Raw genomic sequence first — 69,837 nt, 5'->3', positions numbered from 1 at the left:
TAAGGTTGTAGTTTAGGTCATTTGGGGCACACATGGGCTGATTTGCTTCTCAGGGAGGACTGCCCCCATCACTTGCTCCACCTGCTGGCTTTGCCTCCACTCCTAAGCACTCACCCTTGAGGTGAGAGTTGTTCTTATCTCACCCATGGTGGGGCCAGGATGTCCTCCAATCACAGTTAAAACCCCATTGCATGACGTTCCCAAACGCACATCATGGCTGTGACAGTCTTTGGAGCTGCTGGCCAGAAACCTGTAAAGCAGAAGGGAAATTGTTTTGGTGGCAGAACAACAAATACTCAATAAAGCACAGCTTGTTTCTGTGCTTTTTTTTTTTTCCTGTGGTTCAGTGCTGACTTTTTGTCCCTTAATTCACAGCAGAAGTGAGGCTGAGTGTAGTAGAGATTGAGCATGAATCCTCTGTGTTTCGCTAATGGGAACAATTACAGCAGTTTCTTCTTTTTCTTTTGCCAAGCTGTGATACAAAATAATTTGCCGGGTTCCTGTTTCTATGGAAACAATTAGTTTCATACTATTTTTATATTGCACATCAATGAAGTGATTAACTAAATGAAGGCCAACACTTCATAAATGTACTGTCTCACGCAATAACCATGCAGCTACCAAGTGCCACAGCTAAATGCTCTTGAAATGCAATGAAACCTACTCCGCAAAGCACTTAGGAGTGTGTGAATACTTATTGATCTGATATGGCACGTGGCTCGTGAGCCAAAAATACCAAAAATACCAAATGTGGGTGGTTAGGTGCCTGTTTTGGGGGATTTCTTTTAGCAGAAAATCCCATTTTCTGGAAGGGTGCTTTGAGCCAGTGAAGGGGACCTGTTGTGTAATGCAGATGGGCTTCAGCTGCTGCTGATGCTGAGAGCTGCCATCCCACAAGCAGAGAAAAGCCAAGGGTGGATGGCTTGCAGTCCCTGCTCTCGGTGTGATCACAGGGACGTGCCTGGTCCCCAGCCTTTCTCTGAGGACTCGATGCATATTTTCTCCTTAAAACAAAATATACAAAGAGTCCGCTCAGCACGGAGTGGAATTCAGGACTCTGCCCGCTCCCTCTCAAGCACATCTGGGAGCCTTTCCCTCGCAGAGCCGAGCAGCTGCACCACCAGGGAGGGTGGAGGGAGGAGGGAAGGATGCAAGCTCCCATGTAGGAAAGCAAAGCTTGGAATGGGAATTGTACTCATGGATGCTGCAGTGGGTGGTTTGGCTCCAGGGCTGTTGGATGGGGATGGGACTGCTAGGGATGGCACTAAGCCCCAGGGAGGCGCAGCCGGGGCTGGGATGGATGGGGCTGGCTTCCCGGAGCTCAGGCTTAGTGATTCAACCACTCGCTGAAAGGCTCAGTAGCAGTTGGGATAGTTTACTGCAATGAGTAGTTAGGGAAGAATTCACCACACAACCCACTCTATTGGACAGCAAACCCTTAACTTAATTGGGAAAAGCTTGGAGTCTTCATCTCCTGTGTTGAGATCAGCTCATATAGGAAAGGAAATTACATTTTTCTCTTCATCCGGGAAAAAAATTTACACACAAATGTCTGTGCAAAAAGTCTTTTTGTAAGCCCATATTCCGCTTAACTGTTTAAGAAAATCAGCATTTTGCTTGGAACGCTCTCTCTTAATCAAAATGTCTCCTGGAGTGATGCAAGCACAGTCTCTCCTTGTTCCTGATGATAGTCAGGCCACATTCCGCGTCCCATCTGCAGCTGTTTCTTGGATGAAGGCGGTTATTTGGCCCTTCCAAACAAATACAAGCAGAAATTTCAGAGAAAAAATCCACCTGAAATCATCCTTTGACCCAGTCATAGAACCATAGGATGGCCTAGGTTGCAAAGAATCACAATGATCATCCAGTTTCAACCCCCCTGCTATGTGCGGGGTTGCCAGCCACCAGACCAGGCTGCCCAGAGCCACTTACAGCCCTTCTTTCACCTCTCTTCCATATGGCTTTTCTGTATGACTTTTATACTGGTGCTGAAAGCATTCTTCTTGCCCTGTGAAGGACCCAGAGATGCCCAGCAGGGCTGGTTGTCTCATTGCTCCTGCCTTGCTCCTCTTGGCCCAAATTGCACAATCAAGGCCCAATGGTACAGAGCATGCATGGACCACCCTCATCCAGAAGGCTTTGAAGATGGGACCGTGCCTGTGCCTCATGCATGCTTGCATGCAAACAGTGCAGATGGGTGGTGAATCTGGAGAAGAGAACAGGCTCAAGCCTGCATTTAATGGTGAGTGTAAACATCCTCCTGAAATCCCTTTGCAGAGCCAGCCTTCACTGTTCCCCTGCTATTCTCCACTCCCCTTTTACCACCCAACCTCCTGACCTTGCAAAAATATGTCTCTAAAGGGTCAGAGCTTGAGCCTGGAGCAGATGCTGGAGTCTGGGATCAGGGGTGGGTGGCCTGAGGGCTGGACAGAGCAGCATTCCTGCTCAGGGGCTCTGGCTGAGATAAGGTAGCCCCATGCTGTGATTTACACCAATGAAGCAGAGTTTGAGTGAGGCCTGCTTGATCCCTGGCAGATGAGGCAGGAAAAATCTTGCGGAATAAAGCCCTTTCAATCTGTCAGTAATGGTTTGCAGTAGAAAAAACATCTAATTATATATAGCTAAAAGCACCATGCTGGTCTGGACCACAAGCCATCGCCCACATCGTCTCTAAGCCCAAATGCACTGAAACACACCATTGATTGAGCTGATTTATTTCTGCTTTGGTTAAGCTTGGCCCAGATCCTACTGGTTTTGCAGTTTTTAACTGGATGTCCATAGTCTTCCTCTCCTAAAACTGCTCTGATAGAGGCTGGATAACATAAATGCAAACGATCCTCTCTTCTGCCACATCTTGCTGTTGCCCCCATGCAATGTGGATGAATCTGGGTTCAGATGACAGGCAGATTTTAGGATTGTATTTTTGGGCTGCAATGCCTTAAATCCAATCATTTTACCAATCTTATAAACCCCCTGATTTACTACATTTACATAAAGGGTCTGGGGAGAGGAGCACCTGTGGAAGGAGATCTATAGGGAGACTATCTCCATACCACAACCCAGCAAGTCCAGGGAGATAATCCCACTGCTAACACAAAGCAAAATTGGAGGTATTGGTATCAAAACATGGTTGGCACAGCTATGAATAAGGTTTTGGGCTGTGCACAACATGTCTATCATGTGCATATGCAGAATCACTCTGGCTTGGAGCCCATTGATGGCTCAAGATTCTCATCTAGGAAACACATTTCCACACTGTTGGATGATTGTTGAGAAATAGGTTCAAGGAGAGAGAAATCCGGATTAGTCTGAGTTACAGCTACACTTTTAAGGTCACACTGAGAATGTGACACCAAAACCAGGACCGAATTCTTTTGATATATAAAGAAAACCTTCATCAAGCGCAGCAGATGACTTTGGAATTTGAGCACTTACTTCTTTTTTTCTCCCTGTATATTTTATTACTCAATTTCTGCTCCCATGAAGAGCACCAAATTCTCTTCCTTCTTTCCAAGCAAGCCAAATAGAGGGAAGACTTTTAACCAGGTCCTCAGCCTCCCAGAGTTTCTTCTGTTGCTGCAGTGCAGGACAGCAAACAGCCTTAAGCCTATCTAAGGGATTCCACTGAAACGAATCAGGTAACAAATCGAAAACATACAGTTTACACGGCAGCATGCAACAAAGAAATCTTCCCTTAGCAAAACAATAGGGCCATTGTATTCCCGTCTGAGCAGTCAGCAAACTCTGCCATCCGGGGCTGCAATGAATTAAAGGCTGTTCTGCAGCAGATACAATTGCTGCTCATTACACAGAAAAGCACGTTGTCTGGGCGTCTGCAGCATGCTAAGTGCATGTGTTCTTGTTCCTAGCATAGTAAAAACCTACTAAATGGTTGAGGAAAAGGCGATTAGCAGACTTGAGTGACTCAGCTCCGTGCTCATTTCTCCTGTTCTGTGGGATTCTCAGTAATGCAGTGTAGGAATGCTTATAGACAAAGCAGCCACTGAGCTGATGGCAGAGTCCGAGAGCCTGGCTGGATGGGCACAAGGGCACCAGCAGCACTCCTGCTGCCTGAACTGCCTGTATATGTGGCTGTTGGGCTTTGTCCTTGGGGGTTTTCAAGGCTCAGCTACACAAAGCCACAGCGGACTGATCTCACATGGGTCATGGACCAGCTTTGAGCACGAGGTTGCGTTGGAGCCATCTGAGGCCTCCCTGCAACCTGAGGGCATCTAGGGCAATAGATTATGCAGGACAGGGTATCAGCAAGCTGTCTTCCTTCTGCCATTGAATGCTTGTTGGCCTTGGGCAAGGTACTAAAGCTTTCCTTGAGTGTATCTCCAACTCTAGTTGGCCAGCATGCTCTGGCCTGAGTGTACTGTTCTCTGTTGGTGGCAGTGGGTGCTGGGGCATTTCTATTGGGGTCCTCAAAGCCTGATGCTCCTTGGACACCAGAAAAGGTTAAAGCCAACCAGTTAGCAGTGATGTGCCCTCAACAGTAGTAAGGGATTATTGTGGGACCCGATGGTGTGAGTTAGGAAGTGAAATGGAAAGAGCAATAGCTAGAATGATTTGAATTTCTCCATCTCAGCACTGAAGGAATGTGACAATGGGCCTAAATAATTCAGAGCCTTGGTTTCACTTGGGAAATTCCAACCAAATGCGCTCAATGCTTATGTTTTGTCTTCGGATGTGAATTGCTGCTGGGGTTCTCTATCACCAGAGCTCATCCTGGGCTCCTGTCTTGCCTCTCCAAACCTTAATGGAGATGGGAAAAGGGAGGTGAGACCTGTGAAAACACTTTCTCCTGCATCCCCGTTCCCAGAGCACGCACATACCATGTGTCATGCTGAAACTGGATGCACCTGCTAGAGGAGCTGTGTGGGGGCAGGCATTATGAGCCAGTTATAAATCCTTGGGCTATCAACAGCCTTCAGTAAACATTTGGACAATCCTTCCTACCTCTCGCTCGTCCAAATATTTGCATCAAGTGGGGCTGTGAGCCGTTTCCTGACATGCTGCGTATCTAAGAATATCCCCGGATCGTGGGTCGGTTCCAACGCACCGTGATGGATCGTCTTATTGGTTGAAATAAATGGATGGGGAGAAAGAAGCAAAAATCTATCTGTCTCCCGATAATAAATCCAGGTCAGGATGGAGGGAAATGGCTTACGGTTGCGAATGGTGTTTTTAGAGGGCTTTTAGGATCTGATCTGAAGCACCCAAGGGTTAATGACGAGCAGCCCCAAGTGCTAGCAATGGGCACGCTCCTCTTGGTAACTCTCTTGGAAGAGCAGTGGAGGATGCCCTGAAAGCTTCCTTCCTGCAGTGCTGAGCACAGGGCTGGAAGCAGCCCGAGCCAACTTCGGATGTAAAACTGGAGCCTGCTCCAGCAGAGCCGGGTTTGGCAGCTCTTCCTGCAAAGCACATCATCCCCCAGGTGAGCTGCAATGCATGGGGCTGATGGCTGCGTGCGAACTGCTCCATGCAGTGAGCTGCCAAACCAAAATACATGTGTATATATTCCCTTTTTTTCTTTTTTCTTTTTTTTTTTTTTTTATTGCAGGAAAGCAGCTTACACTTCATTTCAGTGGTTCATAGGGTTTCCTGCACGCAAAACCTGTGTTTAAAACTACTGTGTTAAATAAGAGCGCTGGGAGGATGGAGCACAATAATTTCATCTTTCCACTCAGTGCTTAGTGGGAACTTCACGGCTAAATATACACTGCAATAAGCCAGTGGATTTTCTGATAGCACAGCAAAGGAAATGTTTGACCCTCGGCTTAATTGCAGGATAAAGCTGCTCATGGTGTAATGTGGCTTTTCCACTGCAGCTTCAGTTTTGCGCTACGCTTTCCTCCCCTCTCAATGAAACCAACAAGGCAGCAATACATAAAAGCAATGCAACCTTTGTACAAGCATCGAGTGCCATAAATGCAGTTATTCACAGTGACGTGAGCAAACCCCAAGTTGGGGAGGGAGGAAGGGGGGTGTTACTCATCCCCCACTTACCCCCACCAACCCCAAGGTGATTTTCTCCAGCATCCCCTCCCCACCTCCCATCTCTTCCATTTGGAAGCCCCCAGCTCTGCGCCCTCTGTGCACAGACTAAACAACATCTGCGAAGCCGCCTCTCTCCCTTCCAGCCCTCCCAGGGAAGGAGCTGCTCCCAGATGGACAGGAGAGAATCAGTGTCACCGAGGAGGGCTCTGGGGCTTGGCGGGGTGGAAGGGTGGGGGGGATGCAGGGGAGCAGCGATGTGGCGGAAGCATAAAGCACCTGTTGGGAGGCTATTTAGGGATTAGCTGAGTGCTGACAGACAAATTGGCAAGATTAATAAGAGCAATCAAGGCTGTGTGGGCTCAAGTTGTGAGCTGACATTAATGTGACATCACTTTCATCTGCTTTTTGCCTCTCACCGCATCGCTGGTGCTGCGGCATCATTAGCGCTGCTCGGGAGCGGCGCGGTCGGATGCGGGGTTAGAGGAGGGTGTGCGTGTGAACACGTGTGCATATGTGTGTGCACATGTCTGCATGTGTGTGCCAAGGTGGGGGCAGCCCCATGTCCCCATCCTTCAGTGGGTCACCCCATGGGGTGAGCACCTGGGGGTGAGTGCTGGGGGTTGCCAACTCCCACACTGCTGCCCCCCACCTCTGCAGGGCCTACCTGGCTCTGACAGCAGTGGTGTTCTCCCCAAAGCCAAGTACTGTGGTGTTGTCTGTCCCTCTGCAGAATTGCTTAATGTTGATAGGTAAGAAAATGAAGGATTGCCCCCCAAAAGAAAGGATGCAAAAATACAGTATCACAGGGGGGGGAAAAAAGCTCAATCCAGGTGGGAGAACCAAGGAACACCCTCAGCCTCATGCTGGAACCTCTTTCTGTGGGGAGGCAGATCAATGCCATCCAGATATTGTAAGGGAGAAAAAGCCATTTTAGGGCTCTCCTCTGCCCCAGGAAACATGGGGAAGAAATACCCTGCACAGCTCCAAAGTGATACTGCCATTGCATAGAGAAAACCTTGCACAGGATTGTCGTGTTTCCCCTTGTTTCCGTTCTTTCCTTAAATCCCTTCTGAGGTTTTGCTTGCCCCGAATTTCACCCACGTCCCCTTCAGACGGCAACTTGTTTACACGGCTTTTTTCTTTGTGCTTTCAGTCAATGAGGAATCATAACAGTAGTAAAACATTGGAGAGCACAAATCCTCCGGCTGGCCGTGCCGGAGAGCTCTGCTCCACAGACAGCTTTTGCCCACAAAAGGCAAATATTGGGAAGGAAGGCGATGCCAAAGCCGCCGCACGTTTGCTTGCAGAGCTGTCAGGGGGGGAGAAACCCTTTTGCTTGGACCCCAAACGCATCCGTCTGTGATGGGAGTGATCGATCAGCAGAGGAATGTCTGCAAAAATCGGGTTGTTTTCTTTAAACCTTCCCCAGAACACCAATGTAGGCAGAGATAGGAACAGCTGAGCGGGTTCCAGGAATGATTTTTCTGTTAACAGGAATCAAAGAGATCCTGAAAGGCTCTGAAACCAAAGTAAATCACAGTTCCCTCCTGAATGTAAAATCAAACAGCCCTCTGGATCTCCGCTTTTAAGCAATAGATGAATTGATTCCTGCTCGCTTTGCATTTATGAGGGCTGAAATTCTCTATATATTATCTATCTATCTATCTATCTATCTATCTATCTATTTATCTATCTATCTACCTACCTCAGTGTTTATTTTTTAATTTGACAAATTGTAAATGGTATTTTTCACTGCCGAATTAGAGGGCATTTTTGATGTGCATCTCAGGTTGTACCGAGCAACACCCGGCAAAGTAAAAAACCCAAACGTAACCAATCCCGTAGCTGAGGCTTTAGGGACGAGCACCCGTTTGCCTCCGGCGCATGGAAACCCCTCTATGGGGTCGGAGAGAGCTCGGGGGGGTTGAGCTGAGCCCTTCCTTTCCCTTTCCAGGAGCAGTGGGATCGTTTTCGTTGTTTTGGGGGTAATTCTCGGATAGCTGCTCTGATACCTCGCCCTGCATCCCTACTCCCTCCCCAACCATGCAGGAAAAAACACCGCTCTGAAATCACGAGGTAAAAGGAGAGGGGTGGCACGGGGCTCCCCAAACATCCCATACGTCTTTGTGCTAAAAATAATGCGCACACACACGGGGTGGTGGTGGGGGGGTGGGGGGGAATCATATTTGCTTCTGATTAGGTTTAAAATACACAACGTAGACCAATCCGGCAGCAACATCCCGGGCGTTCAGTGGTCTGTTTGTAATCTCAGCCTTTTTCATTAACATAAACACTACTTCAACAAAAATATACACGGCCACCTACGGAGCCCGGCCGAGAGAATGAGGGGCCGACCGCGGGCAGAGAAGGCGAAGAGCGGGCGCGCAATTTGCGCGGAGCCGCCGGGCAGCATCGGAATGGCAACGCCGGGGAAATGGGTGTGAAATGGGTGTGAAATCGGTGTGAAATGGCAGTTCTCGTTTGTGGCCCTACCCGAGGTTAAGGGGGGGGGGGTGAGGAGTAGGGGTTGCTCACACAGAGTCGGTTCCTCTCTCTAGGAAAAGACGGGACAGGCAATAAAACACTAAACCGAAATTTCAACCTCCCGAAAGCGCACAGCGCTCCCCGAAAAACGAAACGTGGGGTTCGGGGTTTTTCTCTCCCTGTTGGAGGTGCGGAGGGATGCGGTGAACGGCACCTCCCGATGGGACGGGATGGTCTCTGTCCCGGCAGCACTGCCTGCCTGGGATACCGCACTGACTGCGCCCTGAGATGGGCTTTGCGGGGGGTTCATTTGCCTTTTCTCTTTCTTTCTTCTTCTCTTCTTCCTTCTTTCCTTCCTTTCTCTCTTCCTCTCTTTCTTTCTTGTCCTTCCTTTCTCTCTTGCTCTCTTTCTTTCTTGTCCTTCCTTTCTCTCTTGCTCTCTTTCTTTCTTGTCCTTCCTTTCTCTCTTGCTCTCTTTCTTTCTTGTCCTTCCTTCCTTCCTTCCTTCCTTCCTTCCTTCCTTCCTTCCTTCCTTCCTTCCTTCCTTCCTTCCTTCCTTCCTTCCTTCCTTCCTTTCCTTCCCCTTCCTTCCTCCTTCCTTCCTTCCTTCCCTTCCTTCCTTTCCTTCCTTCCTTCCTTCCTTCCTTCCTTCCTTCCTTCCTTCCTTCCTTCCTTCCTTCCTTCCTTCCTTCCCTTCCTTCCTTCCTTCCTTCCTTCTTCCTTCCCTCCCTTCCTTCTTTCCCTCCTTCTTTCCCTCTTCTCCCTCCTTCTTTCCCTCCTTTCCTCCTTCCTTTCCCTCCTTCTCTTTCCTTCACTGTTTTCCCCTCTCCTTTCTCCTCCCACCTTTCTTTTCTTCTCTCTTCCCTTTCCCCTTTCTTCTTCTTCCTCATTTTTTCCACCTCTTTTTTCTTTATTTCTTTCTTCCCTTCCCTTCACTCTCACTTATTTCTCATTCTCTTCATTTTTCTTCGGTTTTTTTCCCCTCATTTTTTCAGTTCCTATTCCCTTCTTCTTTCTTTCACTATTTCTCACTTTCTCATTCTCTTCCTTTCTGTTTTACATGTGATCATTCTCTCCCTTCTTTATTTCGTTTGTTTATGCACTGTTCTGCTTTCTAATATTCACTGTTTCTTTCACACTCTGATTTCTATCTTCTTTTTCTTTCCCTTTTTCCTTTCTTTTCCTTATCACTTTCTTGTCCTTTTCCTTCATCTTTCCTTTTTTTCTTTCTTTACTTTTTTCTTCTCTTCTTTTTTTTTCCTTTTTCTTTTTTCATTTTCTTCTTCTTTCTTCTTTTTCTCCCTTTTCTTTCTCTTCTTACATTCCCATCTTTTCCCCTTTCCTTTCCTTTCCTTTCCTTTCCTTTCCTTTCCTTTCCTTTCCTTTCCTTTCCTTTCCTTTCCTTTCCTTTCCTTTCCTTTCTTTCCTTTCTTTCTTCCTCTTTGCTTTGCCCTTTCTTTCCTTCCTTTCTTCCTTCTTCCATCCTTCTGTCTTCCTTCCATTCATTCCTCCTTTCTTTCCTCCTTGCATTCATCCTTCCTTTTTTCTATATATTTCTTCTTTCATTCCCTCCTTTCTCCTTTCTTCTCCTCTTTGATTCCTCTCTCTTTTCTTTTTCTCACGTTCTCCCTTTTCTTTATTTTTCTTTCTCTTTCACTCTTCTTTCTATTTTTCTTCCTTTTTTTTTTTCCTCCTCTCTTTCCCCCTCTTTCTATTTTCACGCCGTTCTTTTTTCCCCACCTTCCTCCTTCCCCTCTTGCTCTCTCCCCTCACTCCCAGCGCTACGTCCTTCTCCATTTCACATCTCCACATCCTCCTCTTCTCAGTGACCGAGCTCAGGGCAGCCCAGACCCGTCTCCCACCGACAGAACGAAATTTCCCCTTCCCAAAGTGCGGGAGCTCCGTATTTCCCCCCATCCCCACGGCTGCACACAGCCGGGATCCCCTGCCTGCCTGTAGGTCCCCCCCGCCCACCGGAACGTTGCAGACGGAGCATTTCGATGCTCTTTACCATTCCCCGACGGCTGCCCCGTCCCATATGCGTGGGGAGGGACACGGACGGCCCCGTCCCACTCGGAGCTGCGGGTGGGATCGTTCTCATAGAGAAAACGAACGATTCTGAGTGACGGTGGTGGAGGGAGATATTTCTATGCTGCCACGCAGCATCTTTGCTAGCAGACAGCCCCCAAATACGGTACGGGAACGGGCAGATGGTTCCACGCACACCGGTTTAAACGGGATTCTTTGCAAAACGGGTTTGAGATGGTTTTAGAACTGAGATTTAAGGGAGGGTCGGAGCGCGGTGCCGAAGGTGTTCTGCAAAACGCGCTGCGACGTTTTAAGGTTCAGCAAGAGAGTCTGAAATCGGGAAGAACCGCATCATTTCCAGCTTCGTTATTCGAACTTGTAGCGAATTCTGAGCCGATATTTCTTCGCTCTCAGCTTTCTTCCCCTTTCCTCCCCCCATTCCCACACCCTCGCACCCCCTTTCCTAAGAAACCCGGGGGAAATGGTTGCGCCGTTCCCACGATGCTCGCAAAAAAACGCCATGATTTTGCTGCAGAAACCGCATAACCCCGAGGCACGATATAAACCCTTCCCACTTCGGGTTGGATATTTCATGCACTCACCCAACACCTTCCTCAGAACGCCGAGCAACCCTGCACTCTATTCCCTGCAATTCATTTTGGAAAGCACGTATGTGCATATATGTCTTCTTATATATATATATCGTTGATAATATTTAGCTTAGTGACCAACAAGTATAATTTTACTTCTCACTCTTTGGGGTTTGTTTTTTTTCTAAGGAGGTAGGAAAAGCAATTAACCGATTTTTCGGTGTTTATATAAAACACACACATATATAATTCTGTGCTGGGAAATTGAAAGCAAAAGCGGGGCTCATAAACCCACAGTGTGGCCCCAGAGCTCTCGTTGTGGTGCGTTACGGAGCCGTCGGATCCCCCAGATAAGGAATAAGCCGTTAATTGAGAATTTTCTCATTAAGAATAATGCTGGAAAATAGTTTCTGCCGGGAGGGTTTCTATGGAAAACCTAACCCGCCTCTCTGCAAAGAGGGGAGAAGCGAACGGGGAGCCGCAGCTGTTTGCAACGGGGATTCTTTTAGTTGTTTATGAACGCCAGTCCTGAAACTCTTCTCTTTGGGCTCTGGAAGGGGAGGTTTGGAGCGGGGCTGAGATTTATTATAGAGGCAAAGTTAAGAACGCAGGAGGTTCCACTCGGATTCAGCCCCTCCGACCTTTCCCTGCCCGGCGCACCCCACGCGTGCTGTCCTTTGCACGGAGCTCTGCATCCTATGCTTGAAATGAAGTGGCCCCAGCGATCATTTTATCCCCCAAAACCCAGAGAGATGCTCCGAGCTGCGGGGATGGATTTGCAGGTGGATCCCTGAGCAGAGCAGGACATGATCGTACGGTCAGGGGGCAAAGGGACAAAGGGACTACTACCCCAGGGACCTTATCGCAATCCAAAAGCCACCGCTTTGGGTTTCCCCCTTGTACCCCGAGGGCCGGCACAGTGATCTCCCTGCCCTCAGTATCCTTCGCTGGGAGCCGCTATGTTCTCCGTCTCCCCAACGGGGAACAGAGGCGTCCCGGGTGGGTCGCTTTGCCGTGTTGTCCCCGCGGACCCCCGTGCACCTCTCGCCCCCCTCCGGGCCACCCTACACGACAGGTGACACCTCAGAAAGGGTTGGCAACCCCGATACTCTTCACCCCCGCGGAGTGAGCGGCTGTTTTACAGACGGGGTTCAACGTGGATTTCATTTCACACCTCGATGCTGGGAAGCCCGGAGACATTTGGTGGTGGGGCTGTCCCCTCCTGTACCCTCAGGGCCGGGTGATGCTTCACAAAACACCTTTCTCCCTCCGAGGATCCCAAACCGGGGAGGGCACCGTAGGGTCCTCCCGGGCTCCCTGCCATTTTCCCTATAGGAATCCTGAAGTCCACGTTGTCACCCGAGGCTGGCAGGGGACAGCAGCCCCATACCGTACCCTTTAGTGTTCGTTCCGTTGTGACTTCCCGCAGCTCCCAGTGCGGATTTTATACAGAACCCCGAACCGACGATGCCCGGTGGTCCTCCCTCCGAAGGTTCTACGGGCGAATTTCAACGGGGATTTTAGTTTCGAGTTAGGGGGAAAAAAAAAGAAGAAAACAAAACCCAACGAATGGAGATCAGTAATGCAGGGATCCAGGAGGGGCCGGGCGGATTGAAGACGCAGGGAAGCCCCTCGTTGTCCCCGTTTCGCTCCAGTGCACGTCGGGGAAATGGAGGTGATTTCCAGCCCTCAAAATACTCGGAGGAGCAGGCACCGAAGTTCCCGTGTTAACTTTCACCCACCTCAATGTGAGGCTAAAAAACGCTGCGAATGGCGTTTCTTTATGCGTGGCTCAGAGCTCTGCGAAGGAGCTGGGAGAAGCTGGGTGTCTGAATCGGGGATTCAGCTTTTCTTATGCCCCGGAATACAGCCCGGAATATGCGCCGGGACTCGGGCTGAGCTGAGGAAGAGCAGGAACCGAGCTGGGGGTCCCCTATTACTCTTCCTTAATGACACACATTCCCTCTCATCTCCCCTCCTGAGCCTCAATTCTGTTCCTATTAGGGTCGCTGGAGGGAAACCCAGCAGAGAAACCGTGTCGGAGAAAGCCCTGACTCCCCAAATCCATTTCAACCCGCATCTGCGCTTCGCCTTTAGGATCAATTGTTTTATCGGGGGCGGCCGAGAGCATTTCTTGGTGCGCTCCGGCTCTGCTCTATTGCTTCTCCCGATATTCCCACTCCCACAGCATCCCTCCTGGCAAAGCATCACAGCTCCCCGTCCCAGAACAGGGTTAGAAACACCCGCAGATATATATATAAGATCTCTGGTGTGTAATAGGCAGCGGCTGGGGCTGCTGGGCTCTGGGACACGGCCATGGAGAGCGGCTTTTTCCTGCTCTGCAACGTTTAACCGGAGGACGTCGTGGAAAATGTGGGGTTTTATTTTGTTTTGGTGGGGGGTTGTTTAAGGAGGGTGGGGGGGAAAAGAGGGACAAAGAGAGGGAAAACTTGTACGGTTCTCCTGTTTTATTCTCCCTTCTGACCAACGCCTGAACTTCTGCTTGGCACAACTCTGCAGTCCCCAATTTCGCTGTGTTCTGTCCCCAATATTCCTCCTGGATGCCCGTCTCTGCGTGCACATACGGACACGCGTGGGGCAAAGCTTTTCCCCAAGGCCGTGGGTTCTGGGGAGGCGCAGGGGGGGTTAGTTTTGCATTCAGGATCTGAGGGCGATTGGAGGAGGGGGGTGGGATTGGAACAGAGAGACACCTCGCTCGGTTCTAAGGGAGATCTCAGCACGTGGGCCGAATAAAGCCTAAAGCCTTTCGGCGGAACGCATCCCTCGGCCCTAAATAAACGTTTAGGGATCAATTCGCAACGGACCAGGGGCGGCGGGGACTGAGAGAGCAGCGCAGAGCGGGGGCAGTGCAGGGGGAGAGTGGGGGGCAGGTAGGGGGGGGGAGTCGCCAGGGCGGCGTTTAATGCCGAAGCAGCGGGCTAGGCCCCAGATGGGATGGGAGGGGTGGGGGGGGAGGGGGATGTACGGCGGTCCCTCCCCTCTCTCTGGGTGGTCTGGGCGGCAGGAACACCCCGAGCAGCGCCCGCCGGTCCCACCTAGATCCATTTCCATCCTCGGGTTACACGCGGCCTGCTCGCGGGGTTGACTTCACTTAAGCAATTAGCGAGGAAAAATACCTTCGGCGCAGGAAAAGGAAGAAAGCTCGGATTTGTCTATTTTTACACAAAACACGGCCCGCTTTCAGGGAAGGGAGGGGGGGAAGGGACCGGGAGAGAAGCGGGGTCCGGCGGAACGGGACAGAACGGGCCGGGATTAGAGGGGTTCATTGCTCCATTGCTCCCCATCATCCTTTTCTTTTTTTCAGTTCTTCTTCCTTTTTTTCCTCCTCGTTCCTACCCCCTCCATCCCCTCTTCCCCTTCGCTGGGGGCGGGCCCGATGTAAACACCCAAACCAACAGCAAACAACAGCAAACAGCGAGCCCCGCTTATCCACTCGGCCCAGGCAGCTCTTCTTTCCCTTATCCATGACCCTAAGATTCTATTTCAGGGGAGAGCAATAAAGACTCGTAGTTCTCCCACCACCCACCCCCATGTCCTGCACTCAACTCCCCGTTTCTCTGTGCCGTATAGAAAACCTTCCAGCTTTCCTCCTATTCCAACCGCGAGGCCTAATAAAGATCGGAGCCATCTATTTCCACGTCAGCGTCTTCGGGACGGGATAAAATCCATCTGAAACCGAACCTTCACGTCCCGGAGAAAACAACCTACACTCCGAGGGGGGGAAAGGGAGCTTTGTCGGGAGTGGAACGCTTTGATTTCAGCGCAGAGATGTATTTCCCGATGGCAGCGGTGCCCGGGATGGGGGGGAATAGTTGGGGGAGGGGGGGGGGGGAAGTTTGGTTCTGAAGGTGGGTTTTGCACTGACTCTTTGTGCCGCTTCCCGAGCTCCATCCCGAGTGGTTTTTTGGTGGCTGGGTGGGGAAGAATGGGGGATAATCGGTCTCAGAAAGGTGAAAAATACCCATTTGGTGGCTCGGGGTGTGTGTGTAGGGGGTGGGGGGAGGGATGGGGGGATGGAATCGGCGATGCGCTGCTCCCGAGATAAATAGAAAGCAACGCTGAGCGGAGGGTTTATCTGCACTGTCCGAGCAGACAGGAGAGGGGTGACTTCCTAACAATGTCATTTTGGGGTTAAGGTTTGTCCCCGTACCCTCCCTGTTCTGGGGGTTCTCCTATCCCCAAAGTTCCCCCTCCGTCCCCCTTTCTCAAGGGGATTCATTTTTTCGCGGAGTGGGAGAAAACGATGGGAAGGGGAAGGAAGGGAGGGTTTAGAAAAGAGAAAAAGAGGGAAGGGAGGGAATAAAGAAAGGGGAAAAAAAGGCAGAAGAAAAGAAAGCCCCCGATGCGAAATCCCCGCCGGTACAGGCAGCTGGGACAGGCGCCCTGCAGGCTGCTCTCAACTGCTCGCCAATAACTCGGAGGGAGTTCGGAAACCCGATCGGTATCCGCTGCTCCTCTTTTTAAGAAGGCTTTCAATTATCATTTAAAATAAGAATAATAATAGTAATTAAATATATGTATATATATATATATATATATATATACTTTAAAAGCGAAGCTGAAAGAGGATGCTCTCCATAGCGATGGGGAAGATCCGCAGCCCTCCGGCTCGGCCTGCATCGGCCGGAGGGGTGGGGGGAGGCTGGGGGGGGGAAGGTGGAAAGGGGGAAATTTCTTTCTATTCCCTGTTTTCTCTTTCCTTTCTCTCTTCCTTTCCCCGACCCCACAGCGTTGGGCAGCCGCACATTGCCCAGCTCGCACCCTACAGCAGCCAAAGCCCGCATTGCTGCCGCCGTGCCCCCCCCCCCTCCCATCCACCATCCTAACAGCCCCATCAGGAGCGTGGATTTAAACGCGCAAGAAGGTGACAAAGCTTTAAAGCGACTTACCTCGAGCAAGCGACAGCCCTGCCGATGGGAAGATGCTCGAAAAGGGCTTTTTTTTTCTGGAGGGCTGGGAGGAAAGGGGGTGGGGGGGGGGGGCGGTGAGGACTATTCCTTCCCGTTCTCCTTCCCGTTCTTCCCCCCTCCCTCCCCCCTAACCCGGTGTATGTGTGTGCGGCATCCGAGCACGGGGCCCTCGGCATTCAGCCGTTTGTGAAGCAAACAACCTACCCCATAAAGGAAAAAAAAAAAATAACTAAAAATATAATAATAAGGGAAAAAAAAAAAAAAAGAAAGAAAAAGAAAGAAAGCGAAAGAACCCTAAAGAAACCTCGGAACAGGAGAAGGGACCGAAGCCCGTTCCCATCCCCGGACCGGCTGCGAAGGCAGAAAAGGGCATTTCGAGAGGCAGAGGGAGTTTTCGCCGATTTCTTTTTATTAAAGCACCCCCGAGCCCGTGTTTACATTGCTCAGTATAAACATCCTGCCCGGGCCCGCCGAGCTTAAAAGAGCGCACCAAGAGGGGGTTTAAGTGGGTGAAGCTCCGCGTTGCGCGGACACTGAAGCCGGGGCAGCGCCTCCTCTCCGCTGCGTGACCGCGGATGTTCCGCGATGCCCTCGTGGGGCCCTCCCCACCCCGATGGTTTCCAACAGAAGCAGTGATGGAAGGAGGGGAGCGGGAGGGGGGAGCGGGAGGGGGGAGCAGGAGGTGGGTGGGTACGGGGTCCCCACGCTCGGCCGCGGTCACGCATGGCCCCCCATTCCCCTCCGTGGAGGTGGGCAGGGATGCGGAGCGCTGCGTGGAAAGGGCTCTTTAAAAGCTGCAGAGCAGAAGGAGAGGGGCCGGGACAGGAGGGCCGAGGGGGCCGCCCGGGAGGGCGTGGGGGAGCCGCTCGGGGCGGGGAGTTCCTCTCCTCTCTTACGTCTGTCAAAGGAGCGGCAGACGCCGCGGAGAGAGATAAAGCAAAAGGCGAGCGAAGGGCCCGGGACAGACTCTACAGCCACCGAGATGGGAAGCAGCTCCCCGCAGAGCCGGCCCCGCTAGAGGTGGGGGGGCCCGGCGGGACGCGGACTGCCCCGGAGCACGGAACGGGACGGGAGGAGGCCGCCCTCTTTTCCTCGCGGCAGCCGAGAGCAGCTTTCCCCCCCTCGGCCCCCCCCTTCTGCAGCCAGGCTCGGATTTAGGGATAAAGTGGGAGGAGGAGGAGGAGGAGAAGGAGGGAAAGGCGCGGGGGGGGTGGGGGGGTTGCTGCCATTTGTTTATCCGCTGAGGGGTGAAGGCTCCCGGTGGAAACAAACCCCACCGGGGGCCGAGAGGAGGAGGAGAAGGAGGAGGGTCGGGGGGGATCGCGGCGAGCCCCCAGCAGCGCGGTGGCCTTTTGGGGGGGCGCTTAGGGGGGGGGCGGCGGAGGAGGGCCGGGGCTGGCCGCCGCGGAGCTGCCCGTAGATGACTGCAGAAGCGCAGCAGGCTCTGTCCTCTCAGCCCCCTCCTCCCGCGGTGCACAGCAGCTACGGCCCCATGTCCTCCGTGGCCGAGAAACAGCCGCAAAACTCGGCCATGGACGCCGCCTCCGCCGCTCCCTCCGGGCCGGGAGGCAACAGCGCTCCGGGCAGCGGCGGAGCCCCGGGCAGCGGCGGCCCTAAAGCGAAGAAAACCAACGCGGGGATGCGGCGGCCCGAGAAGCCCCCCTACTCCTACATCGCTCTCATCGTTATGGCCATCCAGAGCTCGCCCTCCAAGCGACTGACCCTCAGCGAGATCTACCAGTTCTTACAGAGCCGCTTCCCTTTCTTCCGCGGTTCTTACCAGGGCTGGAAGAACTCGGTGCGCCACAACCTCTCGCTCAACGAGTGCTTCATCAAACTGCCCAAGGGGCTGGGCCGCCCGGGTAAGGGACACTACTGGACCATCGACCCGGCCAGCGAGTTTATGTTCGAGGAGGGCTCGTTCCGCCGCCGGCCCCGAGGCTTCAGGAGGAAATGCCAAGCTCTGAAACCCATGTACAGCATGATGAACGGGCTCAGCTTCAACCACCTCCCCGACAGCTATAGCTTCCAGGGCTCGGCCGGAGGGCTCTCCTGCCCTCCCAACAGCCTCTCCCTCGAAGGTGGTTTGGGAATGATGAACGGCCACTTAGCCGGCAACGTGGACGGGATGGGCCTTGCGGGACACTCTGTGCCCCACCTGCCCTCCAACGGTGGGCACTCCTACATGGGCAGCTGCAGCGGCTCCTCGGCGGGGGATTATCCGCACCACGAGAGCTCCGTGCCCGCCTCCCCGCTGCTGCCCGGCGGAGGGGTGATGGAACCGCACTCGGTTTATTCCAGCTCGGCTTCTGCGTGGGCTCCCTCCGCCTCGGCCGCCTTAAACACGGGAGCTTCCTACATCAAACAGCAGCCTCTGTCGCCTTGCAACCCCGCTGCCAACCCGCTGTCCTCCAGCCTTTCCACGCATTCCCTCGATCAACCCTACCTGCATCAGAACAGCCACAACACCGCCGAGCTTCAAGGTGAGGAGCGGACGCGAGTGGGAGAACCCTGCGGGGATGGAAACGGGGGGGAATCCGCAGCCACCGGCTCTGAGGATTGATTTAACGTAGCTCCCCCCGAGGGGAAGCAGCGTCCTTTCACTCTATGCCGAAGGATGCGGCTGTTCGCACCGTCGGGGTTCGCTCCGTTTCTGCTGCGGGGCTGGGAACTGCCTCATCCCGAGTGGATGCTCCTTGTACCGGGCCCGGTGGGTGAGGGAAGAGGAGGCCGGGGATGGGTCCTGCGGGGTCAGAGCAAATAGGAGGTGGTGGAAGAACAAGGAAAGGGCATCAATAGAGGCGAGGCTACCACAGCGAAGCGGGGGTTTCCTACAGGAGTGGCTGCCGCTCGTGTCCTTAACTATCCTCCCCCGTCCCTCCAGGCTCACGCCGCAGCAACCCGCTCCACTCAGGCTTGTATTTTCCAGGCCCTTTTCTCCTCCCTCAGCCTATACGGAAGTCGGTGGTGGGGTCTCCCCTCTCCCCACGGCTCCTCTGTGCTACTGTAAGGGGGGACAGCAGTGTCCTGGCCGCCGTCGGACCGCAGGGGCCGTGAGCCTGGGGAGGAACAGAGAGCTCGGAGCTGGGATTCGTCCTGTGGCCCGAGCTCACCTCGGGGCCCGGGGAGGCTCTCGGGATGCGGGGAGCTCTCAGCATCGCTCTGGGGCCGTGGAGGGAAAGGGTTTGGGGTCGCTGTGTTAGGCCCCCGGTTTTCAAGTAAAGAAAAATTACCGCAGAAACGGTGTAGAATGGAGGGTGGTTGGGGAGAAGCACGAATGCAGGGCGGAAAGGCGCTGCCCAGCGCAGGGCCGAACAGGGCCGAAGGCAACGGAATGCAACCGGGACCCGCAGCCTCCATCTCGGCCCTACTCCGTCAATAAACCGGAGATGAGCGCATCAATTTCCCTGGGAAACGAAGCAAAAAATCATTCCTAAAAGAGCTCCCAGGCCCGGCCGAGTTGTCCCAGATCAACTCCCAAAAATGAACTGGGGTCCTCCTGAGGCCGGCGCAGATTTGCGCGGCTCCTCCTGAGATCAGTCCTGATTTTTCGGGGCCTTTTTCCCATCCCGAAGTGGCTGCGGAAGCACCGGGGGGTTGGGGGGGGGAGGAGGGGTTTCCATGGGCGGCTTCGGCCCCTCCGCTCGATCTGTCGGGTCGGGAGCAGCCGAATAACTCCGCTCTGCGCCCCGCGGGCATTGCGCGCAAGCGCAACGTGGAGAAATAAATACAAATAGAAATTAAAAACCAAACCAAAACGAAATGTCTTAAGGCCGAACGGGGTCGGAGCTGCGGGCTTTTCTCCGGCACCTGCCCGTATTTTCGAGGAGGGAAGGGAGTGTAACAAAACCTCGATTTGAGGGCGGCTGGGTGTTCCCCTCCCGACATCGCCTTTATGCTCGGCCTTTATTATTTCTTTGGCTAAATAGAATGATGATGGCTGACCGTTTTCTCTCCCCGTCCCGCAGGCATCCCGCGGTATCACTCCCAGTCTCCGAGCATGTGCGACAGAAAGGAATTTGTCTTCTCTTTCAACGCCATGGCCTCCTCCTCCATGCATTCAGCGGCCAGCGGCTCCTACTACCACCACCACCACCACCAGGACATCAAGCCCTGCGTCATGTGAGACGGGGCGGAAAAGCCACCACCACCTCCCGGAGGCCGCCGAGGTCTGACCCGGTGAACGACCCCCCCCTCTCCCACCCAGGACCCTGTGGGAGGAGGAAAGAGGGATGGGGAGGGGGGACTCTGCAGACTGTGTTTGTCCCCATAGATGGGACCCCCGGGGAGCGGACCGCTGAGAGCGGCGGTGCCGTATATACGGGCGGCAGAGCATCGGCCGGCCCGGCCTCCACCATGTGTCTTTAATCAAAGACGCTCTCTGCCTTCTTCTGCTTCTTCTTCTTCTCTTGGGTCGGGGTAGGCTGGAAGAAAGGGAGGGTGGGGGGGAATAAAAGAAGTTTCCCCCCCCAAACCCTCCGTTGCCCCTCATCTTGAAATCTCCGACTGCGAGTTTGGGTTGAAAGGTTTGCTACGTGAGGTTTGGGGGGTTATATCCCTTCAAAGAGAAAAGAAATCGCAAACAAAGCTTTCTAAATCAGTTCTCTTCAATAGAATGCGTTGAGCGATATCATCGTCCCATCCCTTAGGGGCAGAGCCGGACTGTGAGCACCCCGAGCACACAGAGCGGCGCTGCTCCGGCCCTTCGCTCCCATCGAGCCCTCAAACCTGAAAACAATCTTTTTTTTTTCATTATTTTTTGGGATCATATATATCTATTTTTTTAGCCATCGGTATCTTCTTTTTCTTTAATTTTTTTCCTTTTTTTTTTTTTTTTTTCCTTATTATTATTAATTTTTTTTTGCCTGCGTAAAGACTGCAGGACCGGACCCTATGCAGAGAGAATAAGGCACTTTGAATAGAGACAGCCACGCTCCTTCTGTTATTTATTCTACATTGTCGTCGTCGTTGTTGCTAATAATGGAGACACGAGGAGTCTCAGTTGATCAGTATTAAAGCGGTGGAGCTCTGTTGGCAATATTTGCCATATAGATGTTGGGGTTTTGTTTTTTAGTTAACCTCTTGTAAATGTTAAACCCAGCCCGGTCTCTGTGTAAAGACAATCCTCCATATGTTTTTATAGAAATATATATATAATGAAGGATTATCCCCCTCCCTTTCCCCATCTCTTATTGGGTTGGTTCTTTTGTTTCGCCCTGACTTTGTACAGTTCGGTGTCACCTATTTGAATTCCTTTCTGCACTGTATAAAAACTGTAATGATGCGGTTGGTTTTGTGTTCTATTTTATTTTATTATTATTATTATATATAATATTTTTTTTTCCACCCGGCCCTTTTGTGTACGTTTTGTCCCTAAAAAGGGGGGAAACAAAGAAAAAAAAAAAAAAAGAGGGGAAAAAAAAAATCAAGCCGAAATAAAACATGTACGGCCTTTGTATGTGGGCTTCACGACTGTATGAGCAGCAAATAAACGAGCAATGCGGTGTGAGACGCGGAGTTCTATCTGAGGAGTCCGTGGGCTCCGCGTGTTTGGGGTGAAAACGTCCTGTTTTGGTGCAAGATTTAATGGTCTCCTATTGGTTTTGGCTCTCGGTGGGTCTCTTGGAGTTTCCCTTTTGGCGGTTCGGAGCTGTTTGAAATGGAGGCGTGGAGCGGAGGAAAGCCCGGAGGTAATTTTCTTATTCATTGCCTGTATTAGAAAAAGCGAAAGGCAGCATTCGATGGCTCTGGGCTTTTTAGTGGGGTCACAGATCTCAGCTCTTCCTCCTCTCCTCCACTCAGTTGGACCCCACGGAACCCAGGGCAGCCGTTCTTCACCATATTAAACATATAAAATCAAAGCAGGTAACCGCAGCCTGGCATTCGACTGAGGAACAAATCCATGCGCTGTGTTCAGGTTTATTTGTTAGAGGGTATATCCAACCCCAGACATTCTGCTTCAACCATCTCTGTAGGCCGATGTGCCCATATTCATGCATACTACCAATAGCATGCGTGTACAAGTAGATGTATACGAATTAATCTAGTTACTGAGTTGTGCACGTCTATCTTCATCCAGGCCAATTAGGTTACTAATTAGCTGAGCGTTGTGTAATGAGTTTAATTAAAAGCAAAGTTAGCTGGTAACACACACATATACACACACAAAAGCTTTCTAATTAAGGCAGGTGGGAAGGGCTTGATGAGAGTTACTGCAGGCCTCTCTCTGGGAAGCTTAATTAATTTGGGGGTGGTTTTTTCTTTCCAAGGATAGTTTATGGTTAAGCGAGCAGCTTGCAATGCCTATTGGGGTTCCCCTGTTTTTGTGCCTTTGTGGACTGATCCTTCTCTTCACTGTGTTGGCTGTCCATGCTGGATGTGAGCCACGCTGTTACCATCTCAGTGTGTGAGCTGAAGGCTGAGGTTTGACTCCTGATGCACATATCTGAACTAGGTGTGGCCGAGATAAAGGCTCGGGGTTAGGAGTTCAGTCTCTGCCAAGTGGGTTCTCCCTTCCTTGAAATCTCACTATCGCTTCTAAGATTCTTTTTCATCCTTCAGATTCACTTTGGACTCGGGCACCTTATCGATCTGCTCACAGCTTGAGGTCTGCAGGGCTGGGAAGGGTAGGCAGACACCTCATGATCTGCCCTTGCAGGGTTTGATATCTGGTCCCCAACAAAGGTCTGTGTGATTCATTTCCCTCCCTCCCATCGGTTCCTTTTACCCCACGCCACCAAACCTGGATAAACAGAACCATTGCATACCGTGAACGCCACATATTCCTCAAGCCAGTGAGCACAGCCTAAACAGGCAGCTCTCCATCTCCGACACCGACAGCAGGGAGGAGAGGGTGAAACCCTGCAGGCTCCTGCTCCCGGCTCTTGTTCTGCACAAGACAAACCTGCTTTTTTTCCCCCTTGTAGTCCCAGGGGATGGGAAAATTCTAGCTGTTATCCCAACCAGAGCCTTTGTACAAGCTCTGTGCTTGTGAGTAGGAGAGCTCTGCTGGGATGTGAGGAGGAATAAGCTTGTTTGGAAATGCTGTCGGAGCCCTCTAAGAGGACAGGAGGAATAAGTTTGCTCAGAAATACAGGACTCGCTAATATAACAACCTCCCCCTGGCCAGACCTGAGCTGTGTTCAGCTGATAAGGCTCCGTTCAGTAGTGGCAATTTGCTCACTGTTGTGCTGCACTTTTGGAGCACAACCAGAATCAGAGCCTGGTGTTTCTCACCAGATTTAGCTCAAGATGCACCAGTGGCTCAGGGGACCCAGAAGTCCCCAGATATACTGCAGCATGGCCATGCTATGCCATAGCGGAGCAAGACGCGTTGGCAACCTCTCCACTTCACTCATCTCCAAGTGTTTCCTCCCAGCCTCTTAGGGCTGCCACGGAGCTGCATGTGCACATCTACCGCCCTATTGCTTGTATACATCTGGGTCCCCGGGTGACGATGAGGAAGGACCCGGGGGCGATGCGGGGCTCAGCTCGGGGGCGGCGGAGCAGAGTCGTTCCCTTGGAGGCAGCGCCATCTGGTGCTGCGCGCTGCGCAACGCGCTCCAAATGGAACGGGTTTTCCCCAGCAAACCCGGCTGCTCTACCTCTTTCTTTCTCTTTTTCTCTTTTTCTCTTTTCTCTTTTTCACTCGTTTTTCTCTTTTTTCTCTTTTTCTCTTTTTTCTCTTTCTCCCTCCTTCCCCTATCCTTTTCTTCCTTTTCCTTTCTCTTTCTTTTTTCCCTTTCCTTTCCTTTCCTTTCCTTTCCTTTCCTTTCCTTTCCTTTCCTTTCCTTTCCTTTCCTTTCCTTTCCTTTCCTTTCCAGAACCCCATGAATATAGATACTCTTGGTACAATACAAGATGCTTCTGGGCAGGGGGGTTACCCAGACTAGCAGAAAACCAGGTACTTTGTGAGACTTCACCGGTGGAAATAGACCCTCTGAATCTTATATGGGTATTTGGAAGGCTGGGTGCTGAGTTTGGTCCATATTTCTTGGCAGGGGAAGGCTCAAACTGGGCTCCTGATCTCTATGTTGAATCCAAGAAGCTTTGGACTTTGATAGATCTGAGTCACAGCCTTTGAAAAGGGGACTTTGACTTCTCTGGGATGACCACTGGCTTTTAGATAGGCCAGATTTCAACATTTCTTCACTTTCCATGCATTCTTAGAAGCAGAACTGCCGCCTGACATCAGGCTCTGAAGGAAGAGCGCCAGGGTGGTTCAAACAAGCTTGGCAATAGCACATTTGAGCCAAGGAATCTTTGGCAGTGGGAGTCACATTCAGGTACATAATAACTGATGCAGGTGACTGTATCTGGCTGAAGGAGATCCCTATGATGAGCAGGAGATGCACAGGGTGCCAGCAGCTCTGTAGTCATGAGCTGATGCTTTCCATAGACACAGTTATCAGATTGGCTCAGGAAGTGGAGAGGGAGGCAGCTCAGTTGTTTTCAATAGCTCCCATTGCCAGTATCCATCCTGCCCAGTAAGCAGCTAAAATCAGAAGATTATTAAAGAAAGATCGCAAGGAATAAAGCTCATTAGTGATATTCTGGGATGCAGGGCTGTCTATTTGCACAGGCTTAAGAAAGGCTCTTTGAGACCAGTTCCCCCATTATTGGGGTAAACATCAAATCTCCTCTTCATAGACACCTGCAGGTTCACATATCAGTTTCACATACTGCTATTGGCACACATATCAGAGCAAACTTCCATTCTAAAGATCAAATCTGCTTGATCACAGAACGAGATACATGGGCGCTGGCAGTGCTTCCACACTTCGATATCTCTTACACTGAACATAGTTTCTTTCTTTGAGGCAACAGGAGTTGAAAGACCTGGAACGGTACAGAAAGTGCAGTTCTGTGGCTCAGCTCAGCTTCAGGCTAATTACTGAAAAAATAAGCAAACACACCTGGAAAAGCAAGATGTCAGAGCCTGGAAAGTTTTGCTGGGACTTAAAAGTACCAAGAGTTCACTTGGAGTCAGACTTTGCTACAGCAATTGTGTTCCTGTATGGTAGAAAAGATAGTGCAGATACACTACTGGGGTAATCACTTCCCTTCAGAGAGATGGAAACACCAACCTTTGGAACCTGAGCAGCACAAGTGCCTGGAGATGCTCTGAAAACATGATATCCCCCTGGAAAATACTGCAAGTATTAAACACTTGTCTGCATGATTAGCTTCACTCTAACAGATGGCTCAAAAACACCAAGGAGTGGCTGCAATGGATACGTTAACACTGAGAAATGTAGAGGTTTTTGCAGCATGTCTTGAATGTTTCCCTTCCTTCCCTGCCCTTTTTCTTTCCCTCTCATCTCGCCGTCCTGAATGTTTGCTTTATTCCTTAAAAAAACCCCATACTTTTAGCTCCTTGTGCTTCTGGATGGGATGGGTGGACTGCAATACACTGGCGTGATTTGCTAGACCTGGGAAGAAAGAAGCTGGGTGGAAACGAGGTGCCCACCCATTGCATTAAAAAGGCTGCTGTGCTACATGGTTTTACTTACTTATTAGAAAAGCAAGCAGTTGATGGGTTTCTAACCTGTCTTTCCAGCTGTTTCCCAGCTCTGCCTTCCTCCTTTTTCCATCTGTAAAACATGGATGTTACCGGGGCCGCTGTAAAGATGGACCAGATAGGTCTGTATCCTGAAGTCATTTCTCCCAGTGACTTGAGTGAGATGCCCAGCCCAGAACAATGGCAGGATACACGGCCCTAAACATTGCTGCTGTGCTTTAAAAGATGAAAAGCAGTGACTTTTATGTACCCATGTAAGTGGAGGGGCAGAGAAATTTTTCATGATGTTTATAGCAGACATCACAGGCATCACACGTGAAAACATGGGAAATGGTGCACTTTTCTCATAGAGAGATAATCTTTAATAGATGGCAACGAGGAAACAGAGGCATTCATACACAAGCACCTACCTCACAGAGGGGTATGTTTGCCTGGCTGACATGGCCACAGTCACAGATGTTTCCTCCAGGGCCAGAATTGCTGCATGGGGCTGTTCCTTGTAAGGAACCGGAATGAGAGAAATCTCAGCACATGCTTTTCCTTCCCCTCCTCACCCCTTGAAGAGAAAAATGCAGTGACTGACTTTCAATGAAAGCACTCTGCTAAAAAACGTTTGTTTCTTCCTTTGCTGGAAGATAAAATTAAAAAGAAAAAAAAATAAATAAATAAAGATATGATTTGAAGCCAGTATTTAACCACCCCTTTTATTCTACCGGCCTCTGATGATAGATAATGAGCTAAATCATCTGTCCTTAAACACTGCTTCCTGTGAGGGAACAAGGGACTGATGTGAATGGGTGCTGGAGGGCTGCATGGGGACCTGGCTGTGTCACATAGGAGCAGACTTTACTCTCTTCCCACCCTGATGTTGAGGGATTTTTTTGTTCCCTTGTTCTCTCCATGGAAACAAATAATCTCTGACTCTTGTCACTTCGAGAAGACTACACAGCAACATGGCTTGTTTACTCACTGTTGTCTTTGGTGGATTGAAGCTGTGTGGCCTTGTCCGTGTTCCAGGAAATGCATGGACATAGCTGTCTGAAGGAAAACCCTCACGATTGTATAGTTTTCAGCGCTGAGTGGCAGTTAGCCACCTCATTTTTATTGTTAGCAGATCACAATGTTGCCTCGCTGCTCTGTGCCACACACCACGCTGTGACTAATATCATCCAACAAAAGAAAATCCCCTCCAAATCGACCACGTTCTCAAGCCTAAAGGATCTGGTAGAGGCTCCATCCATCTGATGGCGTTTTCTCTTTGCATCTCTCCTATAAGTGACGATAGAAAAGGACAAACAGAGGGGGTAGAATCACTCTGGGAAGCTCATGTAGCACCTAGGGTGGTCGATGCCAGGCTCTGCACCCTCTCAGCTGCCATAGGATCTGGGCTGGGTTTGCTCACTGCAACCAGCCTCCGGAGCTGTTCAGCATCCTTCCCCACTGAACCCTTGAAGAGAGGGGGCATGCAATAACGACATCCTAACTTGTTTTGTGCCATGAAAGGAACTGGAAAGAATGCATCGAACCACATGACAAGTGAGGACATCGGGCTGCAGAGAGAATAGAAAGACCTCATTTTTAATTACTTTCTGAACAAAGTTGGCTCAGTAAAGTATTTCCCATTGTACTGCTGAACTTTTCTTCTCATCGCGCAGCAGTGAAACACAGGCTCCTCCGCTGCTGCTGCAAGTGGGCTGAAATCTGTCTGCGTTAGGGATCACTTCATTTCCTATTGAATGCAGACAATCCATTTATCAAAGGCGTTTCAGAGTTTTATGCAACATCCAGGCACTTCTTTCTCGTTGTGGATGTTTTTAGCATGAGGGTCTTAAAATATGAAGATACCTCACCCTTCATACAGAAAGAGAATGGGGGTTAAACAGTTAAGATGTACATTCCCCCTGTTGCTCTGGATATTTACAGAGAACAGGGTTGAAGCATTGAGACTTTAGAAGTCCCAGACTAGTGCTTGAGTCACAGCAATAAAGAAGGGCTGTGTGCATTGGTAGGCACCTGAGATGAGACAACATATCCATGTCTATGTAGCCAAGTTCATCCTAGGTGCTAGCAGCAGGGCCACAACTATAACTGACAGAAAAAGAAGAATTATTACGTTAGTAAAGGTTCTCATCTTTAAAGCTTGTTAGTTCAGACAGTAAATCCCTTAGGGCATGGACTCTGTGGCTTGATCGTTAGTAAAATATCTTGCACAGTCTTGATCCGGGCCAAAGTAAAAAATAAGCAGGCTTCAGTTCCTCGAGTTTCATTATGAGATCAGAGCCCAAGGATTCACTGAAAAGTATTACATTTCAGAGCTCTGTGGATTGAGAGAAAAGTCAGAATTGACTCATGTACAACTGATGTCTTCCTGAGCGTGCAGAGAGCCTGAAACAATAGACCTAAGAGATGCAAACTGCCCCCATTCACTCTTCCTTCAAAATCTGCTGTGTCCCCAAGCAGGAACTTGGGCAGCCTGTAAGAATAAAATCCACATCATACAGCTGGAGATGCCAGAAAGTCATGTAGGCGTGCGCCTTCGGTAGTGTTGTATTACTTAATTAAACAGCAATTTAGCATCTTGCATTGAAATGTCACTTAGCTAAAGAAGACCAGCTTCTTAAACAGTGGTAAGAGCCTCATTCTTAGCACAGCTTCTCTTGCTTCAAGACAGAAATCACACCGACTTCAGCATGCACGAGGTCAAACTCCTACCAACCTTGTTAATATAAAACACGTTTCAGGAAGCATGAGATACACTCGATTCCTTACAGGTAAGCTTACAGAACAGCTTTGCTGCAAGTTATACTGCTTTTTTTCCCCCTTTTTCTTTGTAGAATCACTTGCTGTTTTCAACTGTGGGAATCCTACAGCAACGCACAGATGAGATGAGACTCCCCTTGGTTTTTCATCTCCAAAGGGGAGACGTTATGTTCCCCAGTCACATCTACCATCAGAAAACACTTGTGAAAGAAAGGAGGCCACCCTAAAACAGTGGGAATGAGGGGAAGCCAAACCTTCTCATTTCTGAGGACTACTGCTTACCTTCATGTAAACTATAAACCTCTGCAGGTGCTCTGAACCTTGGTGAACTTTCTGTAGCTCCAGGCTCTTTTCAGGAGCTGCCTGTACTAATTTCTTCCTGCAGGTTGTTGCTCTTGCAGCAGACGATAGAAATGATCTCGCTCACAGCACAGTTACCACTGATTTGCTGATGCCTGAATGATCTTGCAATTTATTAACAACCTGGACCAAAAATGACTGCTTGACTTGGAAATTATCATTGCATTAACATTATTCCAGCCCATTCAAAATTCTAACAGTCCATTAGCTTAAGCTTATAGTAATTACTTTTCTTCTCAGAGCCTATCTACAATTACATGCCTAGTTAACACCTTTCCAGTAGTGTGGTTTGGAACTGCATTCAAAAAAGTGAGAGGCCAGAAAACAACTACAGAGTGCACACAGTGTGAAGAGGAAAGCAAAGACATCTAACACCCCCAACATATGAGCTTTTGCTATTAAAATACGGAGAAAACCATTATGATTTCTTCTGTTTCATTACTTTTGGAAGTACTGACACTGAGCTGTGTGGTGTGGATCCCAGCAAACAAAAAACTGATGACCAAGGTTAGCATAAAAGAACTGTTAGGAGTGCCTTCAGGTATGAATACAAAGCACTTGTCACTTATACATTTCATTTGACTTGCTTGCCTTATTTGAAAGCAAATAAACACAACAATATTATTTTTCCCTAATAAAACCCTAAGTGGTGAACAGTGCTTATTCTCATCTGCGTCAAAACTTTGGTTGTTAATAAGAGGAAATAAGGCAGGAGATGAATTTCCCATACGTGTGACCAGGGAAAACTACTTCAATCTGTGATACACACAAAGACTTTTGAGATGACTGAAGTTGGCAGCGATGTATGATTATTTACTGCTTCTCTTTCCTCTGCTTTCTAAGCCAGTGATGTAACGAGTGTCTTTAAGTAGTAGCACAACTCCTGACTCTTATCCATGAAGCACACAAATACTGAAACAAGATGCAGGGGCCTCTGTAGTGATTACATTTGATTTCAGACTAAGTGATACCAAAAATAATCTTGAGCTGGAGGAAAAGAGAGCATTTAAGAGCACAGCGCTATTCCTTCACAAACTTCTCCTCTGCTGACCTTACAAGAAGTTGGAGCAATGCTTTCCTTGAGACCATCTGCACAGAGCACATGATAACACTGAGATTTTGTTGAATGCTGTACAAAATGTCTGACCCCTGAGGCATAATAACATGCTTAAAATACACATAACGGTACCCTCTGGCTAAGAAAAAAAGTTTCCAAGTTTAAGAAATATCAATTTGGATGCTTACTTTGACTACGTGCCCAGCATCAATGGCAAAAGTGCTCCTGTTTAGAAAGGATGGTTCAGCCAAAATTTAACTTGTTTTTCAGGAATAGGGAACCGAAGAAAAAAATACGCATATATATAATAAAAGCCAACAGGTTTTGACCATAGTTTGGGCTGCTTTTTATTTCCACTAAAATGATTAGCTATTAATGTAATTTCACAGAGGTAATGGAATTACACCACGTTATAAGAAACAAGACAATCAAGAAAAGCATGTTTTATAACCATCTACATCCATGAAAAAGGCATCTGAAGGGTGTAGGGAGAAAGCTTATATCTACTTTCCTCTCCCAGACTGATGTTTATACACAGGGCTGAATCAAGAAATCAAACCTGAGATGGAAGCTACCTGCCTGTCCACCTGATCCTAATAGCTACGATGAACTCAATGGCCGAGACAGTGTTTTTACAGCAGGTCTTTAAGAGCACAAGAATTGTCAAGCCCTCCTCCTCCGTTTTAATGAAAAATATACTGAAAATTCCCAAGAGGAAAACCCTCTTTCTTAGTAAACATAAGTGCAAACCCTAAGACAGATTTTTTGCAGCTGGCTTTAGATCTCACAAGTACAAATCTGCAGGTACAATCTGCAGATGACAGAATACAACCACCTCCCTCCATGTGGGGCTGCACGCAGCTACCAAAGGGTAAGTTTTTTGATCCAGGCCTAACAGATGTACAATGAAAAGCAAAATCACCCCGAGGCCAACGAAAAACAAATACACAGAGTGTGGTTACTTTGTGGATAACCATTTAGAGAAATGGTTCCTCTGTCATCTATCTCGACAGATACACTTTGCACACACACCACTGCAAGAATGAGGCAGGCAAGTCATCTATGAGATGTACGCCTCATTCATTTGAATATATGGCTTTGCCTTCAGTTGTTTAGCCTGTGGAGATCACAGCATATACTAATAACCTTGAAAACTTAGGTCTGCCTCTTGCAAAACAATACAAACACGCCTGTTTGGTTTTTTCTTCCTCTTTCCCCTATTCATATTCATTTCTGCCTATTGATTTCTACTTGCTCTTTGTTTCTCTGATTCTTAGCCAGCTCAACTCGCAAAGTATTACCCCCGAGGCTCAAGCCTTTCAAAGAGGATACAGCACTCTCTGCGGCTGCTTTATCCTTGTAATCGAGAAAAGCCCTGTGCTGTGCTCCCTGCCAATTCACTCGTAAAGGAGCTGCATGGAATTCCCTTAAAGCACATTTCAGCTCGCTCACTCTTAGGTTGGGAGGTATGTTCCCCACATACACAGTAGTAATCACGCCAGATCCCTCTAATCTGGGACTTAAAGAATCACTTTCAACATACTGTTGTCCTGTTTGAGCTGAGCCCATTGAAACCTGCGGTCTTGTATTTCCAGCCACTGCCTTCTCATTTAACGCCGCTGACTTGCTGGCATCTGCCAAGTCTGGTTGTTCATCTTGGAGGGTAACATCCTTGCCCGCCTGCTTCTCTTTGTACCGAAGACTCTTAAGGATGGGGATTTTTCCCAGCATCTCATAGCTGACCTAAAAATGGAGGAAGACAGACATAATTATGAACTTTCTTCTTCTTCTTCCAGAAAAAGATGACCAATCAGGACACATTAGCACCATAAAAAGAGAGGAACTTCATTATATTGCTGCCATTCAGAGTGCCAGAGCATTCGAAACGTTACTAATTGTTGGCCGGATTCTGAAGTTGCTCCCTAAATACACACTGCGGGACAAAAATAAACATTAGTTACTCTTTAAGCAAGTACAATGTAGATCCAGCAGGAAAATCAAAACCAAACTCAGAGCTGGTCGATTCTGACATTTATTTATCAGGGCACTTTCAGATTTGCTTTCTCATTGTTATCCCTTAAGGTCTGCTTTGACCGAGGCTCTGTGCTCCTGCTCTGGCAAAGCCTCACGTGCCTACAATTCATCAGACCATGAGGGGCTTTCATTCTGCAGACCTCCTTGCTTTCATTACCCCTATTAAACAGGATATCCCGTAGGTTGGGTCATACAATGGGGAGGGACCACGGTGTTAGCTTGCAGCTGGGGAGCGTGCCTTGCAGTGGGGCTCCTATGAGTGTGGGCCCAGCTGGAGGCACGTTCTCTGGTTGTGGAACATCACCACAGCCCTCCCTCCTTCCATCTGACACCACACACCACCCGCAGCTACTCAGTGGATCCCACAGCAGTCTGCTGGGTTGGATCATAGAACTGAAGAGAGCCTGAACACTGTCCTTTAAAACTGTGAGCCCTCTCTCCCTCCATCCAGCCCCAGTTCATAAGCAGCTTTTCTGGAAGGGCTCTTCCTCTCAACAGCTGAACCCTATCCATCTCAGGCATGAGATGCCCCAGGCTATGTTCAGCGACTGGCAGGAAACACAGTGGTTCCCTAGCTAATGTGGTCTAGCTCTTGGCTTGCAGACTGCAGTTGGAAGTAGCAATAATTCGTACTTGGCTGCTGGACAAGCAGAACATCCATCAACACAGGATCCAATTCTTAAATTTAGGGAGCAAAACAGAGCCTGGGGAAGAGATGCCTGAGCTAACAGAGACCCAAGCTAATAGCCCACACAGTGTGAGCAAGCCACTCTCACAGGATACTGCATCAAAGCTTAGGACCCACAAACTCAACAGGCTGTCCTGGGTTGGCACTGGCATATCCAGGCTAGAATACACCTTCAGATCTCAGCTTAGAGCCCCTGAATTCCTGCTTCTATGATTCAGTCAGGCAGGTTTCCTGCTCTGTGAAGCAAACTTTACTTCAAGCTGAAATGAAATAAAAATCCAAGCTTACGTGCAGCCCAGCCTAACTCCAGCCTTGTTAATCAAAGAGTAGAACAAATGTGGGCAGAGGCCACCTCTATTCTGCCACGGAGCAGACCCAGAGTCAAGGTGTTTGTGATCCCTGCAAACTGAGGAAGATGCAGTTGCAATACTATATATGGTTTGAGAGGGACTACAAACTACTGAAGCTCTGATCATCAAACAACACCATGAGTGGAATCCATCGCTACCTGAAATTCAGCCCTTTGCAGGGATACCACTATGAAGACTCTATGACACTGTTGCAACAAAGGCAGTTGACTTGGTACTCAATTTTATTTGCAATTAAAAACATTCTGGAAAAGAAATAAAATGGCATTCTTGCAGCTGAACGCCATCAACTGACTTCCTCCTGCAACAGAAGAGTGACAGAACAGTTACCTTTAGGCTAAGGTCTAGGAGAAACTTCCATCTGGATCAAAGCTCTCAAATACTTCCCTATTTTTTTGCTCCTTTTATGTCAAGGCAGAAACTCAGAGCATCAGCTGAAGAAACCAATTCACCACCCTTTTTGGGGTGCAAGGGGTGAGAAGCAAAAGGGCAAAGGGGACAGTGGGTGGCAAAGGAAGGGACAAAGCTTGTTCTGCTCTCTTATAAAATACCAAACAAAAGAACCCCTTTGTGGTAGTACAATGTGTTGCTAATTACGACCATGCAAAAAGTTTCTTTTGTCTTGTGAGATGTGGAGGACTGCGATGATTTATTTCCAAGAGGAGAGAGTCCAAAGATATTCCTCCACTCTTTCAAACAAGCTGCACGTTTCTTGGTGCTGTGCCGGCTGGTCACTACTCCCTACCCTTGTTTAGCACTTCAGGCTAAGCCAGGTTGCAAAGGCCTTGCGTTCTGGCCCCAGTAAGTTATCTTAGCTCCAATTACATGGAACTGGGCAACTGCAGTGGCCGAAGCCTCTTTCCTTGCTCCCCCCCATCCCTCTACAGTCAGGGCCAAACCATTTATTGATGTTTGTAAACTTTGTATTGAGTGTTGGGAGTTAGTTAAACGATTGGCTTTGGCAGTGAAGCCAGCTGAAGAAGTTTCCTATTATCCCTTGACCACCAATTCCCAGGCCACTTCCACACTTCAGCCTACTGGGGTTGGACAACAGAAGTGCTTGTGGGTCTGCAGTACAAACTCTGGAACTGAAGTGATTCAGGTTAAAAATAACTCCAGCAAAGGCAATTAATCATTTAACAATCCTTCCTACTCCCTGCCATGGCTGAGAGAGCCTTGGGGAAAGAGGACAGCAGGGTAGATGAATTCTTCTGGCACACAATTACCAGGCTATGGGAAAGGAGCTGAGAAGGGAAATGTGGCCCCTCTCTGACAGAAACCTGAAGAAAACAGAGACTGGGATGCTGCCTGCCAATAAAAATCTCCCAGCATTTAACCCTGAGCATCCACTCTAGTGGCACCTGGTTTGGTCACAGAAGAATAGAGTGGCAAATGGACTTCTGTAATGTCCCTGGCTGGAACACCGGAGCTCTCTTCAACCTCTGTTATTCCAAAAGAGTAAATGCAGACACTTTCACTTCTTTGCTGGAAATAAAAAATGAAAGATGTGTTTTCCCTCTGACAGAATGAGTAATGCTGACCCCTGATACAGCGCAGGCCAAGCCAAACACCACTTTGATTTCCCTGGCAATAGAGGCGGCACAGTTCTGATGTACCTCAGATGGGGAAAGGACAGCTATAGACTAGAGAGGGTGCTCAGTCTCCCGTCTGATTCTATTACACATAGCTACCCATCTTGGTACACTAGCTGATGTAGAAACACGTGGCACAAAATGGATATAGCCACAGAAGGCTGAGAACAAAACCAAACAATCTATAGTAGAGGCGATCCATGGGACCTTCCAAGTATTGAGGCTGGAAGGCATCTGGAAGACTCATCTCTGCCCACTCTGAGGGTGGTCTGACCCTGGGCTCCTCAGAAATGCCTCCAGGACAGAGCCTAAATCTCATGTCATCTTCTTAATCAGTTGCTTGTTTCAAGGAGCACTCTATTCACAGGGGTTTAGAGCATGGACAAAGCCAAGAGAGCTAAGACGGGCCAACACAGTTGAACATTTTATCATTCATTTGCACAAAATGTCCAAATATGTGCACGCAATCCAAGGGCATATTTCTGGGAGCTGGCAGCCCATGAAGTCTGCTTGTGTCCCTCAGGAGAAACTTATGAAACCCACATTTGGAATTCATCAGCAAAGACCGATTCCATAGACTCTGCAGCAAGGGTTAGATTTGCAAAGGTGTTGAGAAGCCCAACCATGCATGGAAGCCCGCCCTGCTCATGTTTTCTCCTCCCCCCAAAAAATATAACACTGCCAAAACCAAACCAACAAAACAACACTGGCCAAACTGACAGTAATTTTGTTCAGATGGCAACAGCATCCCTGCTAAAGGTTTTGCCAGCTTGTGTGTGAAGTTTCTGAGCTCTGACAGAGCTTATTTTGCTTTCCAAGTATTCTATCACAGACCCAGATCAAGAGCTGTTTGTTGTCAGTGTCTCCCTGCTACTGCACACTAAGCATCAAATCCATGGATTCTCTCAGTTCTGGAGACATCATTTTGGAAACATCTTCTCCTACTTCTCAGTAAAGATGTGATTAAAGAAACAGAAGGAAATGCTTGCTGGAATGCAGTGATTTTTTTCCACCAACTTCTCTCATTTCCCTCCTTCTGACCCCAACTATTTTAATTGGTCTATATAGCTTCGATTTAAAATAAGCACTGCACAAATAACTTCGTAATTGTGACAAACATAACTGACGGTGTCAGAGATAAAGATCAGAGCTCCCCATACAAAACACCAAATGAGAAAGTAGTTCCACGGATTTAGAGTTCCCAGAAACAATGGGTCAGATTTTCAAGAAAGATGAAGCCAAATAACTCTCCACTGGCATCCAAATAAAAGTTTTCCAGAGTTCTCAGCTCTTAACAGTTCTTACTGTCCTCTAAGAGCACTGAGTTCTCAAAAGCCTCAATTCCAATGCAGAAAACATACCTGTATAAACGTTCCAGTACTGCCTTTGTATTCAGATGAGTATCTAGAGTGTCCAGCACTTATTTTGGTAATGCTCCTTTGGTAATAGCATTGCAGCTCTTACACCTCCTTTGAAATCTTTAAAATAAGTTAGCATTTCTATGACAAAAATCACAGTATGTGGGGTTTTTTTTGCACCTGTTCTCATTCTTGACTCACTACTTCCTTCCTGCGTAGCATATAATGAGCAAAACCACTCCATGAGAACACTGAGCACAGAAATTTAGCCTGGAAATGTGCATTTTGTTTACCATGCAAGTACCCTTTTACCTCTTTGTGAGCAGAAAACAGAGCATATCTATTAATGGCTATTTATCCTAACAGCTTCAGAAAAGGACACACTTTGCAACAATGCTCAGCAGTAATCCCATGTTTGCAAACACCTTTAATTCAGTTCCTAAGTCATTGTCTTGGCTTCATCCAGTGAGGGATTCATTTGTTTTCGCAAGGTATTTTACACATCACCCTCTTAGGAGGGGTTTAACTACATCATGTTGACAAAACACGTATTTAGAAGCAGGGTATTTATTTGCTCACTATCTCTAGGTTCATTTAGTTTTGCTGATAGAAACAGGAATACAACAGCAAAGCCAGGATTTAAAGGAGAAAAGGGTATAGAGAAAAGGATGAGAAAATGAGGTAGAAGCATCCGGGAAAATCTGCTGGACAAACACTTAAATAGCCACTATCAGATCCTACATTTTTAACACCCTGATGACTGGTTAGACCTCCCACCTCCAGGATTCTCTGTGCAAGAGTCAATCGTGGTTACCTCTACAACCACAAACAACATGTACACACATTGTTCAGTTCTCTGTTCAAGAATAACACTAGATTCTTTCTTCACACAGATAAGACATGCTGTTCTCATCCCAGAACAGAAACATTACAATTATCCTCACTCTAGTATTCTCCAGTATTTTTATCTAATCAACACCAGCTCTGAAGAGCAGCCAAAAGCTGTTTTGTGTTAAATTAGCACTCAGCATCTCTTTTTTTCCTTAAAGTTCACTCATGTAAAGTGCATTGTTCATAGTGAAAGCTGTATAAAATCCAGTGAGCTGTATTCTTTAGACACCACCACTAATTTTAGACACAACTCTGCCAAGCATCTCAACTCAACTCTCAAGCATCAGACAGAAGCCCAAAGGAGTTGCAACAAATATTTTGTAAGCTTTTGAGTAATATGGTGTAACACTGATCTTGACATTTTCTCTGCAAAGGGAAGAAGAAATGCTAAAGTAGCGCTGAATTTGATACATTGCTTGGGGACTGACTTGACTTTCCACTAGCCAAAACTACACAAAGATTCAAGGGCTGATCCCCAGACCTTTAAAAAACGTCACTAGCAAAGGGATGGAGACAGGGGAAAATAAGAACATTAGCAAGGCCACTTACTGGGGCTGCTCCGACACCAAGAAAGACTGCAATCAAAAGTATGTTGGCAACTCCATCCGTGTTGGACAGAGCACAAGGGGTAGGCCTTCAAAACAATTACATTCAATAATATCCTAAAAAGTTAGGATTCAAAAATAATTCAGTGGAAAAAATGCATTGGTGTAGAGGAAGCTTACATTTGTTTATTTAATTGATTTTAACCTCAAGTTCTCAACCACAGTCAGGGTAAAATAGTCTCCCAGCATAGGAGTAAAAATAGTCTTGGTTACAATTGTTCTTTGTAGATATGTCACCTTAACAAATTTAACTCTTTTTACTTTGTTAAAAGCTCACTAACCAAAAAGATTGCCCTGAAATCATTCACTAATATTTCCTGAGTGGTTAATGCAAAATAAGGGCATACTATTCATCATCTTGCCCAATCAGGCGGGATTGGGTCTGTTCCCTGACCAGATGATTTCTGGAATGAAAATCTAATGACAAAGAAAATGTTTTCCCCATCATAAATTTACAATAGAGTAATTTAGGAAATGCTTTTCTGAAACCATTTGTGAAACTGCTGAAGTTTCTGATAAACTCTGGGAAAAAAAGGAAAACAAAAACCACAACACAAAAATTATCAATAATCATTGATACGTGATTTCAAATGGCATCAAGTCACTGCTCTTCCACCTGAAAATAAGCTCCAGACAAATTCATCTACCCTTTAGAAGCCAACTCCAGACATTCATGGTGTAAACAGCACTGTACCAGCCACTGCAAGCCATGCTTATGTTTTACCACCAGAGCAGCACTTGTAACAGTAACTTGCCTTATGCCATAGTATTCCACATGGCTTTGGTCGTTTGCAGTTAGTCTTGATAGTTCTCGTGGGTGTGAGTATATAATCAACGGTTAAATCGTGATCACCAAGGAGCTCTTCTGCTATGTCAACTACCTACAAGAAACAAGAGATTTGTTAAAAACAGATGCAATACAATTCCACATAATCCTGCTGTCTTGTAACATACCAAACTGTTAGTGACAGTAGAAGCAGAGCATAAGTGCTGCATCAGAATAATTCCAAATCTCTCTTTCATATGCACCATTCAGAAGCCCACAGTTCCAATCTGTCATTTAGGAGTGGATATTTTAACTTACTTGGCAGTCGTGCACGATAGTAATCACAGGTGTGTCCTCCATCACTGCTCCCATCGACACCATCATTGCGTATTCCATGTCTGCATAACCTTCTCCTTTTCCAATTCTCCAGCCTAAAGTACACGAAGCAAAAGGTGTGAGTAACCAAAACATCATAGTTTATAATTTTACTAAAGGCCAGAATAGTGGCCTGTATGCTCTAAACCACGCTGCTTTCTGTTGACTAAATGCTAGTGACATTGAATCTATGTGACAAATCCCTGAACCCAGGAAGAAAAAGACAGAACTCAAGACCATAATTAACACCCAGTGAGATTTTGGGGTCCACAAGAAAGTAGACATAACCTACTGGTATTGTGAATCTCACAGCATCCTCCTGCAAAGCTTACAAAACTTTATCTTACCTTTTTCAGACACAGCCACTGATCCTACAACAACCAAGTCCACTCGTGCTTTCCCATCAAGACCTACAGGCACACTGTACTCTTTTATGCCCTGCAAGAAAAAGGTAATTATAGGTTCACAGAGTGCAGACTTCTAGCCAGTGAGGCTGAAAGCAGGAGCATGTTGATAAATGCAAGTAACTACTCATGCTCCAAAGTGTTTCTTCCATGTATAGCCAAGTTGCAGATGGCTGGAAAGTTGTCCTCTAGGGAATCCTAGAATACATTTTCTACTATAGTGAGAAGCATTTTGGCATGCTTCAGAGAGAGTCAAGAGAGGTGAGCTCTTTTCTAAGCAAGGTTACTTATTTAAGATCAAAAGCTCGTGTCTGAAACCCTTGATTCAACATCTTTTTCCGAAAATGAAGGCAAATGAAACTTCCCACCCTACCACGACTAACTGGAAGTCATAACATGTAAATTCATGCCTACAAGCAGTCCCAGAGCACTACAAATTCTTAAACTAGCTCTCACGTACAAGTCACAGGGTTAATTTAGACAGCCAGCTACGGCCTCAAGATGTTAAACTCTACCTGAAATGCATTACTGAAGCACGACCAGGTACTCCATTTCACACTATATATGCTATATATTTTGCCAGACCCAAATCTTTAAAAGCGCATTCCAAATCTCCCAATACATTTCCTAAGACTGCATTCCTTAACAGTTTGCTGTGTGATCAACATTTAGAATGTGCTGCTGTCAAGCTATCCTTAACAACAATTCCTTAACTAAAATACTAACAATGAGCAGAAAACTATAATGCTAACAAGTGAGAAGGAAAACCTTCATAAAATCATAGAACTGTTTGAGTTGGAAGGGACCTCAGTTAAACCTTACATGATCCTGTCGTCCTTTTTTAACTCTCCTTGCTCCCTCAGTCCCTACAGGCTCTTCTCTAAATGAGAGACCCTAATAAAATTATATTTAGTCACAGAAATGAGAGACAGTGTTGTACTTTACTTTTCACACATGTAGTACATAGCATGAACCCTCCTCAGGCCAATTCAACCTTGTACTAAGTTAATCCTTACAGTAAAGAGCCAAACCTAAAACACCACAAAAGAAAAGTCTCTTTTAAAAGCTTTCCAGCGTTGAAGAACACTTAAGTAGTTAATGACTTTAATAGACCTTCCAACAAAGAAAGTTACTACTAATTACCACTCATTTACAACCCTCCATTGTACACAGGATTACCCTAGAACTGCTTTTAGCAGGAGATAAACTGCAGGCTATTGCGTTTTCACTTCAAATTAGGACACATGCAAAACAACGCGGGTTTCTCTGCCAAATGACTTCAGCTGCACAGTACGACATTTCAACAGCAGAGGGCAGCAACACACCGCATTTTAAAGAACATCGTTTTGTACACATTACTTCTGTACTTCAGTACAAAACCGATCTCTCCTACTTATTAACTCTGAATATTTTAATCAACCAGATTAGGCGAACGCAAGAAAAACTAAAACGTTCCTTATAGAGTTATTTAGCTCAAAACTGCAAAATAGAAGTATTCACAAAATACAGACACCATTTTATTAACAAATTAACTAATGCATTCCAACTTCTTCGCCTATGTTGTGTTCCTACCTGAGATGTAGCACATATCCGCAGCACCTCCTTAGTTGCACCTGGAGGTGGAACAATCTTATTGAACAGCCCACTCCTCAGACGTGGTGTCGGAACCAATAAAGTCTTCCTTGCCTGTGGAACAAAAGGAGTTATCACCTTAATAAGAATTGGGTCCATTTTACACCCAGGAAACATTGTTACCAACCCATAAACTTCTGTGGTCAGTTGTCTTATTTGCTCTGAGCAGCTAAAGTTGGTGACTGTGCAGTAGAGCTAGAGGGTAACTAATGAAAAGCACTCACCAGCTCCGAGGCTTTCAAGGTAGGTGCTCACCAGTGTTGAAGCTCACCACAAGAACTCCACAAAGGAGCAACCTCCAGAAAGAGATGCTACCTTAGCGGTGGTCAGCCCTTAAATGGGATCTGGGAGAGGTGGAGCCAAGCTCCACCCCCTTCTGGGAGCACAGATGAATTACCTTTACCTGTGCTCCCACTCATTGCTTGTCTCAGATGGTTAATAAGAGGTTTAGGTTGTGATCAACTCTTACACTCATAGTAGTTAGCTAGTGAATACATAGATCTGATGCACATCTGTCCAATTGATCCTGTGATAAATCTAAGCCAATCTGAAGCCAGGCTAACCTGATGTGTTTTTAGGAATTAGAACACAAAGATGAGGAGACAGCTCCACAAAAACATGCTTATTTACCAAAACATGTGCACCTCGGTCACTTGCCAAAAAGGCAAAGATATGCATTAATGAGCAGCCTTGTGTAGCTTAGGATGGGTAAAACTGCAGGAAAACAGGGAGGAATGACCAAGAGGTGCTGCCAAGCACTGCACTGTTGCCCCACGCTCCTTCTCAGGGGCACAGAAGTGCTGTTACCTGCAGCGCAGCCAGCCGAACACCTTCCAAAGGTTTGTCTGGATCCACTTTGATCTCATTTGCTCTGTTGAACACATCGAGCTCTTTAATAGAGCAGCAAGCCTGATGAGACCCCTGTGTGAAGACAGGAATGAAAAGAGAATGTGTTCACTTACTTCCAGGGTTAGAAAGCGAGCGTTCTTCTGGGGAGCATCAGGATTTATTTTTACAGTATTGGCAGCTTTGAACTCCTCTAAACCCAGAAGCCTCGTCGCAGCATGAGGGGCACCCTGTTTTCATAAGATATCAGCACATCACCAAGGAGTTCAAAGCAGAGAGGGGAAATTTTTTGCTCTTTCATCCCATACAGAGGCTGACTTTTAATCTAAGGGACACGCTGCTATGTCTGTGATACTCTCTATGAGAATAACAAATACCAGCAGAGGCTGAGTACTGGACTAATACAATGCAGGCTGCAGACAAAAAAGGGGGATCTGGGTATGCTCCCTTTGTCTAACTTGGCCCCCATTCACAACTGTCTCAAAGCTGGAGTGTAACTGTCCATTTTAGTCAGTGAATACAAATTTCTTTAAAGACAAGCCACAGGATATTTCTGGATGAACAACTTTCTGGACAAGGCTCTTTTAATAATATTAAACTCAGAAAATTAAGTTCTTAATCAAGTGAGGTGTCAGAACTTGCAAAGCATGGACTCTCCCCACTGAGTGTTTTTACCTCTGATGTCTTCTTGCTTAAGAGAGCAATAGAGGCTCCCTCCACCCACTTTAGCATCTATTCTAAGATGACTCTTCTCTACACCTTAATCAGTTTGGGTTTTTTTTCCACCTTAAATCTACTCTGCCCTTTCAGCAAAAGGGAAGCTAATGCCACAGTGTTGCTCACGAGCCAAAACACCCAGCTCACAGCCCCACAGTACTAGTTTGGTTACTCTTTCAATATACAGCAGACACATGGGTGCACATCAGCATGCTCTGTCCACCCAAGAAAAACCCTAGAACACACACAACCTCAGTTACTAGTGTGATCTGAGTTGGAAGGGACCTTTAGAGGTCACCTAGGTCAACTCCTCTGTAATGAACAAGGACACCTACAGCTACAGATGCCTCCAGGGATGGGGAATCCTGGTCTACCTGCTCAAGTGCTTCACTATCCCTATAGTAAAAAAGATTTCCCTATATCCAATCTAAAACCCAGCTCTTTTAGTCTGAAACTCCTTACCCTTGTGCCATCGCTACAGATCCTGTATTAAAGAATCCATCCCCTTCTTTCTTAAAGCCCCCCCCTTTAGATATAGAGCACTCAGGTATCCCCAGTGCACCACACAGAATCACAGAATGACCCGGGTTGGAAGGGACCTCAAGGATCATGTAGTTCCAACCCCCCAGCCTAGCAGGGCCACCAAACATACACCTTTACTAGATCAGGTTGCCCAGGAGACCCCATAGAGACCCCATAGACCCCATAGAGACCCCATAGAGACCCTATAGACCCCATAGAGACCCCATAGACCCCATAGACCCCATAGAGATCCCATAGATCAGGTTGCCCATGGCCCCGTCCAACCTGGCCTTGAACACCTCCAAGGACGGGGCATCCACAACCTCCCTGGACAGCCTGTTCCAGGGCCTAACCACTCTCCTAGTAAAGAACTTCCCCCTAACATCCAACCTAAATCTTCCCTCTTTCAACTTAAAACCATTTCCCCGTGTCCTGCTATTGTCAGCCCTTTCCAAGAGTTTAAGGGAAGAGTAAGTTCCCTTCAGGTATTGAAAGGCTGCAATGAGGTCACCCCATCACTTCTCTTCTCCAGGCTGAACAAACCCAACTCCTTCAGACTGTCCTCATAGGGGAGGTGCTCCCTATCCCTGCTGACCACCCTCTTAGGCCTATCATAAAGGCATTAATCTCACCCAGCTAATGAGGTTTTATGGCTCTCTGCCCCCCTCTACCGTCACCCCACACGACTATGGCTGGATACAGCGGGCCTCACCTACCTTGAAATTAGGGATGCGGTGATGCACAGGCCGGGGGAACTCAGCCAGGCCGCTGGTCTCCAAGTAATCCCACACCTTCTGCCGTATGTCCCCTTTGGAGGCACCTGAAGGGGATCAAAGCGGTCACATCAAGGCTGAACACCTCCATGGCCTCACGCCCCCTCCCTCAGGCCCGACTGTCGCCCCCAGTGACGTCATCAAAGCGAGCCGCCCCCTCGGCCCACGCTCTACTCACCCGCATCTTCCAACATGGCGGCTCTCTTCCCCCCCATCCCACTTCCGCTCCAGGCTACGGTGGCGTGGAGGGGACAAAAAGACTCAAAACGCGATAGCGAGGATTCAGGGCTTTGGGTGAGGCAGGGTTGGAAGGGAAAGAAGGAAACTCTTCCTATAGCAATAGACACTATGGTTTGCCCTCATCATATGGCCCTGAATCCTCCTCAGTCCCAAAGGGGGCTGAGGTCAGTCAGGTTAGGAATTGCTAACCCTAACCCTAAAAAACCCTTTGTAAAAAGCAAAAAGGTGCATGTAGAGCACCAACTGACAAGGAAACAAACAAATAAGCTGTTTTTAATGCAATAAAGTCTTGAGTTTGTGGCTGTATCGTTTAATATTGCCCATAGACAGCCTGTGTGGGACCCCAGGTTGAACTGCTCACGCTTCTTGCCTGCATTGAATGGGGTAGTAAGTGATTTATTGCCTCAATTTATGATTTACAGGATTAATGCATTCAACCATTGCTTTGTGATCAGGATGGGGCTTTCCCTTTCCTCCCAAGCCCCTTATAAACCTTCAAAGAAAGGAGGTGGAGCCCAGGTTCTGCAATGGGGTGTGTATAGGAAGAGCCTTTTGCTCCCTCTGAGCTCTGCTGGACTGAGTGGGAACCCATCCAGGCACAACAGACCACCCGTGTGCAGCTGGACCCGAGCATTTGAAGCTCATTCCTCCCCTTCCTACTCACAGACAACTCTGATATTGTGGTGGGGAGTGCAGGATTGGGCCTTTGGTGAGCAACTGGCAGCCTCATAGTTCTGTATTGAATTTACACTGCTGCCAGGGGAAGAGGAGGCTCGCAGAATGTTGTCTTCCTTCCTGGGAGCTCATACGGACCTCACACAGGTGCAATGCCACTGTCTCCCCATTGAAATGCCCAGTTTTGGAGGATGGTGTTTGCCATTCATCTCTCCTCATGTCTATATGTGAGAGTCAACAACGTCTGCTTGCTCGTTGCCACCCAAAATCATTGTGCTGCGGCTCCCAGGATGGATGTGTTTCAGCTACATTCTCCTTCTTTGAGGAAGGTAAAGCAATGGTGCCATGGCAATTAATGCATTAGCAATCAAGAGGTGTTGAGCAGGGGGGAGTTGAGATCCTACCAGACCACCTACATCTCCCTCCATGCAAAATGTTCACGTCCTTACATGGTTTTATCTCCCAGTCAGACAAGCATGAGCTGGCTATACAGAATTCACGATACTTTGCCCTAGGCTGTGAAATGAGTTTGCAGACTGTCGATGTCTTTCTTACCAGTTCAATTCTCTGCTTTGATTCCACGGGTCTGAAACCCTGTGTGCTCCAAATTGCTTTTCCAGTGTGTCTTCTATTCAACTCGTTCTTCAGCCTTTCCCATTAGCATTGCACAGATGCCACTGGAAAGTCTCATTTAAGCAGGAATCAGACAGGGCCACCAACATCCCATGTAAAAGGAGCCAGGCTACTGGAAGGGACTGAATCATTTCTAATAACCATTTTACCATACCGAATAAAATGCTCCAGTGAAACAGGTCAAAAAAAGGATCTGAGCATTTCATACAGAACACAAAATGCAGCTTTTGCTTGCAGAGCTCACAGTTTGTGAAACCACCTAGAAAAAAGAAGGGAGTGCCTGAGTAATGCAGGCCAGGAGTACAAACCCCAGGGTGCACTGTGGACAATGCAGAAAGAAACTCCTTGTGCTGTAGCCATCAATGCCCTGTAGAGCAAGCTGACATGTAAGGGCAGCCACAAAAAACAGACAAAATGCATCCAAAAATGAATGTTAATTTATATAGAGGGTAGTGCTTGATTTTCAATATTAAAAGTTAAAAATCCTTCCTTCCTTCCTTCCTTCCTTCCTTCCTTCCTTCCTCCTTTCCTTCCTTCCTTCCTTCCTTTCTTTTTTCCTCCTTCCTTCCTTCCTTCTCTTCCTTCCTTCCTTCCTTCCTTCCTTCCTTCCTCCTTCCTTCCTTCCCTTCCTTCCTTCTTCCTTCCGCCTTCACTTCCTTCTTCCTTCCTTCCTTCCCTCTCCTTCCTTCCCTTCCTTCCTTCTTCTTCTTCTTCCCTTTTCCTACTTCCTTTTTTCCTCTCTCCTCTCAATCGGCTTGCCCACACAACTATTACCTCCAAAAGTCTCTATTTCACACCTCTTTGCTCTTTCTCCCTCTACCCTCTCCCTCTTTGCCCTTGTCCCTCTATTTCTTCATTTCTCCTTCTCCTTCCTTTCCCTCTCCACCTTTCTCCCCTTCTCTTACCCTCCACCTCCTCTCTCGGTGCCGGAGCGCCGGTGCAAAGCCCTCTTTGCCCCCTGGAGGGCAGCACACGCCGCTCAGTGCTCCCACCGGGCAGGTGAGCACCGGGACCGGAGCGGGGATCGGCGGCACCGAGCAGCGGCACCGGGCATCTACCAGAGCGGGGAGCCGGGCTGGGAAAAGCCCCAGAGGATCGAAGATCTGAGAGCTGCGGCTCTCGGCTCCTAGAGAAAGAAAATCAAAGCTGAGAAAGGAAAGCGGCCGCCGCCCCGTCGGTGGTGGGGAAATACGGGCAAACGGCGTTCCCGAAGTTCCGGAGGAACGGGGAGAGAAAGCCGCCGTGCTCGGGAATAGGGAGCGTTTGCCCACGAGGATTCCTCTATCTTCATTCCTCCGTTTCGTACGCGTTATTTTTCAGATCGATGATTTCATTTTATTCGTTTTCCGCTTGAAGTTTTCGGGCTTTGTTTTGTAAGCTCTGTACGGTCCCCGCTGCAGCACGCAAAGTCATCTCGCTGCTTTTTGGTTGCTTTATTTTGCTCTATAGAAATTCGTCTCGGTAATGTTTTCAGCTGAGGAGAGGTAAGATTCAATGAGGGTTATTTCTCGAGGCGTCCCATGCCTTTGGGAAGGGACAGCTCTGGCAAACCTCAGGGGTTGCTTGGCTCAGTTTTATGCACTTAAAAAAATCCTGGCTTTAAATTTATACATATATACAGTTCTACAAATAAATCCGCTTAGAAAACGACGTGGCTTTGGTGATCTATTTGAAATACGATTTATTCGAAAGCAGGATGTGAAATCTGTTGTGAAAAAAATAAAATGGGGTGGGGGGGAATCGTTCTCGAATTATTCCAGAATAATAAAATTACGATAATATAAAGAAAGTCGTCTCGATGGCCGTAGATTTCCATTAAACACATCGACAGACCACGCAGAATTCACTCTTTATTTCCACCAGCGGTTCTCCCGGACTCTCGCACTGAATACGAACCCCCTCTTAGAACCTTTCCATTGATCTCCGTCAATATTCAATAGCGATTTGGAGGCGTCCGGAGAAACTTCGGCAACGATTCTCCCCCCCTCAGTTTATTTGTTGCTGTACCTCCTCGCGGAGGAGCTGCCTTTTATGTTTTGGGTGTTTTGTTGGTGTTATTTTTTTTTCCTGCCTATAGCAGAAAAAGAAGAAGGGGGAAAAAAAAAGAAGTAGAATCGTTTCATTTCCTATGAAGAAAATCGCCGGCAATTCCCGGCCCCGCCGGGTTCCCACGGCCGCAACCCGCTGCGGTCCGCGGCTGAGAGTAGAGAAAAGGGGCATTTCGACCACAAAATCTCGATCGGAATTTGGGTAAAATAGCTTTGTTGAAAGCCTGACGGTGCCCCACAAATTGCAAGGAGGGAAAGGAGAAATTACAGTGCGAGAAACCAAAAAATCGCGGCTTAGAAATCAGACGGGGAGCAGCCTGGCTGGGGAAAGAAGCCCCGCCGAGGTGACAGCTCATTCCTTATCTGCTCCTTTCGGGCTCGAATCGATTTTTCAGTAAGAATTGAGTGGTTTTTGTTTTGTGAAGTTTGAGGGAGGGTGTGGGGGGGGAGGAAATCACGGCTTCTCATTGAGATTTCCGTGCCGGTCAGAGCCGTTCACCCCTCCGGCAGCACAAAGCGCATCGCCGCGGCTCTCTCGAACACCCGACTTTACACATGACCACCTCGCGTCCCTAATTGTCCCTCTCTGATTGCCTCTAATGAAATCATTAGAGAAAGGCAGAGGGGCGGATTTCACAGCCACGAGAAAAAGCAAAGCACACACGCACACACAAAACTCCTCAATGGCCAGAGGGAAGAGGGGAAAAAAAGCCACCTAAGCGCATTGTCTGATGGAAGGAAAGGAGAAGAGGAGGAGAGGAGAGGAGAGGAGAGGAGAGGAGAAAGGAAAGGAAAGGAAAGGAAAGGAAAGGAAAACAGCTAGGCTATATCATTTAAAATAATTCTATTTGAAAACGGGGAAAACCTGAGCACGGAACTGTGCGCGGTCTGGATTGCAGCACAGCTTCTGAACCCGTAAGGAAAGACCTGGTGCCTTCACATCTCCAAATGGGCTTCAAAATCCGTTTTCTTTTTGTCAAGTGCCGGGGAACGGTTGGCTCTTTTGGGGCGTAGACGGGTGGGGAAAAAACCTATCTGTTGCTGGCTGTATAGGTTAAAGGTGGGAGAAGAGATGCAGATTGGGGGATATCTCGATTAAAGGTGGGACATGTATATATGTCGTTGGGTGTATCGATTAAAGCAGGGCGACACTGTGTGTGTGTGTGTGTGTACATATGTGTGTGTGTGTGTACATATGTGTGTGTGTGTACATATGTGTGTGTGTGTGCATATGTGTGTGTGTCCGCGTGTGATGCTCGCATCGCCACCGCATCCCACCGCTTCAACTCCATTGGTAGGAGAGGCGTCGGCTAATCCTACTATTCGCTGGCGGAGACCGAGAGAGGCGGAGCGAGCGGGGAGTAAAAGCGGGCGGGCGGCGGGCAGCGGTTTGAACGGCGGCAGCGCGGCCGAGGAGCTCGGCGGCTCCGCGCACCCCTCGCCGCTGCCGGGAGCCGGCGGGGCGCCGCTGTGCGCCGGAAGATTTCGGCCGGTGCTTGTGACCAGGGGTTTCCGCAGGGCTGATATTTTATTTCCCCCCCCCTCCTTTCCCCCCCTCCCCCCCCCCCGTCTTTTTTATTTTTTCCCCCTTATTTTTTTTTCCCTTTTCATTTTTCGCTACTTTTTAGAGATTGCTTTTTTAAGTTCTCTTTTCCTGCTAAGAGCAGACCCCTCCTTCCCCCCCCTCCCCTCCTCCTCCTCCCCCCCTTCCACCTCCTCCCTCCCTCTAGGTGTGCCCATCAGAATCACAGTCATAACGAGGGAGGGAGCGACCCGCCTGCCCCCGGCTGCCCCAAGGATGCTGCTGCTGTGCCGCTGGGACTGAGATCGCAGCCGAGGCTCGCTCTGTCTCTGTCCCCTCTTCCTTCCCCGCAGAGGGTGAGGCCCTTCCTCTCGCGATCTTCCTCCTCCTCCTCTCCATGATGCAGGCTCGCTATTCCGTCTCGGACCCCAACGCTTTGGGAGTGGTGCCCTATTTAAGCGAGCAGAACTACTACCGGACGGCGGGGACGTACGGCGGCATGGGTAACCCCATGAGCGTCTATTCAGGCCATGCCGAGCAGTACGCGGCGGGCATGGGACGATCCTACGGCCCCTACCACCCTCACCAACCCGCCGCCCCCAAGGACCTGGTGAAGCCGCCCTACAGCTACATCGCCCTCATCACTATGGCCATCCAGAACGCCCCCGACAAGAAGATCACGCTCAATGGGATTTACCAGTTCATCATGGACCGCTTCCCCTTCTACCGCGAGAACAAGCAGGGCTGGCAGAACAGCATCCGTCACAACCTGTCTCTCAACGAGTGCTTCGTCAAGGTGCCCCGCGACGACAAGAAGCCGGGCAAGGGCAGCTACTGGACCCTGGACCCCGATTCCTATAACATGTTCGAGAACGGCAGCTTCCTGCGGCGCCGGAGACGATTCAAGAAGAAGGACGTGTCCAAAGAGAAGGAGGAGGCCCGGGAGCGGCTGCTGAAGGAGCAGCCCAAACCCCCCGGGCTGTCCGGCTCCGACCTCCCCAAGGAAGCTTCCTCCTCGTCCTCTTCCTCCTCGGCCTCCGAGAAAAAAGTGGTGATCAAGAGCGAGACGGCGTCCCCGGAGCTGCCTGTGATCACTAAAGTGGAGACGCTGAGTCCGGGGAGCGGCGGGGGGCTCCGGGACAGCCCCCGCAGCGCCGCATCGCCTCCAGCCGCCTCCCCCGAAGGTTCTCTGCCCGAGCAGCACCCGGCCGGCAACGGGCTGCCGGGATTCAGCGTGGAGAACATCATGACCCTGCGGACATCCCCCGCGGGGGACCTGAGCCCGGTGAGTGCCTCCTCGGGCAGGACGGGGACCGGCATGCCGCTGGTTTACCCCACGTCGGGGCAGCCGTCGGGTTACAGCGCGGCGTGCAGCCAGGCGCTGGACACTAGTGGGAGCTACCACTGCAGCATGAGGGCCATGAGCCTCTACAGCGGCGAGAGGCCGGGCCACATGTGCGTGCCCCCCGCGGCGTTGGAGGAAGGCTTGGCAGAGCACCCCACCGGTGCCCCGTCTCCTCTCGGGGCCCTCAGCCTGCCGTCGGGGCAGGAGGGAGCGCTGGGGGCCGGGCACCCGCACGGCGGCACTGCGGCGGGGCAGCCCGCAGCCTCGTGGTACCTCAATCACGGAGCCGAGTTGAGCCACCTGCCCGGTCACACTTTTGGGTCGCAGCAGCAGACTTTCCCTAACGTGCGGGAAATGTTCACGTCGCATCGGTTGGGAATGGAGAACGAGCATCAGGTGAGCAGCAACTCCGCCTGTCAGATCCCCTACAGGTCCGCGCCTTCCCTATATCGCCACGCCGCCCCCTACTCCTACGACTGCACTAAATACTGAGTAGCTCCCCCCCTCTAAAACTCCCGATCCCTCTCTTAGAGCCATCCGCAAAAAAATAATAATTAAAAAAAAATTAAAAAAATTAAAAAATATAAAATTAAAAAAAAAAGCAATAAAAAATCAAAAGGAAAAAAAATAAAATCCAATAACTAAAAAAAAAGCAGCGATCAGGTGGAATAAAACCTCATCAAACACTCAGACAGAGGGGGGAAAAAGAGTAATAAAACCATAGAATGAAAAGTCTCTCCGTGTTGCTACAGGACATGGAGGTGCAGGTCCCATGTTGTGTGTCGTCCCCCCCCTCCATTATCCCCCCTCATCCCCCCATTTCGGGCCTCCTGAAATTCCAGTCAAGTAAATCCTACTTGAAAAGGGGATGTCACCGAAAAGAAATGGAAAGAAAAAAAGAATACTTAAATATATATATATATATTTGTGTGTGTGTCTATGTAAACAAAGTGGCAAATTTTATATGCTAAAGTATAGGGGGAGGGGGGGGAGGGTCTTGGAAAAAGAAATAAGTTATGGACCAATATCACAACGACCATTTATACGATGTTTTTTTTTAAAAGAAGTATATAAATATATATAGATATAAATATATGTCCTGGGTATTTTTTGAAAGTTCTCTGTCGTGCTGTAAAAAATGTGTGGATTTCTAATCAGGCTGGATTGTTGTTTTGTCTCAGAGCCGTTAATATAATATTTAAAGTTGAGTTCACTGGATTATTTTTTGTCTCGCCCGATGATTTCTGACTTCCAAATTGATGATGAGTGAGTTCTTCTTCTTCTCCTTCCGTGTACAATTATGCCGTAGAGTTTCTTTCCTTTTAGAGCTGTTCTTTGAGCAAGACGAGGAAATAATTTATTATTATTATTATTATTTTGCTAGTGGGTTTTTGAAAGGAAAAAAAAAAAAGAACAACCAACCCCAAAGTATCTGATACTTTCTTTTTAATTATTATTATTATTATTATTATTATTTACGACGCGTGATGTGTTTTTTGTATAATAGATCTCACCTTGACCGTTCTTAAGGACTGTTTTGCTTTAATCTGCTTCCGAGTTCGTTTGTCTTTATGTGGTCTTCATTGTTGTACTTTACCTTAAAATAAACCCGTGCTGTTTTGTTCTGCTCCAAGTCTGGCGCTCTGTGTGTACGTCCTTTGCTTTACGCATCCATTTCCCTCCACCTTTACCTTCGTGCGGCGCTCTTTGTTTTTAAAACCGAGTCGTTTTTCCTGCAGCCGAAAGGTTGATTCGGGTTTATTTCTTGGATAAAGGATTTAATACAGGCGTGGGGCTGATGCTGGGCGGCCGCTCTATCCCAAATCTCTGCCTTCAGCCTCCAAAGGGGAGAAGGGAGCAAGGAGGGAGGGAAGGGGTGTGGGGGGGTTCTGCGGCCGCCTTCCCTCTTGCCCTATCCTTGCAAGCTCTGCTTCAATGAGATGTCCGCACTGAGAGTTTTTCCATGCGAAAGCAAAACCCCATTTTAAAGGCGGCCCGACGCGTGAGCTGGGATCTATCGCTTAAACCTCCGAGTCTCAAAGCAAAGCGGCAAGTCCATAAGTAGGGCCCGTTTTATAGCTTTTTAATCCCCACCCGCGTGGATATCTGCCCGCTTTCAGCCTCCCCTCCATCCCCCTGAGCTGCTGCGCTTGCTGACAGATGTTCCCCAAACCGAAGTCAACCTGTTAAAGCGACTTCCCCCCCCCCTTCCCACCATCCCAAAGCGCAGGGACACAGCAGAGCTAAGGCTGTAGGTGCCGGGTGAGCCTGGAGGAGGGAAAGGCTCCTCTTACTCAAGAGGTTTCCATGCCCGGCTTCTTCCCCCGCTGCCGGCACAGTGAAGGGGCTCCTCCGCTCAGCCCCGACGTGACCCGGGGGAACCTCCCGGCCTTTCCCCTTCCACAGCCTCATCCCCTCTGCCTCTATACCGGGGCTGAAGGAACCGTTCCGTTCTCGTTGGCCTTTAGAAATCGATGACATGAATTGCTTTTGATCGCTGACATTTGGCACGCGCTAGAAATCTGGCAAAAAAACACTGAAACTCTCGGTTTAAGTGAGAAAAAAATGCCCGACACTCACTTGATCTGTATTTTAAGGAACATTCTTGTAAATCTCTTGCCATTTTTTTTTTCTTTCCTGGCTCTCAGAGAGTGATTTTCTTTCCTTCTTTTTCCTCCTTCTCCTCCCACCCCCCACCTTTTTCTTTTCTTTTTTCTTTTTTTTTTTTCCCAGCAAAATCCAAAACGCTGTTTCAAGTATAAAAGGGGGTAAGAGCACTCATTGCCCCAATACCAACTCCTTTCTCGTGGGTTGTATCCCTCTCCCAGGGTTGGGGAATTCCTGGCTGGTGCCTCTGCCACCCCTTCACTCTCTGCCCGTCTCCCCTTCGCTGGACACAGCAGGGCTGGGGGAGAGTTGGAGATGGGGTTATTTCTTCCGATATCGGCTGTACCCAGGGAGAGCTCAGGATAAATGTAATGAAGGGGACAGTGCTCTGCTTGGTGGGTTTGAGCTGCTCCCAAAGCCTCTCTCCTGGCCGTTCTTCTGCTATCCGGGGATGGCCGGGTTTCAGTCTCTTGGCACAAAAAGAAAAGCCCTCTGTGAGGTGTTGAGAGCAGAGTAGGGCCGGGAGCTCTTCTCCTTCAGGATCAGGCCGTTCTCCCATCCTAAATCCGGGAACTGCATCCGGGACAGGATGGTCTCTCAGCCTTCCCCCCCACCCCGGGATGCAGATCTACCTTGGCTGTATCCACCCCTCTGCTTCAAACGGGCTCAGACCTCATCGATACGTCCCACCCACTCTTCTTATCCGAGGAACACTTTTGGGGGTTCCTTTTGCAGGCGAGGTGAGAGCCGAGTGCGTGATGCAGGGGCATTTTCGAGCCGGATTTCGTAGTTGTGATGCAGGGTTCGATAACGCGATAGGCTTTTGTCGCGACAGGTGACTGTTGGGGCAGAGAGGGAGGAAGGTAGCCTGGAGGAAAAGCATAGGGCAGCTCCTTACAGACTGTACAGACTGCCCCGTCCCCTCGAGCCGGCCCTGATGCGTCTACTCCCACACCAGATAATCCCCCCACCGCGTCCCTTTTCCAGGCTCAGCCCACCCTTCCAGCCCTTAGGACAACTTCTGCAGCTGAATGCCTTCCCCCCAACCCCCCTTAGTAGGTCAGAAGGGCCAAGCTCTGCCCCAGCGGGGCCGCCTGAAGCTGAAGGATGCACCGGGATGAGGCCCAGCGCGGTTCCGGGCAGCGGATGAAGCTGGTGGATGGGTTTTTCTTGCTACACTGCCATCAAACTATGGTTTTGCAAAACTCGTCTGAGAGCCCAGACAGCTCTGTGGTTCGGGAGGGGAAGGGCCGGCGGGTTCGCAGCTCGTTCCCGTACCGCTGCCGGGAATTTCACTGCGCTGTGAGCCCCAGGGAACGTATCCCTGGTGCTGCAGGACCCCTGTAAAACGTATTCCCCTTAGGAAAATCCCCGGCCTCTCCATAAACCCGGGCAGAGAGCTGTCTGCTCCCCTAGAGCCATCCTACCCTTCCTAAAGCTCAGCAGAGTGCCGTGGGAAGGAGATTTTGGGGCAAGGCCGCTTGCTTTCCTGTAGTTTCGGAGAGGATTTTGCAGAAAATTAATACCAATCATTCAGGAGACGGTGGAGAAATAAATATTCTCCCTGTCCTTTGCCAGCGTAGAGCGATCATGCGATTATACAGCGCCGTGCACAGCGGCTCGAGGTGAGAGGTGGGCATTTCTAAGTGCTTTAGTGTCGTTCGCAACTGTCAGCCGGGGATGAGGAAGCCCCTTCTGAAGCAGCTCCTCCAGGAGCTGGACGGGCCCGGATCCTGCGGTGGGGAGGGCTGCGGCGACAAAGGGGAGCGCTGATTTACACCCCCGCTCCGCAACGGGTTGGGTTACAGAAAGAGTGGGGAGCACTGATTTCTCCCCCGACCCCCCTCTCCCTCCCCCGGATCCCCCCGGGTTCGAGCGCTCCTCTCTGCTGCTTTAAAAGGGGACTGTCAGCTGGAGAGGAGGGGAAACACGTCCAGGAGTGCCTCAGCCGGATCCGCATTTCTTACGTTCAGAGAAAGAGCTACAACAACAACAACAATAACAACAAAGACTACAACATCCCTCCCGGCTTCATCGCTCGTTCTCGTCCTCTCCCTTCCCCGGCCACCCCACTGCCCGTGCACATAACGCAGAGATGCTGCCGGCAGGAGACAGACACAAGGCAACGCACGGGTTGGGAAGAAGGAGCAGACAGAAAAGCCTCATCCCCGCCTCCAAGGATTTCCTACCGCAAAGAGGGGGAGAAGAGGGGGAAAGAAAAGGAGGAAGCAACAATTTTACGGGGGGAGGGAGTTCGGGGAAGCCCTTGTGTCCATCTCCTGCCACACAAGCGAGTATTTATTATTTTAATAATCTACCCTTGGGGTATCCCAAGAGAGGGGTCTTCCCTAAGTGGGTCTGTGCGGGGGGGTCGTGCTGCCCCTTGAGTGCATCGAGAAGGTGAGAGAAGCCGGGCTCTGCCCCATCCCTCCCCAATGAAGATGCTACCGGGGGGGCGGGGCGGGAATGCTGATTCCCAACGTTCAGTCGAAGGGTTTTCCCCACTCCAATCCGTCCTGCTTTGATTTATTTGGGGTTTTATTGCATGGATGGCACTCCTGATGTTGCGCGATACCGGCGTTCCCGGCAATGGTGGGGGGAGCAGAGTGGGTTTGTCCCTCCCTACCCCGGCCTGGGATAAGTCAGTGAACGGGGACGGTCCCCATCCCCTCGTCAAGGAGCCACCTCCTTCTCCAGCCCTGCGTTTCTCAGGCTCGCTGTCCACCGCTTGCAGCGTCTCAGCCTCTGTCTCTGCTTCATAGCTCTTAAAAAATATAATAAATAAAAGGAAGGTGTCGTTAATCAATCATTTGAGACTCCATATGAAAGCTGCTGGCCTTTACTTCTGGATTAAACCCCTTCGTCCGCTCCATTTCTAGGGAAATTGTATAAACAGACGGGAAACCCGACGGGCTGAGAGATCCCGAGGGGAGGGCCGGAGGGAGGATCGGCTGAGTTCTTCTTTTACATCCTCGCCCACCATGGAAAAGTCCCACCACGGCCACCATGAGCGGGCGAAGAGCTGCGTGGAGGGGTTTATTTCTCTTTGAAGCCATTCCCAAGGAAGGGATGTTTCCCGATTCAGGTCTTGCTTCTCTCCTTAAACAACTAGGGAACGGGCATCTTTCAAGCTGCTTTTGCCAAGCATCTCCTGTTCACCTCTTGCTTCATTTCTACGGCCTTCTAACGGGGGAGACACCCTCACACCCCATTTCTATTGTATCCCTGTCCCTATTGTATCCCCATTCCCATTCCCATCCTCATCCCCATTCCTCCCCGTCCCATCCCATCCCCATCCCCATCCCCATCCCCATCCCCATCCCCATCCCCATCCCCATCCCCATCCATCCCCTAATCCCCACCCCTATCCCCATCCCCATCCCCATCCCTATCTCCCTCTTCCTCTTCCTTCCCCCGAAGAAATGATGCTTTAATTAACTCAGGGGGCCTGGGGAGACAGCCGACACCTCCAACTGCGTCGGAATCCCTCAGGACCTAGGATTAAAGCTGTGACATCAGCAAATTAATAATTTGATAAATAATATACATAGAACACCTAAATAATAATAATAATAATAATAATAGAGCCAACAACAGAAAACACAGACCCGAACCTGGACATTTATACAGAAAAAGAGCATCACAAATTCCTAATGTAAGCACCGGCCAGCTGTGTGCACTTGTAAAGTTGTTATAATCCCCCTCCTTGTTATAAACAGGAAAGTACATAATATAAAGCAACAGGCCCCATTCACAAATACTGACTCCTCCCCTCCTCTGCCGAGTTTTCCCCCCCCCACTCCACCTCCCCCCCCCCCCCCCGCCCCCCAGTCTCTCAGGCAGCCATCGGGGGCTGCGGACTCGCCTATCACAACCTGCCCCCCCCCCCCCCCCGCCCCGCCCCCGCAACAACTGGCCATAGTATAATCCTTTCCACCCTGCCCCAATTCAAGCATCAGCATTCGATGTTTTCTCCTCCTTCGATCCCTTTTCTTCCCTTTCCCCCTTCGTTTATTCTCCCTTTATTTATTTTTCTGTTGTTTCTCGGCCCCGTTTTCCTCCGGGGATCCTCTCCTGCTCCTCCCCGAGCTCCAGCAGTGCACATCCTGCTCTGCTGTGTGTGCTTACAGCGTCAAAGGTGACGTGATATTTCAACATCAGATCAGTGCGTTTATATATGGGCCCGGAAATTTTTCCAAATAAACACAGCTTGATTCGACTTGGGTGGGCAGACTTATCAACAGACTAATTCTATAAACAAATGAAGGAATAACCCGGAGACCATTGGCTGGTACCAGCGAGACACGTGGAGAGAGCTCGGAGTTTTGTAGCAATGAAATTTTAATTAATGTGGGTGGGCTGAGAACACAAACGACTGTTTATCAGAGACAATTTATTTTCCAGTGCTAAAGATCACTATAATAGCAAACTTACAACAATATTTAACTATTTTTTTTCCCCCCCCTTTTTTTTTTTTCCTTTTTTTTTTTTTTTTTTTTTTTTTTTAAGAAGCTATTGAAGCGGGGACAGAGGCAGAGCGAGCTCGTTCGGGCTGGGCTGGGATCTGAGCTCGCACAAACCTCTCCCCGGCGGACTCATCCCTCCTGGGGGGAAGAGCAAAAGCCCCGAGCCGGCCGGCCATGAGCCACCTCTACAGCCCCCACCTTTCCTCCATGGGCTCTCCGTCCATGCTGTACCTCCCTGCAGCACTGGGCTTTGCCCCCAGCGGCTCGATCACCCGGCAGGACCCCCCTCAGAAACCCCCCTACAGCTACATCGCCCTCATCGCCATGGCCATCAAAGAGGCTCCGGAGCAGAAGGTGACCCTCAGCGGTATCTACCAGTTCATCATGGACCGCTTCCCTTTTTACCACGACAACAAGCAGGGTTGGCAGAACAGCATCCGCCACAATCTATCCCTTAACGATTGCTTCGTCAAAGTGCCCCGGGAGAAGGGTCGGCCGGGAAAAGGCAGCTACTGGACCCTGGATCCGCGCTGCTTGGACATGTTCGAGAACGGCAACTACCGCAGGAGGAAGAGGAAGCCCAAAGCTTCGGGGCCGCAGGAGGTTCGCAGCGGCTCGGCCCCCTCCGACGGCGGCCGCCCCGACGAACCCAAGCGGGCCAAAGGGAATGGGACGGGGCAGAGCCCGGCGGGGGACTCGGCCGATGAGGGGGTTGCGAGGCCGGCAGGGGGGCGTGGGGGAGGGGATGTTGTCCCCCGGTGCCTGGATAGAGGTGGGGCCGCCTCTCCCAGACCCCCCGACGGCCAGGGGGGGCCGCCTGCCGCCGGTGCTGGGCACAAGAGGGGTCGGAGCTTCAGCATCGAGAGCATCCTAGCCCAGGGGCTGCGGCAGAACCCCCACGGGGCCGTCCCCAAGGCCCGGGAGAGCCCCGTCGGTTCGCTGGTGGCCAGCGGAGGCTTCGGGTCGGCCCTTAATGCCTCCCTCATGCTCGACTCCCAGGTGCACGGGAGGCTCTACCACATCGGTATCCCCTTCCTCTCCTGCTTCCCTTTCCATTTCTCCGAGGCGGTATTTAATTTCCAGTAGTTGCTCCCATAATGATATGTACCCCCCCCCCCCCCCGATTCTGCTCGCTGGGAGGGAGAGCCCGGACTCGGACCTCACCATGTGGGTAGGGACCTAAAAGAGATGCTAAAAGTTACTCAGGATTTCAGGGCATTCTCAAGGCACCTCTCGCTGCGAAGCTTTCTTTTACCATTGCCTCATTCTCTGCCAGATCGACCAAAAGGTAAACCGGATTTTTCTCACATCACAGAGATGGACAGTGAGAGGGAGGGGGTGGGAGGAGGGAGAGGGGCGGCATGCTGGCCTCTAAGCCCCACTAGGTTCGCTCTGCAGCTTTAACCTTTGCATCCAGCAAGATCCTCAACTCTGCTTTCTGCCAAATCCTTCCAGTCTTCAGTTTTCTTTAATTTTTCCTTCTGGAAACCAAACCTGTCCCTCTTCTTTCCTGGGAAAGAGGCTGAGATTTGTTTTGCTGTTCATATTTTGCCTGAGATTGGCCTAGTCCTCCAAGAAGTGGAACCAGAGCTGGAACAGGGGCAGACAAAGGAACTCAGGCTCATCCTGCACAGCCCTGCTTGCTTTGACTCAGCATTAAATAGAATTCAAGCTGGTTCCCTGCCCATCACTGTCCTTCTTGAGTATTGCCACAGCGCTTCTGCCTCGCTGTTGTGACTGTGGAGAGGGGGATGGCTGAGCAAACATGTCTGGAACAAGAAGTGGTTTCCATGTGTTGCTGGGATCAGTTGCTTCTGACCAAAAAAGACTGAAGCGGGGCTGCTGAGGATGATTTTGGCATTTTGAAGTGTTAACAACCTGGACAACAACCACGAGAAAATGAAACAGAGAACAAAAACAAAAGACTTCAGCTGTGTTTCTCAAAGTTTCGTATATATATTTTTTCTTAAAGAGACTCCTTAGAAGCAAGCAGGAATATTTCTTTCTATTTTTATTTTTTCCCATAATAGAGGCTTTTTGTATATTAATGGATAAATGCCCTTTTGGAAGAAAAAATATCTATATTCTCATTATTATTATTTTTTTTTCATTATGAAAATATATATCCAATAAAATATTTTGTCCAGGACTGTGGCTGTGCGTGGTCAAAGTTACTTTGCCTTGTGCAGCAGTGGGCCGAGTAGTGGGGCTGGACCCTATGTCAGGCTCTGATGCGCTGCTGCCATCATCCCAATGCCAACATCCTGATGAGGTCATGAAGCATTGTAGAGCCAGGAGGTAAAAGGGGATAAAAGCAAAGAAACCCAAGGGAAACGATCCATTCATTGCAACTGAGATGATGTTTCCTGCAGTGATTTTGTACTCTTCCCTCCCTCTCCTACCTCTGTCCCATCCCTTCTTGTTACAGAAGCCTCCCCTTAAATTAACCACCAGACTGTTGGAAATCTGGGGTCCTCAGGTGAGCTGAGATTCAGCTTTCATAGAGGATGGTCACACTGTGCACCTCATCATCCTGCCCTCACCTTTGCACTGGGAGCTCAGGGGGCCCATTCAACGTGAAGCAAGAAACTCTTGGGTGGGAGAATGCAGAAAACCCCTGTGGAGTTTCCCAAAAGAAAGATGCTCACACCTGGATCCAGGGGCAGAAGCTGCTATGGGATTTACCAAGTCCTCCCATGAAAAAAAAAAGACAATAAAAGGAGGAGATTCTATGTAGATTTGCAAGACAGACTTTAAACAAAATCCCTCACTTGCTTCCTATTCCTGGCAATTCATGTTTAGTTATAGATGGAGTCCATTTCTTAAAGCTATGACACTGAATCAGGAAAGTGAAGTGTCACTGCCAACTTGCTGCTACTTGTGCCCCCACTGTAATATACAGGGCTGGAAAGGTGCTGGGGGTTTATTATCTCAAGCCTTCTTGTGCCTGCAGTGCCTCTCCTGTGTAATTAGAGATAGAGGAGCAGGATAAATAAATGGCAGCCATGCCATGAGGTGTGCAAGGCTTGGGGTTGACATTATGTTGTTTCAATGGGTGGTAGCATCACCATAGGCAGGAGAAGTGCTGGGTTGGTTCTTGCTCAGTGGTGAGCTGAGACTTCTGGCCACCCCTGTGCCCCACAAGCTTGCATGGTTTGGTCACAGTTTGGAGGTTGGGAGGTGAATCCTGCCTATGAGGACTGTCTCCTTCAAGCCCCAGAGTGAGCAGAGATGCTGTGTTATGGGTGCCCCATCCTTGGAGACACCCAAGTTCAGGCTGGACATGGCTCTGAGTACTTGATGGAGCTGTAGGTCTCCCCATTCACTGCAGGGGGGCTGGACCAGCTGGCCTTTAGTGGTCCCTTCCAACTCAAATCATTCTATGATCCAGATGCACAGAGGGAACCATCAGCATCCATTGTGACCATTCAGCCACCTCCACCCCCGATGACCTTTAGTACAAAGAAAAGTAAAATGTGAAGGAATAAGACTCAAATCAGACTGCAGCTTGATTTTGTTTTCAGTCAATCAGGAGAGAGTAAAATTAACATCTTCTGGACGAGGGTGACTCAAACTCAGATGAATTCAGCACCCCACACATGCTTCTGAGTGGCCACTTGGAATCAGTTGGGATCAGGCCACGGGGGTAATTTGCAGGGGATGGACACCAAGAGAAAGGCTCCTGTTGCCAGCAGGCAGAATGACTAACCACATAAGGCTTCAACGCGTCATCTGTTTATACACAGAAGAGCAGAAGCAATGGTACGCTATAAACAGCCGTGCTTTGGTGCTGAGATGTAAGGGTGTGCATCAATACAGCAGTACCTGGGATTTCTGTGGAGTGAGCATCCTTGGTTGCTCTGCATGCCACGCTCACCTTGGCGCTGCACAGTAAAAATGATGCATTATACAAAGACAGAGGGCTTGACAAGCTGCAAGTATTCAGTGCTTTCAGTGTCAATGGTTTCACACCTGTTCCATAACCAAAAAATAAAACCCAGCTGCCAAACACAGAGCTGCCACCCAGCGTTTAACTCATCCCTGGAATCTTCCCCTCCTGCTTTCCCAGCCTCTCGGGTTTGGCTATGAGCACAAGGCTGAAACAGTGAAGAAAAAGCAGAAAATAGCCTATGATGCAACACAAACAGCGCAGTGTGGGCGATGGATGTGCCTTTCTGTTCTGTTGGGGAGGATCGACCTCTCCCAGCTGAGTAAAGTTTTGTGTTGCCCATGTTAACCCATTGGAGCATGTGGTGCAGGAGGCTCACAGCCTCCAAGTGTGGGTTTCTCACAATGGGAATGGACAGTTCTGTGTAGCAGTCTATTAAGACACATTAGGAAGTTCGTTTCTCATAAGTGGGGCTTCCAGCCTGTAAACTCACTCTGTGTGGGCTCTCTTAAGTTGGTTCCATTGCATATATACATTTATATATATAAAATAAATATAGCATGTATACACATACAGAAACCATGCTGGAGACTCATCACTCAAAGCACATGGCCATTAGTGGCTGATATCAAGGTGCCATAACCCAAAGAGACTTGATGATCATTCCTATTTCTTTTTCTTTTTTTTTTCTTTCTTTTTTTTTTCTTTCCCAATCCCTTCTCCTTTCATCTTTTCCCAAGGAGAAAGAACCCCTTTCACACCCAAATAACCCCACAGCCCTCCTGCTAATTGTGCTTAAGCCCACTGTGGTGAGCTACTGACCCTAGAAACAAGGGGATGTGCTAAGTTGGTTCATAGCCCCCACACCCCAAAGCCCATCTCTCCTGGGAGATGGAATTTTGAACACTAAACAGATTGCATATTTGATTTTCAGTGCAAGACTACGAAGACAAGATCACAGAATGAGAGAAGTTACAGATGGAAAAGGTCTATGAGGTTATGCAATCCATCAGTCTGGACATTGCATAATTGCTCCCTGCAGTATATTTTTAGTGCTTTATCCAGACAAATCATTAAGTGCTTTAAAACGGGCCGGATTCCTCAAATGCGATGCGTGCTAAATCACAGCTGATTTCACAGTGTCTCATAAGACTTCAGAAGAAAGTTTTGTGTGGTCAAAGAGAAGAGAACCGACTCTTCCAAAAATAAATACTGATCTGATCCGATATTCCTTACAGGAATCTTTCCCAAACTGGATAAATTAGACCTCTTAAAACCCTCGTTTTCAGATTACGCCGAATAATACCTTATTACTTATTCAGATGTTCACCGATTCCAAAGTAGAACACAGTTAACGTTCATGTGAACGCCATTTGTTTAAAGCCAACTTCAAAAGCCAGTTCGGTAAAGCGTAAAGAATGTTTATTTAAAATATAGTTGCTAAATTTAGCATGAGCTCGGTTAGCCTAAATCTTAGCGACATTTTTAGAGAGCACATTGCAAATCAGGAATGCATGGAGAAATAAATAAACTTTCCCACATTTTTGGAAATCGAGTAAGAATTTGCAAGTTATTTCTTGCATGGGTAATTTCCGTGCATTGGAAAACGTTATGACTAATGCAGATTTCCTGCTAAAAATGGTTTATAAAACACAACGCTAATAATTTTCATTGTAATTTAACTTCAAGCCAGGCTCCCTCAAGGAGGAAAAAACGCTAACAGCAGTCAGCTTTTGTTATTAAAATTACACAGGGAATTAACGTGGATCACTATTTACTCAAGCTCTTTGCAAAGCACCAAAATCTCAGTGGAGCTGCAGTTGGCTATGAGCCATCTCAGTCCTCTGCAAAGGAAACTGTGTGCTTGAACAAGGGTCCCGTAATTAACAGAGTAAGAAACATAGAATCATTTGAGATGGAAGGGACCTATAAAGGTCATCAGATCCAATTGCCCTGCAATGAATGGGAACATCTACTCTGATCACATCCTGGTTGGTTTTGATGCCAACCTGCTCATCTTAAGCTTTTCCTTTCCTCTCTTCCAATATCTCCTTCCTGACTTTAGCCAACCCGAACCACCTACACTATGATGCAGATGCCCTAACTCAGCTTTTGTGTTTTGACTCAGCATCAAGTCCTACGTGCAGATCCATCCTCACAACCAACTAGGAGCTCCCTCAACTCTACAGGTGAAAGCTGCAGTGAGCCCTTAATTCTTCATTACCTACCTTCAACTGCTTGCTAAGTTGCTGTTTTCATTACAAAAGCAATATGTAATAATAGTTGTTAAAATAATTGTGTTTCTGTTTTTACATCTGTAAAGATTAAGTTAAACAGTATGAAGCCCATTAAACTATTTCATGTCATGCTGCCATAAATTTCCTCCATTCCCATTGCTACTATTATTCCAGAGTAAACTTTGAGATCAAGCTGCTGCCACAGAGAGTTATTTATAGGAGCTCATTCATCAATAAAAACTTCAAAAGAAATCTGTTACTCTTCTATTGGGAAGCCAAAGAAAACTAACATAAAGACAACCCTGTTAGGAAACAAAGCTAAAGAGACCACAAGACATTTAGTTGAGGAAAATCCTGATTTCTAACAAATACCGTGCAAGGAAGGGAAGAAAAACAAAACAAAACAAAGCAAAAAAGAGAAACAAAAAGGACTGTTGGCAACATGAATCCTTTTAAGTTGCTTTGCTCTCATTGGATGGTTAAAATAAACTGTTAAGCAGTTGTATTTGTGCTGGCTCAGCCCCCTTGTTAGGCTTCATGTGATGGATTTGTGATCTTGCAGTGCGTAAGGAGCTCTTCATCTCCTGTGAAATAGGGCCGTCCTTCCACTTGTCCTGGCTTCTCTACAGCAATCCATCAGCACGGCAGAAACCTATTGGTTGAGAAGCTGAGTGGGCAGTTGGTGACGTCTGCCTCCCTAGAGGTGGATACACAGAGCAGTGAGAGGTTAGATTTTGTCATCCTTGTTCTTCCTTATTGTGCTTTGTTCTGTGTGCTTAAGCCGTGCAGCATTGCCTTCAGCAATAGTGATAGAGGAAGTTGAGCAGAATGTTTAAGGTTATGCGCTTCCCTGTTCCAGCTCTGGTCCTCGCAGAACCACTCAGGGCTGTTTCAGAACTGTTTGAAGCCACATCAGATTTCAGCATTTTTCATTTCTGTCATAGCATTTTTCCCTGTTAGAAAAGAAATCCTTCTCCATTCTGTTCCTGCTTCACTCAGAGCTCCATGACCAAGATCCTGCTGGAGCTCTTTGTATAACATTGGCTCAATGATCAGCCAGATCCTTCCATGGTAACAGCTTCTTCAAACATCACAGCATAGAGACTGTGATTCTGCTTTGCAGATATCTCTTTGGAAATCTATATTTACTCACGGGACCCTAAAGAGGATACTTAGCATGGATTTAATCTCAACCAACACTACCCATCAGCCTGCTCAGCAACTGATCTAGAACTGTCTCAGTGAAAGCATTACCTTTGCTTTTTGACCAGTATACGCTTTGTTGCAAATTGAATGGAGGTTTCCAGTTTTACACTGGATATAATTCGCCATTCAAGAAGCTGGAGGGCCGTGTCAGTCATGCTGACATCCCAGTTATGACAGCGAGAACAGTTTTTATATGTTGCCGCAGCTTATGTTTGAATTGGTCTAAACCATGTGGACACAATGGTCATTAATAAACATGAAACGCCCCTGTATACAAACCAGATTTATTCCAATTTAACTGTACCTACTGTTAAATATAATTGCTTTGTTATGGAAAGGGCAGAGAGGAGCCTTTTATTGTTGTGTCTGGTTTCAGATTAGACTCTATGTAACCTCCAAGTAACAATAACAATTGTGGTCCACTTCTTATGGAGCATTTTTCATTGATTTCTCCTAAAGTGCTTTGCAGGGAAGGTCAGTAGAAAGCCCCACTGTAAACATGGGGAAATCTCCTGATTATTTGTTTTGGATAGCTGCAGAGGAAATGGCATATGCTTTCATGGAAAAAAAAGATCCTTTATTATTATTGTTATTATCCTTTATCTTGAAAGGGGGGATGGGGGAGGGAAGGGGGAAAAAAGCCTGGTGACTCTGATCCTACTCTAAATTATCCTAAAGTAAATTCCTGGCAAACCAAATTAAGCCAGATGACTCTGGATTTAATGGGAGCCAATAGCAGCAGGGGAAGCTAAAGCTTAAAACAGGCACCTAGGTGCTCTGCGCTACTTTACAGCATGATAGGTCTCTTGAAGCACTTGATTAAACAGTTCTCTTGTGGTTTATTACAGAGGTACCTCTGCCTTGAGCATCGGTAGGAAACAGTGGGTCAGATGTTAGCAAAACAGAGCTGGACCAAACTGTGGATGCAGTTTAGATAAAATAAAGAAAATAATTTTGTTTGGAGTGTAAAAAGCAATGACGTGGTAAAGCATTCGGAAATACCTCTGTGTGATAAGGTCTGTGTCTGAATAGAGAGCTCATGGCCAGAGCGAGACCTGAGCTGGACCCATGAAGTCCCATGGGCTGACTCCTTCCATATCCATATATGATTTCCATTGTTGGGCCTTAAAGAAACCCCTCTGCACCAAACCTTGCTTGTCTGTCTGGCTATAATGATGGCTAACAGCAACTCCATGCTCTTCCCCAGTTATTCATTAGGATTTCCGTGCTAGGATATGAGTACTGAGTCTCTGAAAGAGTCAGGCTGCTTCCACTCTCACACTTATGGATTCTTACTGCTGCTTTAAAAACGATCATCTTCCCTTCCAGTAATAAAATAAATCAACAGGGAAAAGATAGCTTTCAAACAACTAAACCCAAAGTTTCTCCTTGAGAGCATTTAGGTACAGAGGAAACATGAAGTACCAACTTTGACACACTTGACAAATACTGAAAGGGAGCTGGGGCTAAAAGGCTACTCCTTGAAGATTTTGGATCATTAAGAAACTACACGAATGGGTTGAAATCCCTGAAAGAAAACTTATCCCAACACTTACTTCATTGGACTGGTGCCAAGGTGCTGCATTTGCCTCCCAGACTCTCTCCCAGTAACGATATCTAAGGGAAAAATCCATCCCCACTTGTTTCCTAAGGTTGGGAAGGATCTGTGAGCTGATGGACTGGGGATTTCCGTGTGTGCATTTGCATGTGTGCGTTGTGCTCACAGCAGCATTTGTCATCCCATAAATCCAACCTCATGTTGCCTCAGCAAGGGTAAGACCAGCAGCTTGTTGTTGGCCCAAAGGATGGCTGTGGGGAACTGAGCTGGCCTGCAAAGGCCTTTCCCAGTCCTAATGTAGCATTGCATTGATTAAAAAGTACTGGGATGCGAAAGGATGGTCACAGTTGTATAGAGACCTGTATAAAACTCTCCAACGGTGTGAAATATGTGTGGCAAGGGTTGTACCTTCTGACATTGCCCTCTGCTCATTTGGGCTGTTTAACCTGGAGAAGGCTCTGGGGAGACCTAATAGTGGCCTTTCAGTATCTAAAAGGGGACAAAAGTTGCCCTAAGATATGATGGATGTCTATCCAGGGAAACATTCGGTGTCAGGTTGGACAGGACTTGGAGCACCTGGTGGAACTGTAGGTGTCTCTGTTCAATAGTGGGGAGCTGACTAGATGGCCTTTAAGGGCCTTTTCAACTCAAATGATTCTATGATTATATGACATGTTCTTGCCCTGGCATTAAAACTAAAGTCACCAAACCTTGTCCCCATGCCAACAATCAAATCGTGTGAGTCTCCTGGGTGGCCTGGCTCCTTTTCATCCAGCTTCAGGCATCCACAGCAGGCAGAGGAGCTGGACCCCAAGAGAACAGTCAGGAGGTGACCTTCTGCGCCACGGAAAGGTCACATGAGACCTACCAAGACCACACGTCTTCCTGCACATCCCCTTGCACAAAGGCTCCAGTGTCCCGACAGTCCAATGACAATTAGGTGACTCAGCTCCTCCAACACGGAGGTACAGCCCTGGCGGGGAGGACCACACTCAGGGAGAGGGCATGGGGAGGTTATTTGGGATGAGGGATGGAGGTGGTTTGGTGTGGGCGCTCCATGGGGAGGTCCACATGGAGGGCGGTGGGGCTGAGCTTTCCCATGGCACTTGCAAGTCATCACACGGGATACGGCTGCTTATGTCCTGACATCCAGGCTTTAAAACTCATTTCCAATTAGTTTACTAGAAATAGTCTCCACAGCCCCAGATATGAAATATTCCAGGCTGGCAAACTAACATCTTGAGCTTGCTGCAATCTGCAAGCTCTGAATTTCACAGCTGCGGTGAGACAGTATTTAAAATCTCAGAGACAGAAATGGCCCTCTGCAAAGCAGAAATTATAAGTTTTGGCCCCGTCTTTAACCTTTGGAGAGTTGCCCAGCTTCTGACAGCCTGTGATGATGTCTCTGTGGAGGAAATCCTACGTTGAAGAAAAGCATGTTCCTTTCTCCCAAAGTTATATCTTTTCTTTCATTCGGCCACCAGAAAGGACGCTCTGTTATCTTGACAGATCCTAAATATTTCCTCCTAATTTTAGGGGAGGCAGATCTGGGGACAAAAATTAAGGATTTTTTCTTTTCTTTTTTTTTTTTTCAGGAGCCTTATTTATGGCCGAGGATATGAGGGATTTGGATGGAAATAACAATTAAACTCGAGAAAAAATTCACACCACAGGTCACTGCAATCCCAACTTTTCCCCTTATGAACTCAAGCCGAGGAGGTTTTCTTCCCCTTTGTGATTTAGGCTTTGCTAAACTTCTCTGAAAATAGTTCATATATCACAGGGAAGAATTTCCATGGGGAGCGTAAATGCATCTGTGGAAAGAAGGGAAAATTTTTCCTTGTCTCTGGGAATGGATGAGAAAGAAAGACAGTTGACGCCAAATATTAATGATGAGTGGAGGAATCCATCCAAAGGAGTGATCTATGGAGGATACTAAAACTATCCTAAAGTCACAGACATATAAAAATCTGGTACAGAACAATGACTTTTCCACTAATATAGGCTTAGATTCAAGAAAATATTTAAGTCAATCCCTGTACAGGACGGCCCTTAAGTGAATTGTTCAGCCTTATTGATGTGTTTTTCAGCTCCATGGATATCAGTTGTAGTTAAGCATGCCTGGAATTAAGTCCATGCTTAAGAACTGTTTGGCAGGGAGATGTTTTCTTCTGTTGGGACCATGTAACACAGTTTTCATTTTCTTTGCCCTAGGAAAAGATTTCATTAAATTGAAAGTGTGTGTGGGGGAAACATTGAGGACACTCAGAGCTTGAAGATTTTGATTAGTAGAGAAGGAAACAAGTTACATCTAAAGGAAACAAAACACTTTATTCAAATATTGGTTGAGTCAGTCATTGATATATCTGCATAGATCTGCCGTGTACATGGATACACCTGGACACATACATACGTCCTCACTTACAACCTGATGGCGATGGATGATGATGGAGGGATGTCCTTGTGCCCTTTGTCTATACTGGTGATGGGGAAGAAGCAGTCAGCACATGTGAGAGGAGTTCTTAGCTCTGTCAAGGTTAATAGAAAGACAGCTCTTATGTTAGCACTTTGGTGCTTTGTATTGCATGAGATCCTGCCGTTGATGGGCTGGGGTGAGGTGTCAGCCACAAAGACTCATTTCTGCATGCTGCAACGTGATGCAAGAATTACAGAGCAGAACACACAAGCCTTCCTCAAACAGTTGGATTTGACATAGATGGGTGAATGGTTTAATTGGGTTATTAACACATCTCCATGCTGACATCAACAGCATTAAGCCCTGTGTAAATAGACTGGGGCCAAGCGCTCTGCCAAGGTGCTGGAGGCAGGGTGGGAACACTAAAGCAGTACAGAGACTATCTTACAGAATCATTAATGCTGGAAAAGGCCTCTCAGATCCCCAAGTCCAATCCCAATCCACCCCTACCATGCCAAATAACCAGGTCCTTCTGTGCCACATCTCCATGGAACACCTTCAGAGATGGTGACTCCCCCAAATCCCTGTGCCAACACTGATCACTCTGTCTGAGAGTAATTTATTTACTAACATCCATCCCGATCCTCCCCTGGTACATCAAATAGCCATTACTTCTCTAGATGATATCAAATGTCTTTTCCAACCTTGGTGATTTAATGGTTGTATGATTCTCTAATTCTCGCCTTATAGCCCTCACTAGTTTCACCCCCAGCAGGTTAGATTGGCTCTGCAATGATCACAGCACTGTCTGCTTCTATATCATCAGGGTTATCTTTCTGTTGGGGTTTCTCATGGCAGAAGCAAAGGGCTCTCTGTCTGGGTAGGGATTCTGGGCTGCTTTTGTGCCCATGTGCACAGCATTGTGCTAAGTTCCCATTCCCTCAGTGCACTTGCCCACCAGCCAGCAGAAACATGTAGGAGAAATACCCCCATCCCTCTGTGTGGGGATGAGGCCATCACCCTATAAACCCACACCCCACATCCCAAGGGATCAGGAGGGATTAGAGAGACGCTTCAAAGCGTTGCGTAATTGCACTTTCACTCAACGTACACGGCTTTGTTTGCTTAATTTTGAAAGAAATGTCATCCAGCCTCCAGGGACAGGCGAAAGGATCCCTCTCTTGGCGACAAGAGGTAACACAGAGTCCGCGCTGGGCTGCCTGGGTCCTGTCTGATCTGCTGCCTGCAAGAACGAGAGCAGATAAATCAGCTTCAGATCTGCCCCCCTTTGGTCCTTTGGATCTTTGGTCTTTGGGCTCCGGATGTCCCACCAGAAGCAGAAAGGACAGTGGCCACCTCTCCTCTTCCCTGCCTTCATGCTGTAGGACATAAAATGCTATAAAACTTTGCTTCCAGGAAAGCAGGACAGCAGAGAGGAAATCAGAGGTGGGCAATGAATTCCCCCAGCTGCTATCTCATAGCATACCAGCAGTGTCTGCGTTGGAAGATTTACTTCCTGGTGTAGCTGTAACCTCGCTCTGCACAGATAAGCTCTCCCATGGGCAGAGCACGATGGTGCAGTCATAAACTTTTATGTGAACACACCTCAGCGTTCATGCATAGCATGGTTCAGGTCATGGGACTCCCAGTTTTGCTTTCAGATGTGACAAGGTCTGCCATGGAAAACAGAT

General features: G+C 48.3%; 4 protein-coding genes across 7 annotated transcripts; 3 read left to right on the top strand and 1 right to left on the bottom strand.

Annotated features, from left to right (window-relative positions):
* Positions 1–17,358: 17,358 nt before the first annotated feature.
* FOXF1 (forkhead box F1) lies at positions 17,359–21,494 on the top strand. The gene is made up of 2 exons (XM_015874157.2): positions 17,359–18,519; positions 20,005–21,494. Exons 1-2 carry the CDS (start codon positions 17,457–17,459, stop codon positions 20,160–20,162), a joined length of 1,221 nt encoding a protein of 406 aa, XP_015729643.1. The 5' UTR covers positions 17,359–17,456; the 3' UTR covers positions 20,163–21,494.
* Positions 21,495–25,885: 4,391 nt separating this feature from the next.
* Positions 25,886–43,525, bottom strand: MTHFSD (methenyltetrahydrofolate synthetase domain containing). 4 transcript variants are annotated; one of them, XR_004308657.1, is made up of 10 exons: positions 43,483–43,525; positions 43,248–43,351; positions 41,254–41,367; positions 40,387–40,500; positions 38,758–38,848; positions 38,354–38,466; positions 38,025–38,150; positions 31,277–31,476; positions 26,527–26,825; positions 25,886–26,184 (listed from the first exon to the last, which is right to left on the bottom strand). XR_004308657.1 is itself a non-coding variant. In XM_015874158.2 (8 exons), the coding sequence occupies exons 1-8, from the start codon at positions 43,517–43,519 to the stop codon at positions 30,961–30,963; spliced, it is 1,215 nt and encodes a 404-aa protein (XP_015729644.1). In that variant the 5' UTR covers positions 43,520–43,525; the 3' UTR covers positions 28,761–30,960. The 4 variants fall into 4 exon arrangements, 2 of the variants coding, with proteins under 2 accessions (XP_015729644.1, XP_015729645.1); XR_004308656.1 differs by having other exon boundaries at positions 25,886–26,112; XM_015874158.2 differs by lacking the exons at positions 25,886–26,184; positions 26,527–26,825; positions 41,254–41,367 and adding an exon at positions 41,409–41,522 and having other exon boundaries at positions 28,761–31,476.
* Positions 43,526–48,526: 5,001 nt separating this feature from the next.
* On the top strand, positions 48,527–51,400 carry FOXC2 (forkhead box C2). The gene has a single exon (XM_015874179.2). The coding sequence runs from the start codon at positions 48,820–48,822 to the stop codon at positions 50,257–50,259; it is 1,440 nt and encodes a 479-aa protein (XP_015729665.1). The 5' UTR covers positions 48,527–48,819; the 3' UTR covers positions 50,260–51,400.
* A 5,490-nt stretch (positions 51,401–56,890) lies between these two features.
* On the top strand, positions 56,891–58,983 carry FOXL1 (forkhead box L1). The gene has a single exon (XM_015874097.2). It carries the CDS (start codon positions 57,015–57,017, stop codon positions 57,924–57,926), a length of 912 nt encoding a protein of 303 aa, XP_015729583.1. The 5' UTR covers positions 56,891–57,014; the 3' UTR covers positions 57,927–58,983.
* The last annotated feature ends 10,854 nt before the right edge of the window (positions 58,984–69,837 follow it).

Source organism: Coturnix japonica, chromosome 11, assembly GCF_001577835.2.
Source record: "Coturnix japonica isolate 7356 chromosome 11, Coturnix japonica 2.1, whole genome shotgun sequence".
In the NCBI taxonomy this organism is placed as follows: Eukaryota; Metazoa; Chordata; class Aves; order Galliformes; family Phasianidae; genus Coturnix; species Coturnix japonica.
The sequence above is the reverse complement of the archived record's forward strand: the minus strand, read 5'-3'. Positions and strand labels throughout refer to the sequence as shown.

Excerpts from the sequence above, each read along its gene's own strand:
- FOXF1 (XM_015874157.2), top strand. The coding sequence starts at position 17,457 with ATGACTGCAGAAGCGCAGCAGGCTCTGTCCTCTCAGCCCCCTCCTCCC. Across the intron at positions 18,520-20,004 it reads CAACACCGCCGAGCTTCAAG|GCATCCCGCGGTATCACTCC; the intron begins GTGAGGAGCGGA and ends CCCGTCCCGCAG.
- MTHFSD (XM_015874158.2), bottom strand. The coding sequence starts at position 43,519 with ATGGGGGGGAAGAGAGCCGCCATGTTGGAAGATGCGG. Across the intron at positions 38,849-40,386 it reads GGATATGTGCTACATCTCAG|GGCATAAAAGAGTACAGTGT; the intron begins GTAGGAACACAA and ends TTTTTCTTGCAG. Across the intron at positions 38,151-38,353 it reads CTATCGTGCACGACTGCCAA|GTAGTTGACATAGCAGAAGA; the intron begins GTAAGTTAAAAT and ends TGTTTCTTGTAG.
- FOXC2 (XM_015874179.2), top strand. The coding sequence starts at position 48,820 with ATGATGCAGGCTCGCTATTCCGTCTCGGACCCCAACGCTTTGGGAGTG.
- FOXL1 (XM_015874097.2), top strand. The coding sequence starts at position 57,015 with ATGAGCCACCTCTACAGCCCCCACCTTTCCTCCATGGGCTCTCCGTCC.